Raw genomic sequence first — 72,089 nt, 5'->3', positions numbered from 1 at the left:
TGCTACAGATTCAAAATGCCCATGCTGTGAGGGTGTGGAGGACATTGATCGCTTGTTAAGGCTTTGTCCCAAAGCCATGCAGGTTTGGTGCCAAATATTTAGTAGGGATTGGTATGTTGAAATGCTACAATAACCTTGGAAAGTGTGGATTATTCGGCATGTGAAAAGAAATAATAAGCAACCTCCTTTGTTCCTCATCACAATCTGGATAATTTGGAAAAATCGGAACAAAATGGTTTTTGAAAATAAATCCATAAACATTTATGGGAGTGTGCAAACCATATCTGACTACTCTAAAGAAATTTATCAAGCTTTCAACTTAGACATCACAACTCCCCTCAAATCTAAAAGTCTAAGTGTGTGGTCTTGTCCAAGTGCAGGTAAAATTAAGCTCAATACGGATGGTAGCACTCGTTGGAACGGAGGAGGTGGTGGTTTTGGTGGTCTATTCCGGGATGAGAAAGGCATGTGGATTAGCGGTTGTTATGGGAGACTAGAGATCAGCACCAGTCTTGAAGCAGAATTGTGGGCTGTCTACAAGGGACTCACAATTATACTCCAGCGAGGGATAGACCAAGTAATAATAGAAACAGATGCGGGGCAAGTAGTGCAATTGTTGAGCGAAGATCTAGGCGAGAGATGTCCCTTTAGAGGCATTGTGGAAGATGCACACATTATCATGAGAGGTTGTGATTGTTCCATTCAGCACATCCAGAGGGAAGCCAACATTTGTGCTGACGCGTTGGCAAAGCTAGGAGAAAATCAACCAACTGACCTTCTAATTGTTAACACCCCACCAGCGGAAATTCGGCATCTTCTAGTTATGGATATTGTGTACCTCTCTGAGGAGGGAAATAGGATGTAGTTCCTGCTTTGTTTTTTTATATTCCGATGTACCCAAAAAAAAAAAAAAAAATCAGTTTTTTCTCAAAATTTATAAGTGTTGTTTGGATATCGATTTTTTAATTTTTTTTGTTTATTATTTTTTTGTCTTTTGTGACTTTTTTTAATTGTTTCTAAAAAAACTAATATATTTACATTATTCCTAACTAGACAAATAAAAAAAAATTAAAAAATTGAAACATTTATAGTTGTTGTTTGTATTGATTTTAAACTTTTTTTTTTTTTAGGCAAAAAAAGCACGACGACTTTTTTTCCTTTCCAAGATAGATCACCACCGTCTATCTCAACAATTTCCAATGGTTGAGATGAATGATCCATTATCATCTTGACTTTTCACTCTGTCTGCACTCTCCCTCACTCTCTCTCACTCTCTCACTATTTTCTCCTCCATCTCCATCTCCATCTCCATCCCCCTCTATCTCTCTTCTCTCTCTTCAATCGGTGACGGTGTTTACCCCTAATCGCTGAAGACCAACCTTTTTTCCTTTCCCTCTCCCTTTCCCTCTTCCTCTTTCTCTTACTTTCTTCTCTCTCTTTGATCAGTGACGGTGTCTACCCCCAATAGTCGAAGACCAACCTTTCCTCCCTTTATCCCCCCTCTCTCTATTTATCTATCTATCTATCTCTCTCTCTCTCTCTCTCTCTCTCTCTCTCTCACACACACACACACACACACACACACACACTCTCTCTCTCTCTCTCTCTCTCTCTATCTCCATCTCCCTCTCACTTCTCTTTTTGCTCTCTGGCATCGCCAATCGCTGTCGTCTACCGCTACCTCTCTTTCTCTCTCTCTTTCTCAGAATGGATCAGCGACGTTGGACAAGATCGAAAAGAACATCACCGATTCTGAACCAAGGACCACCAAATTTGCTTCCACGGCCGGCGATATCTTCACCGCTTCCTTTGACGCTGTGGCTCACCACCAGATCTACTTTGAACTACCAAAATCAGGTATTTATTATTTTCAATTTTGTTAATATTCTGAGATTATGAGATTTGAAGTTATGAAATTGCTTGTTGAGCTCTAATGAAATTGTTGAATTTTTTTTTTTGTTGAATCTGAGATTTGTTGAATTTGTTTGAGATTTATTGATTGTTATTGACTGATTTTGTAAAAAAAAAAAAAAACTTTGTTGATTTCAGGTAAATTAAAAAAAAATTATTGATTTTTTTTTTTTGTGAATTTTGATGAAAAAAAAAAATGGTGAAATAGTTGCTGGCTGGGTGGGTGAGAGGGAAGGAAGGAGGGAAACAGTTGGTTTTGATTGAGTTGGCACAAATGACAGCTGTGAATTTCTCAAATTTGGCAGCTGTTATATTCAATTATTGGAGTGTCATTTTTCAACACAACTGCTATATTATAACAATGATAACTCCAATAGCAAACTATTGGAGATGCTCTTAATACAACCAAATTAGTGCAAGTCTAGCGCTTGCAGTAATTGTCCTTGTTTTATGTGAAAATTTCCAATCACGGTATTATCATAAAATTATTAGAGATTCATAAAATAATTTATGATTTTAATTATTAGTAATTATTTTTAAAAGCCTACGTTGAATTGAAATTTTTCCTTGTTTTATTGTGTTTTCATTTTTTTTTGAGAATTTTTTTGAAACAGTTATGTTTTTGAGAAATTATGTTGAACATAACTTATTAAATGATATTTTGTGATTTATTTTTAGAGAAATTACAAATACACTCCCTGAGGTTTGATTAAAGTACGAATCGCCCCTTGTAGTTTTGAAAATTAAATTTCACCCCTTGAGATTTTTAATTTCATAACAAATCACCAATGTTATTAATAAATTATTAAGTCAATTAACAGTTTTTAATGATATTAAAAATATGTTTCAATTAATAATTTAGGTAATTTTATTAATGTATAGGAGAATAATTATAAATTTTTTTTTGTGTTAATTCTGTTAAATAAAAAATTCTAATAAAAGGGTATTTGTAATTTTTCAATTCACAGAAGACAATCTATATTTTAAATAAATTTCAATTAGTGTATTTGTAATTTATTTTTTATTTTTTTAAGTTCCTTGTTTTTTGAACAAGTAAGCATTTAATCTTATGTTGTTAAATGAGTAAAATCAGCACGGTCAGATATTGGGATTTGGTCTAATAGTCTATTAGTCACACTTTAAAGTGTGCTGGAGATCAGGAAATCGAACATATGTAGCGATGATGAACCATTTTAGTTATAATTTAATTATACAAACATATTAATGCTCTCTTTATCATAAGAAAAAGCACAATCTTCTTCTTAAAACGGCAAAATGACTCAGTGCTACATGCATATCAAAAATATTTTATAGATAACTTAAGATGTTTTGATTTATAATTGTGAATATTTTGTCTTACATCCATTCATTCTATCATTTTGCGCCTGCTATGTACTCATAAACTTTTTCTTTTTGAAAACAAGACACTTTAAAAAAAAATCAAAAAATAATTTTTGAAATTTCAAAAAGTAATTTGGCACAAATTAAAATAATATCCAAATAATGAGAATTTTTAAACTGTTCGTAATTTGTTTTTAAAAAAAAAACTAAAACACAACCAAACATAGCCTTAACAATAGAAGACATAGATGAAGCTAATAAGTACTACGCGGAAGAATGGGAGGCGGCGGCGGCGGCGGCGGCGGCGGCAACTAGTAGTTAGGAATAGCAACGGGTAGGATAGGGTGGAGTATGGGTCGGGGGCTCCTATCCTACCCGCACCCCTATTTTGATCACTTGCCTCCACTTCTGACCCAATCATCACGGAACTCTCTCCCATCCCACTCAAACCCAAAAATATAACCTCCACTCTCAATCCTACTCTATCTGTAACACAATACACATATTACATATATATGTAATATTATTACTTATTTATTATTATATTTGCGGATTAGGTAAAGTTTGTGTAAAAAAACGGAAAATGTTTGAGTCCCCCACAAAGGACCTCTACGACCCCCATGACCCCTATTGATGTATTAATTATTGATCTGTTTGAATTTTTTTGGGGAGTTGTGTCTGACAATAACATGAATAGTTCAGATCATTTTAGAGATTGTGGGAGTTGTGTCTCTATCATTACTGGCTAAATACTCTCTCTTGCCCTTGACCTAAATGGTTTTTCAATTTTTTTTCTAAACCTGATCCTACCTTGTTTAGGGCTATTTTGGAAAGTGGATTAAAAACCACTTCTTAACTTTTAACCCACTTTTCTCTCTCATAAAAAAATTAAAAAATAACTTTTAACCATCTTCCTAAAATAGCACTTAGTTGCTGTTTGGAAAGTGAGTTTTTATGTAGGTTTTTTTAGTTGTAGAATATTATTAGAGAATTTTCTTTTTGGAAATGAGCCGTAGCTCGACACCAAGGGCTCGAATTGGCTCGAAAGAGGGAGAGGAAAAAGAGAAGGGAGGGAGAGGAAGAAGGGAGGGAGAGGATCGTCGCGCAGCACCACCGCCGTCGCCTCGCCGCCAATCGTCGCACCACCGCCACCGCCTCGCCGATCGTCGCAGTCGCAATCGCAGTCGCAGCCCCGCCTCCTCCTCCAGCCGATTTTTATGGCCCCCTCCCTTCCCCTCCTTCCTCATTCCTCCTCCTCCTCCTCCTCCTCCTCCCTTCTCTTCTTCTCCCTTCTTCTTCTTCTTCTTCTTCGTTCTGCAACAAAAATACAGAAAAAAGAAAAAAAAAAAATCGACACCAAAACGACGTCGTTTTGGTGTCGAGCCAAACTCGAGCCACGGGTTTCGAGCTACGTAGCACTACCGTTTTCTTTTTGTGTTTAGGAAGATAGTTGAGTTTTTTTGTGGTTGGATGTGATGTTTGTGAGAGAAAAAATAAAATGATTATGAGATTTGATGTGATATTTTATTTGGATTTGTTTTTTTTTGGTTTTGCAAAACTGTCTTTTAGTAGAAAAAATCAAAAAAAATCCAAAAAAAATTGTTGCCAAAACCGCCTTAGTGGGTGTTTGGGAAGTGAGTTTTTATGTAGGTTTTTTTAGTTGTAGGACATTATTGAAGAAGTTTTTTTTTGTGTTTAGGAAGATAGTTGAGTTTTTTTGTGGTTGGATGTGATGTTTGTGAGAGAAAAAATAAAATAATTATAGGATTTGATGTGATATTTTGTTTGGATTTGTTTTTTTTAATTTTGTAAAAACTTTGTTTTTTAGTTAAAAAAAATCAAAAAAAACCCTAAAAAAATTGTTGCCAAACACTGCCTTAAGCACTTCCAAGCCGATTCTATTAGGACCACGTGAGTCAGGGACCTTGTGGATTGGGGCATTTTGCCATTCCAAACAAGTCACGTGCGAGTAGACCCTTTCGCAGATAGGCACGTACCTACAGGCCAATCAGTACGCACCGTGCCCCCCTCACAGATCTCAGACCCGTTTGTTTTGAGAGATGGAGTAGAGAGAATTGATAGTGAGAGAATTGATGGTGAGGAATTGTTAAATTATTTTTATATAAAATAATAAAATAAATAAAAAAATATAAAAAAATAAATATTATGTTTAAACAAAATTTCCAATATATAAAAAATAAAAAAATTTCTAATCCCCTTACTATTTTTTTAATACCATCTCTACCTCCTTCTTATCAATCTCCCTTCCTCCTCCTTACTAATACTAAAGGATTACTAGTCTCCTCCTTATCTGTCAAATTAAACATTTCATTCTCAATCCCCTCCTCACTATCAAACCTAATCCCCTCCCTATAACCCCAAACAAAAGCGACCTCAAATTCTATAGAGATGCTGTGCTACTACAACAAACAAACAGAATTGGGAAATATACAAAAATAAAAAAATGCAGAGGACATGGAATAATGTACACTTTCAGACTCAAATTCATTTTAGGTCTGGTTTGGGAAGTTAGTTCTTTTGATAGACTATTTTAGTTTTTAGTTATTTTAATAGGTTAAAATTTTTATATTTGAGAAGATTATTGAATTTTTTTTTTTTGTAATTGGATGTGATATTTGTGAGAGAAAAAATAAAATGATTATGAATTTGATATAACATTTTGTCTTATTGCCTATTTTAACACATTTTGTCTTTTTGTGAATTTTAGCCAAAAAATAGCCCAAATCCACTTGCGAAACAGGGCCTTAATATGATGCAAGCCATATATTTAAAATAAATTTTATTTATAAAATAAATCTCACCCCATGCTTAAATGGATGATTTATTTTTAAAATTATATTTATAGTTTATTTTTTTAAAATAAATATGGCAATTCTAAAGCAAATTTTTACAGTGTTCTAATTTAGCCTCCGTTTGGGAAGTGGGTTGGCTTTTTGGCTTTTTGGCTTTTTTGGCTATTTTAGCCTGGGCTTAAAAGCTTGGTTTGGGAAGGGCTTTTTGACTTTTTGACTTTTTTGAGTTTTTTTGTGAGAGAAGAATGTAATGATTATGGGTTGGATGTGATGTTTTGTTTGTTATAGCTAAAATAGCCTATTTTGTCTTTTGTGGCTAAAATAGCCAAAAAAACCCAAGATTATTATTCTAAATAATAAAGTTAATCATTTTTGTATTGAAATTTTAGAAGATGCATAGGATATGCCAATTGATGAATAATATTATTCCAAGGGAACCCAATATCCTTTCGTCTTAGGGTATATCACCACAGTCAATGAAGCTTTACCATCTAAAGGTTTAAATGATATATTGAATTTTTATATGAGCAAATTACAATGATTAAATTTTTATATTAAATTTGTATACCCACATCATTTGATAAAAATTTAGTTATCATTACACTATTCTTTTTATATTCAATGTTCCAAGACTATCCATCATTAATCAGAAGATAATACATAAAATGTGACAATTAAAAGTTGTCAAGATGTTTTATATTCAATGTTCCAAGACTATCACAAGATAATACATAAAATGTGACAACTAAAAGTTGGCAAGATGTTTGGCAAATTAATTTAATTTAAATCATCTCCAACATACAAATTATGTTGGCTTGGCTGTCATTCATTAAAATGCTTTTTGATAATAATACAAGTACAATAAATCTATGTATAGAGAGGATTACATTTAGAATGAGACACAAATATCTTATAAAGAATTGAATCTATATCTATTTTTTATAATATATGTATGTCTCATTTTCTGTTTGATCTCTACATTCTTAATACTACCGACATAAGTAACATCAAAGCACAGACAAAAAGAGAGAAAAAAAAAAAGAAAAGAAGAAGAAGAAGAAGAAGAAGAAAGTTGACAATTGATAATATGGCCCATTTAGTGGAAGATGTGCTTTGTATTTACTAGACCAAAATTTAACTAATTTATTATCACAGACAAAAAGAAAAAAATAAAAAATAAAAAAAATTGACAAATGATAATATGGCCCATTTAGTGGAAAATGTGCTTTGTATTTATTAGACACTACAAAAAAATTGGCTTTTTGCGACGGTAAAATATCGTCGCTAATACTCCTAATGCCGTCGCTAATACTTTTTGCGATGGCAAAATGACTTTTTGCGACGGCAAAAGGGGGGTCGCAACTGCAGGGGTTGCAAAAGAGTTTTTGCGACGGTAAGTGTCGTCGCTAATGTTTTGCGACGGCATTTTTTGCCTTTTTGCGACGGCACCGTGCAGTCGCTAATAACGTTTGAAATTTCTTGACTTTTTTGCGACGACCCTATTTTACCGTCGCTAAAAATATTATTTGAGACGGCAAAAAATACCATCGCTAATAGTCTTTTTTTTAAAAAAAACACTGTTTTTTGCGATGATGTGGTGCCGTCGCAGAAAGTATAAAAAATATGAAATTTTCTATTTTTTGCGACAGTGTAATGCCGTTGCAAAAAATATTAAAAAATAATAAAATTTCTATTTTAAATAATAAAATTTCTATTTTTTGCGACAGTATAATGTCGTCGCAAAAAGTAAAACCTATAACAAAATTAATAAAAATATTAAAATTTTCTATTTTTTCCGACGGTGGTGCCGTCTCTCACTCTCTAAGAGCTGATTATTTACATTCCATTTACAAAGAACAATTAAACTGTACATGTTCATAAAAGCATATTTAAATTATAAAATTCACCCAAATCCTAAAAAAAAATAAAATAATAAAATAAAATCTAAAATTCACCAATCAGAACATTGGATATTTAAATGCTCTTACAAAAAATAAAAAAATAAAAAATTTCCAACAAGATCTCAATTTTGAGCCTATTTCAAAAATCAAGCTGCAAATTCCTTACTTCTAGAATCAGATCTTCCCCTCGGCAAAATTTATCCTTTTGACCTACAAATAAATAGATAATAGTTGCAAATTATAATCTTTTGGAGAAGCCAACTATTTAAACACCAGTAATGAAGACAATGAAGACTGTGGAAAGAACACTTACGTTGTCATCAGGAACAACTGCATATCTCTCAATTGGAGAAACCAAAGCTTTCTCTGCTCACAAATAATAATAATAATAATAATAATAATAATGGAATTCAATGTAGTCCAAAATAGTGTAATAAACTCTTATTGTAATATATCTGGGGAATTTTTTCATGTCTGATGGGAGTGGGAAGGGTTGGACTTAAAGGGTTCCTACCTGTCTTGGATTGTAGAATACACATTTATTTTGTAGGAACTCACATGCAGAGGGTCCATCATAAAGAATTGTGAGAAGAATACTAATATGTGATTACAATTAACTCTATATATGGTAGTTAATCAGGTGTAACGAGCCAAATTCAGTGGCCAATAACTTCAGACTAAATATAGACATTGTTCTTAATCCAAAATGGCCTCATGGTCTATATAGTCATTTTGTATAAGTAAAATTTTATAACAATCATCTCCTGGAGGGGAAAAAAAACAAATTTAAAATTTAAAAAGCCAAAAGAGACTTTGTGGGTAGGTTATTGAAAGCTCAGCAGCAACATCTTCACATGGCTTAGAGTGTGTCATACCACATCAAGTTGCAAATATATGTCAAAACCAATCAAACTCTCAGTTATTTATCAATGAGGACTGTGAGAATGATAAAGTTGTTATGCTATCCTCCACTTGAATTGAAAGAGCCAAGTGGAAAATTTTTTGACAAATTGCAAATCAGTGAAAGAATGAAAAAGTAACTGTAATTTTATAAAAATCTTTTTGTTTAAGTTTTTCATGATTTTGTTGCACATGTTATTTGCGAAACAGTCCTGCTTGGACCCCCAGTGGGGTAACCCCCAGCACCCCCACCTCCACGTGGGGGCCAGCAAGTGAATGAAAAAAAAAAAAAAAAAAATTGACCAATCAGACCCCAGGGTCACCCCTAGTGGTGGTCTGATGCAATTTCCTTTGCGAAATTGCCCAAATAACACTTGAATAAGCACCTGCACAAATTTTTTTTTTTAAAAGTGCAATTATTTTGCCAAAGTCTCATTTTTTTGCAATTCTTCACCAAAAAAAGAAAAATTCAAAGACAACACAAATGTATGCACATTCAAAAATTTTCTTATACTATATTGTATATGCCCACCCTTGAATGTTCATAATATGTTCACACTTTCAACACTACCCTGCTAAATTATTCCTGCAGTAAAAAAAAAAAACTACCTTTATTATACTAGCCATATTAGTTTGGGAAAAATATCATTCAATGGTACTTCAAGAAAATTATTATAGATTTATGATAAAAGTTTGAAATAATTTTTAATAGATGTAAAATTTACTGTTGATTTGTAATTATTTTTTAAAATTTACACTAGATTGAAATTTTCTATTATGTCAGGCAAAATACAAAGAAAAAGAAGTGGGAGTCATTTTCTTGAAGCTAACATATTATTGCTTTCTACAACATATATTATTGTGGCAGAGTGACAATTACTTGTAGGTGGATATGAGTCACCTGAGCCATAAATTGACAGCTCCATATGTGTAGTATATGGATGTATATGAAATCCCAAGAATGTGATATATATACCTACATAAAATTTATGCAGATATATATATATATATATATATCTATACATACATGTAATTTAAGTTGTGAATTTATCATTCTGAAAGTAAAAAAACTCATCAACCTATCATTTAATTACAAAAAAGCATATGCTTCTCATGAGTGGATTAAGATTGAATTTGTTGGGTCATGTTTGTTTATTGAATTAAATTGAATGAAATCATGAGTACGGTGAGATTAATTGGGGAGATTGATATTAGGTTGTGGATGTAAATGAATTTTGTATATTTGTGTACTTGTGTGATAATATTAATTGGTTAGGATTAAATTTATGAAATTACATAAATGTTCTCGTTGTATAAAATATGACTTTGTTATTTTTATAAAATGGGATAATAAAGTCTTTTCATCTCCAATTCACGGGATGAAATTGGATTAACAAACCCAAAACTCCCAAGGGATTGTTAATTCCCACTTCAAAGGAGTTTCATAATCTCATATAATTTTTAGTTTATAATAATTTTTTTAAACTAAACATATATATTTGTGAGATTTGCGGATTAACAATCTAATCCTTCCTCTTCCAACTTTTAAACAAACTAGGTTTGACAATCTTGTAATTGGTTTCTAGATCTCTTACAATTAATGGATTAAACCATTTAGCTTATTGGAGAAAAGTTGAACACTAAAAAAAATTTAACCATCACATCATTCTAAACCAGGGTTCACAATCTAAAGAAAAAGAAAAAGAAAACTACTTCATCAGGTAAGTAGAATCCATGTTGTCTACAAAAAAAAATGTAAAAATTCTTCATACAACATTCAAACCCATCACAAAGATAGCATGCTTATCAATTAACAATCAGAATCAATTTTCAGATCAAACAAAACAAATTCATATTTCAGATTCAGATTTAGATTTCAGAATTAATAAAATTAACATACAGATTTCAGATTTCACAACTAAGATCAACATTACACAGTGTAAGACACAACTAAGATCAGATTTCAGATTACACAGTGTGATCAACTAAGATCAACATTTCAGATTCAAATTAACATACAGACATTACAGACATCACTGAATGAGGGAGACATTACACATACAGATTCGATCGGTGCAGCGCAGAGATGAGAGATCAGGGAGAGAGAGAGAGAGAGAGAGAGAGAGGCTTACTTGTGAGACAGTGTGAGTCTATCGGGGTGAGAGAGGGAGGGACAGAGATGAGACTGATCTGATGAGATGAGAGAGTGAGGGAGACAGATTAGATCAGAGATATATCTGATATATATGTATATATATCAAATATATATATATATAAAACAACCATCGGGCCGAGAGAGAGAGAGACAGAGATTGAGAGAGAGAGTTTACCTATGAGTAGATCGGCGGTGCGATGATCGGTGCGAATCGATGAGATGAACAACGAGAGAGTGAGAGAGTGATCGGTGCAGAGATGAACGAGATCGGTGCAGAGATAAACGAGAGGGTGAGAGAGAGAGAGAGAGAGGCGACTGAGAGAGTGATGTGAAGGAGACGATTAGATTTAGGGTTTTTTTTTGTTCTAAAGAGATTGGGGATTTTGGGGCGCGGGAATGGAAAAAATGGGGGGAACCTAGCGGACGGGATGGGAAAAAAAAAATTTCATCATAAATAAATATTTAAATAATAAAAATAAATAAATAATAATTTTTATTTTCTTTCCGTTATTAAGGTTGATTTGTTTCATATATATTTTAATGAAAAATATTTTCACTAAAATAAAAGTTAATTTTCTGTAGTCAATGAAAAATATTTTTCTGCGGCCTATTTTTTTTTTATTACTAAAAATCATGAACTAATTTTTTGTGGTAGAGGAAAAGGAGCGGCAGCAGTAGTGAAGGTGGTGGATAAGAGATGATGGTGGTGGTGGTGGTGGTGGTGGTGGTGGTGATGGTGATGACGAAAGAGATTAGTGGTGAAGTTGTGGTAATGGTAGTGTAAATGGAGTGGCAGGGGTGAAAGAGAGGTAATGGTAGTAGTAGTGGTAGTGGTGGTAGTGGAGTGGTGGCGATAGTAGTAGTAATGGTAGTCGTAGAGGTGAAGTGGCTACAGTAGAAGTAATGGTGGTGGTGGAATGGTGTTTGCAGTAGTGGTGAAGGTAGTAGAGGAGATGGGTGGTGAGAGAGAGAAATGAGTGAGAGACAGATAGAGGAGAGAGAGAAAGACAGAGTGATGAGTGAGAGAGAGATAAAGAGAGAAAGAGATATAGAGAGAGACAGAGAGACAGAGAGAGAAATAGATAGAGAGAGACATATAGAAAAATAGAGATAAACAAGAGATGAGAGAGACATATAGAAAGAGAGCGAAAAGAGATGAACGATAGAGAGAATAGAAAAATAGAAAGATAGAGAGAAGAGAGATGAGCGAGAGAGAGAGAGAAAAGAGATGAGAGAGATAGAGAGAAGAGAGATGAGCGAGGGAAACATAGAGAGAAAACAAATGAGAGAGATAGAGAGAAGAAAGATGAGTGAAAGAGAGAAAGAGAAGAGTGGTGGTAGTTGAATGGCATTTGTAGTAGTGGTAAATGTGGTAGAGAAGATGGGTAGTGAGAGAGAAAGATGAGTGAGAGACGAATAGAGAAAAGAGATAGAGAGACAGAGTGATGAGTGAGAAAGAGACAAAGTGGTCGCTAAAAGTGCATTTTCTTGTAGTGGATCGATAAATCGATAGGGAGCTCAATAAATAAAGAAGACAGATAATTCAAAACTCTGTTCAAAACTTAATTCAAATCAATTTTTTAAATATTTTAAATATTTTAATATTTTAAAAATATTTTAATTTTGTGAGAGACAGATAAAGAAGAGAAATAGAGAGAGAGAGAGACACAGAGATAGAGTGATGAGCGAGAGAGAGAGATAGACAAAGTGGTTGCTAAAAGTGTATTTTCTTATAGTGGATCGATAAATCGAGAAGGAGTTTGATAAATAGAGAAGATAGGAGTAAAAGAGTGAGCAAGGCGAATATAGTGAGGGAGAAATAGACAAATAGACAAGTAGACACAGAGAGAGAGAAGAGTGATGAGTGAGAGAGAGACAGGGAGAGAGAGATAGACAGAAAAAGAGATAGAGAGAGAAAGAAAGAGAGAGATGGAAAGATAGAAAAAGAGAGAGAAATAAGAAATGAGCGAGAGATAGACAAAAAAAGAGAGAAATAGAGCGAAAAGAGATGAGCGAGAGAGAGACACAGAAAAAGAGAGAGACAGAAAGAGAAGAGAAATGAGCGAGAGAGATAGAAAGATAAGAGAGAGAGAAAGAGAGAGAAAAAAAAAGAAATGAGAGAGATAGAGATAAGAGAAATGAGCGAGAGAGACAGAGAGAGAAAACAGATGAGAGAGATAGAGAGAAGAGAGATAGGCGAGAGACACAGAGAGAAAATGAGAGAGAGAGAGAAACAGGCAGACATAGAAAGAGAGAGAGATAGAGATAGAGAGAAATGAATGAAAAGAGATAAAGAGAAGAGAGAGAGATAGAGACAGAGAGACAGGAAGATGAAAAAATAAATGAAAAGAGAAATGTTATATCAAAAGAGTAAGACGACATTGTTTTTTTTAATTTTTTTTGCAACAGAAAAATATCGTTGAATTTATTCAAGCCATTTTGTGACTGTATATATATGAAGCTATCTCAAAACCACAATCACCAAAATCTTTTAAAAATTCACTAAATACCAAAAATACAAAAAATATACCATAATTCAATACATTTTTTTTTTTGTATTTTTATGTATTTATTAATTTTTAAAAATATTTTTTCATAAATTTTTTATTTTTTAGATACATCTAAGTAAGGTACATCTAAAAAAAATATTTAAAATTTTAAAAATATTCACTAAAAAAAAACACGAAAGCCACTTTTTGTGACGGCAGAAAATGCCGTCTCAAAAAAGCAGAGTATTTGCAACGGCACCATTTGCCGTCTCAAAAAAGTAGAGCATTTGCAACGGCACTATTTGCCGTCTCAAAAATAAGAGTATTTGCGACGGCAGAAAATACCATCGCAAATACTCTCATTTTTTGAGACGGCAAATAGTGCCGTCGCAAATGCTCTGCTTTTTTGAAACGGCAAATGGTGCCGTCGCAAATACTCTACTTTTTTGAGACGGCATTTTCTGCAGTCACAAAAAGTGGCTTTTTGAGACGGCAAATGTGCCGTCGCAAATAGTTCCGTCTCATATACCCAATTTTCTTGTAGTGAGACCAAAATTTAACTAATTTATAATCTCTTTCAGACTTGCAGTCAGGGGCGACCCTAGTGAGGACTTGATGGGGTCCAGCCACCCATCAAGTTATCAAGAGAAAAAAAAAAAATTATGATAACAAAATTATTTGATTAGGTGTCGTTTGGTAATACTTAGGTTTTCAGTTTTCAGTTTATATTTACAAAAATTTAAAAAATTCAAATAAAAACTTGTTTGGTAAAATTTTTGATTTATAAATCAGTGGTCTCAGTTTATAAATTTGGCCAAAAAATGAAAACACAAAAAATGTGTTTCCGTTTTGAGTTTTTTTTTTTTTTTTTTTTTTTACCACCCAACACTAGCCACCACTCACCACCATTTTCCACCACCGTCTTCTGCCACCACCACCCACCTGCCACCGCTACTACCTGCCACCACCACTCGCCACCCACTTGCCACCATCATCCACCACCCGCCACCACCACCCATCAGCCACCCACCAGCCACCACCACCAATCACCACCCACTCGCCACCACCACCCACCCCTCGCCGCCACCACCACCACCGCCACCCATTACCTACCTGCCATCCACCCGCCACCACCATCCACCGCCCGCCGCCGCCACCCGCCACCTACTTGCCACCACCACTCACCACCCACCTGCCACCACCATCCACCACCAGCCACCTGCCACCCATCCGCCACCACCATCTACCACCCACCTGCCACCACCACGCACTTGCTACCACCTACCACCTGCCACCATCACCCACCCACCCACCCACCTACCCACGACCACCACCCGCCACCTACCTGCCACCATCCGCCACCCACTTGCCACCCACCACCCGCCACCACCACCATCACCACCCATTCGCTACCACCCACTACCCGCTACCGTCACCGTCACCCACCCACCCGCCACCACTCACCACCACCCACCTGCCACCACCACCCACCACCCACCACCCGCCACCACCACCACCACCCGCCACCGTCACCCACCCACCACCGCCACCCCCACCCACCCGCCACCACCCGCCATCCGCCACCCACCTGCCACCACCACTCGCCACCAACCACCACCACCACCACCACCCACTGTCTACCACCCACCACCCACCACCCACCACCGTCACCCACCCACCCACCACCACCACACACCTGCCACCACCAGCTACCCACCACCCACCACCCACCGTCACCACTTTCTACCACCGTCTTCCGCAGCCACTTGCCACCCCTTGCTATTTCTCACTCTTTTATATATTTTTAAATTTTTTTAAACATTTTGTTAATTACCAAACGCGTTTGTAGTTTATATGTTTCTAAAAATAAACAAAAACTAGTTTATAAAATTTTTATAAATATAAACTGAAAACGTAAACGTTACCAAACACATCCTTAACAATTGATCTTGTTATATGAAGAAAAGAATCAAAGAGATCCTATTAGGAACTTGAGAAATGTAAGAGATTTTAAATTTTAGGATTAAATTTATTTTACCCCGTAGTTTGAGGTTGGAGTATTTTATCATCATATGGTTCAAATATAATCACAAAACTTTCATATAATTTTAAGCTAAAGTGTTATTATTAATTTTTTCATCCAAACTAATGAAAGGTGATAAACAACATCAAAGCACAGGCAAAAAGAAGAAGAAGAGAAAAAAAAAAAAAAAAAGTTGACAAAGGATAATATGGCCTATTGATGTGCTTTCGTATTTATTAGACTAAAATCTAAGATTCAGCTTCTCTGGTTTGAGTTTTTTGAATTTATTTTTTAGAAAATTAATTTATTTTTTGTTTTTCATTTTTTTATTATTTTATTTTCACTGATTTTTTTAATATTTTACGTAATGTTTTCTAATTTTTAGATATATCTAACATATATATACTTAAAAAACATAATATTTGTGAATAAAATATTTAAAAAAATAAAAAATATAAAAATAAAATAAAAATTCAGTACATTTTTGTATTTTTATGTATTTATTAATTTCTTAAAATAGTTTTTTTACAATATTTTACTTTTTATATACATTTAAGTAAGATATATCTAAAAAACTAAAAAAATTATTTAAAATTCTAAAAATATTTATTAAAAATAAAAAATAAAAAAATAAAAAACTCAATTTAAAAAAAATTAAAACCAAACACAATGAATGAATGTTGTACGGGGAGCAAATATTCCGCAGAACCCTTACTCCTTTCCACCAAGCTCCTTGTCTGTCTGATCGACCTGCGAACACAACGGCGGTGAGCTACCCAGCGGTGTGTGGCCGGAAAACCCTTCTGACGGTCAAGTTAGCACACACTCAAAGATCTAGAGAGAGAGGAGAGAGTTGAGTGTTCAGGTTGTTCTCACCAAAAATGATGTTCCCCCCCTCAGTATGGGGGGCGCAGACACGCTTATATACTTTCTGCCCCCAAATCTGCTCCCACTAGTCTCTTGACACGTGATGCTGCTTTCCCATCTGTCAGCACAAATCTTGCAACCACCACCTACCCAAACCGTCAGGCTATATTATCAGAGCCCGGCAGACCGACGGAATCACCTCGGCCTTTCACGACCGCGCTGCGCAGCGTACCCGAGTGCTCCACTCGCCGAGCTCCAGAACGACCGAGCTCGATTGCATTCCGGCAAGGCCAAGTTCACGATAGGTCGAGCCAGCAAACCGAAGGCCTTCTTGCCGCGCTAAACGCATGAACCGTGGAACCCAGCGTGGCAGGCAATCATCTCGGCCGAGCAACTCAACTAGCTCAATTTTCTATATAGACAAGCCCAAGTAGCTCGGTCCCAACATGGTCCTGGACCTCAACCGAACAAAACCTTATCTGGACTAGCCCAAGCTATCACGGCCCAAACATATTCGGCCCCTCATTTTGCCCGGCCTTACCATGGCCCATTCCAGCTCATAAATCTCCCTCTCAATTGCCCCTTAATTCCGTCCGCGCAAGCGTGACTGGGATTACATGGTCCGTCCGGGGTAGACTCTCCCTTGGTCCCAAGTTTGCAAGATGTTAACCGCTCTAATTTCTATGCCCGGTTTCTGGGCTTGCTCGGTCGTTGCCTCAATCAACCATCTTGTCTCTTCAGAACTGACGCCGCCGCCATTATGAACACGCGTCGTGCATTTATTGGCCTCGGGCAGCCAACCCAGACGTCCCTTCATATTCAAATTTAGGCGCCCTTTCACTCCTATAAGTACGCCATTTCCCCATCACTTGCTCTTCTTGCTGCCTCTCTTCCGTTCCTAACGTCTTTGAGCCACAGTGCTTGACCTCCATTCTTGTTCTTCTTCTTCGTTCATGCTTGAAGAAGTAGCCTCTGCCTCAAAACTGGTAAGTTCTTCGAATCCTCTTTGTTGCTCTTTTTTTATTTATTTATTATTATTTGGTATTTCACATTCTAGGGCATAGAGTCCATAGGTTTTAGGATATACCCCCCCAAAGACTCTCTCCTGCCCTTGTTTTTTTCGCTGTTCTTCAATTCCAGTGATGAACACAAGAAGATCTGGAGCGGACCAGGCTCCAGGTCTTCGTTTGATCCAAAAAAACATCTAAACCGAGCAAATTACAAGTTTGCAAAAACCCCTGTAGAAACCGAGGTAGGTAGAGTGCAAAAACCCCTGTAGAAACCGCTCGATCGGGCTAACATCTGGTCCGCTCGAGCGGCCGAGCTCCTATGTCTACCTTCGTGATCGAGGTGGTCTAGCACTCTATCTGACCGAGCTAAAGTCAAGCTCGTTTTGCGCGACCGCACTCCCGCTTACACTTACCCTCCTTTTCCTGCAGAGTCCAAGGGGACCACACACCAACACCAAGGCTCTCAAAGACCGAGCAACCACCAAACCAGAGTTTGTGCCAAACCACCTCAGCCGCGCTAAAACCAGCCGGCCACACATGGGGTGCTTCCACTTCCTGGTCGACACGCTGGTCGTTTTAGCCGCATTTCGGGGTAGAATATGGTATCCCGGGCGACGTTCACCTAGAGCTCGGTGCTGAGGACACGACCCCGTGGGGCAGATTAGACCAGTGTCCCTTCACCGTGCTTTCCATCATAGAAGGTGGCCTCCGCTTCCCGATTAACCCGTTGATCTGCGAGTTCTTGAGGCGCACCGGGCTAGCTCCAACCCAAGTCTCAACCAACACCTACCGCATAATTCACGGGATCCACGAGCTGAACAACCGGCTAGGAACCAACTTAGGAATGGCCGAGATACTTCGCCAGTATACCCTCGGGCATACAGGCGATGGTCTTGCCTATTACTTAAAGATCAGACCGGGCAAGGAGAAAATAGTGATCGGTACCCCAGACAAGGACTTACATGACGATGACTTTTTCTAGGTGTCCGGTAATTACGAGACAGCCGACGTGCCGGGCTGGTTTATCAGCAACAATTTCGGCGAAACATGTAAGCCGCGCTAACTGCTCGGTTAGATTACTTTCCTTGACCATTTTGTACTAATGTGCTCTGTTCCTTTTCTTTTTGCAGCGATCGAAGCTTTGCAAGCCAACTACCGTTATCCCAACGAAGCATCGATCAGAACCGTGCTTCGCTACCGCAACTGGGATTGCCACGAACTCCTCGGTTACGTACCAACTTACAGGTACTCAGCTCCACGCTGAAGTAAGGTTATAGACTTCCTCCGTGCACCATCTTTCCCTCCCGATCCCACATTACTGGACGTGCCACTTATCCGGTTGACCGAGGCAGAAGAGATGGCCAAAAGAAGCCACATCAAAAACCTCCTCACTGCTACCTCCACCGAGCTACTGATCATCCCACCCCGCACAGCCGCTGCCGGTCAATCGAGCGGGACCGTAGTTGCACTGGCATCTCCTGTCGCTGGGCAGGAAAGCAAAGAAAACTGCCGGGCTGGGAAAAGGCCAAGTACCGACCCCTCTGCCGAGCTAGTTGCGGAGTTGAACACCGAGTAACCAGCGGTGACAACTGACCCAACACCGCCATGGAAGCCACGGCTCAAGCACCGGGGTAAAGAGATCCCGACGACTGTCTCGGTCAAAGGTGACAAGGAGCATCTACTCACCTTTGACCTAACCAAAGCCTTGCTGTTACCGAGCGACGTGGTAGGCAGCGACCACGTACCGGACACCCGGCTGGTGAAGTCCTCGGTCAAGTCCATGACTCGGGTAAGGACTTTGCGTACTTTGGCCAAATTTTTCCAAGTGTTTGCTCGGTTTTCTTCCTCTGATAAAGTTTTCTTCTTGCAGGCTATCCAGAAACAACACTTGGTGTTGGAAAGGATCCACCGACTCCAGCAGAAGGCAACTGACGCTGCCAGCCAGGTTGAACACCTTCAAGCCGAGCTCGGACGATCCAAGGCTTTGCTGGAGATAGCGAATTCTGACAACTCCAGGTTGCTCAGCCAGCTTGGTGTCGCCGAGCAAGAAAGGGACGCCATCCGGACCGAGCTGGAGGCGTTGAAGCAGCCAAGGAATGAGGAGCTGGAGAACGCCAACAACGCTGGTTTCAAGGAGGCCGAGGAGAACTACACAAAGCAAGTCCATGCCATCCAAGACATCTTCTTCAAGGCGGGCTGGAAGGCTGCTTGTGAACAGCTCGATCAAGGATCTAGGACCGACGAGTTTGCCTCTCCCCCAGTTGCCTTCCTGCCAACGTACCTTGTGCCATATGCCAACGACATCTTCAGGGCGTTGTAGGCTGAGGCCGAGGAAGAAGAAGCAGAAGACGCCAAGGAAAATGCCGAGGGTGACAACCGCCCAAAGCAGGCTGGCCAGAAGCTGACTGGTGTCCAGGAGACTATAACCACGGTCGACCTGGAGGCGACCCCGACCGGGGATGAATTCACAAACCTTTCCCCCTTAGTTTAGTTTTCTTTGTCTTCTTTCTTTTTCGTTTGAAAATGTAACCGGGCTAGTGCCCCACCTTTTGTAATGTTGTTCCTCATTAATGAAAAGTTCTATTTTCGTCAAGTGTTTGCACTGTGTTTAAGTTAGACAACTTCAGCCGAGCAAACAACCTCGGCTAGACAAACCATCGACTCGCCCTTGAAAAATTACCAACTTATTCAACCGGAATAAAACATCTCAGTTGCAATCACAAAGTTACAAAACATTAAATTTTTCAACCGGAATAAAACATCTCGGTTGAAATCTCGAAATTAAGTAGAACATCATCTTATTCAACCGGAGTAAAAACATCTCGGTTTCAATATCAAAGTTGAGCGAGTCATTAACTCAATCAACCAGAATAAAATATCTTGGTTGAAATCTAAAAGTTGAGTATATCATCAACTCAACCAACTAGACTAGAACATCTCGGTTAGAATCTAAAAGTTGAGTAAATCATCAACTCAACAAACCGGAGTAAAACATCTCGGTTAGAATCTAATAGTTGAGTAAATCATTAACTCAACCAACCGGAATGAAACATGTTGGTTAGAATCTAAAAGTTGAGTAAATCATCAACTCAACCAACCGGAATAAAACATCTCGGTTAGAATCTAAAAGTTGAGTAAATCATCAACTCAACCAACCAGAGTAAAACATCTCGGTTTCAATATCAAGTTGAGCAAGTCATCAACTCAATCCACTGGAATAAAACATCTCTGTTGGAATCTAAAAAGTTGAGTACATCATCAACTCAACCAACCGGACTAGAACATCTCGGTTAGAATATCAAAGCTGAGCAAGTCATCAACTCAATCAACCGGAATAAAACATCTCGGTTAAAATCATGAAATAAGCATAGAAAACAATAGATTGCTTCAACAAAGGTAAGTCACTTCTATTATATTGACAAAAAGAGTATTACATTCTGAAATGTAAGGCAAACAAGTCATTCCTCAAAAGAATAACATAAAAACTATGAAAACTAAAAATAGTACAGTTTGAGGTTGGCTGCATTCCATGGCCGGAGTATGCCTTTGCCGTCCAAATCTTCCAAGTGGTATGCCCCCTTGCCCGCCAGACCGGTTATCTTGTAGGGTCCTTCCCAGTTTACCCCTAGCTTGCCTTCGCCGGGCACCAGGGTGTTGCCCATGACCTTTCTTAAAACCCAGTCGCCAACTTTAAACGGTCTGGGGTGCACGGTTTTGTTGTACTTCCTGGACAACTCTTGTTGGTATGCAGCCACGTGAATCAAAGCTTTTTCGCGGCGCTCTTCAGCAAGGTCCAATTCCAGGGCGACTGCTTCAGAATTCAGCTCGGGCTCAAAATTTTCACTACGGATGGTGGGCATGCCAATTTCCAATGGGATGACAGCCTCCATGCCGTACGCCAAGGCAAAAGGAGTCTCCCCGGTAGATCGCCTCGGGGTCGTCCGGTATGCCCAAAGGACACTTGGGAGTTCCTCAGCCCATTTTCCTTTGGCCTTCTCAAGTCTTTTCTTCAATCCGTCAAGAATGGTCTTATTTGATGCTTCGGCTTGGCCGTTGGACTGCAGTTAAGCCGGGGTGAAGTTGTAGAATTCAATTTTCAATTCTTCACAAAATCCTTTGAATAAGCGGCCTTCAAATTGGGTGCCATTATCAGAGATCAGAATCTTGGGGACGCCAAACCGCGTTACTACATTCTGCCAGACAAACCGTTTGACGTGCTTCTCCTTGATAGTTGCTAGGGGCTCAGCTTCAACCCACTTGGTGAAGTAGTCTGTAGCAGCAATGAATAACTTCCGGTTGCCCGGTGCCGTTGGGAGTGGTCCCACTATGTCTAGTCCCCACATCGCAAAAGGCCAAGGGCTTGTGAGGAGAAGGAATTCTCTAGTCGGTTGGTGAATTTGGTGGGCGAACTTCTGGCATTTCTCACATTTGAGAACATATTTCTGAGCGTCCCCTTGCATGCACAGCCACCAATATCCCTGCGAGATAGCGCGGTAGGCCAAAGATCTGCCCCCTATGTGACTGTCGCATATGCCTTCGTGAATTTTGTATAGGAAAACTTCCACGCAGTTTGGGTGTACACACTTGAGATAAAGACCGGTGAAAGACTTCTTGTATAAAGTGCCAAATGGAGAGAGCCAAAATCGTTCTGACTTCACAAGGACTTTATGCGCTTCTTTTTTATCAGCTGGAAGTGTCCGCTCTTTCAGGAAGAGGATAATAGGGTCCATCCAAGAAGGGCCAAGCTCGGTGCAGAGTACTTCTATCTACTCTGGTTCCTCTATACTAGGCCTTGGAAGAAACTCAATCAGGAGAGGATTGGGAGAGGTTCGGTCAACCATGGAAGCCAGACCGGCCAGCTCATCCGTGCGGCCGTTGTCTTCCCATCCAATTTGTTGGACCCTAATCGCCTGGAATCGCTTGATGTGGTCCTTTACCAGAGCTTGGTACTTTGCCATTCTGTCATCCTTAGCTTCGTAAACTCCAGATACTTGGTTGACAACTAGTTGGGAATCGCTGTAGACCATCAGCTCGAACGCACGCACCTGGCACGCGCTCTTAAGTCCGGCCAGTAGCGCCTCGTACTCGGCCTCGTTGTTTGATGCAGGGAATCCGAGGGTGATAGAATGCTCAATGGTCAGACCATCTGGCGAGACCAAGACTATGCCTAGCCCAGCATCGTGACGATTCGAGGCCCCATCTACAAAAAGTTTCCACATTTTGCCAACAAAGAGCTTCCAACATTCTGAGGGGTCCTGGGAGGCTTGAAGGTTGATGGGATCACGGTCGCTCGGCTGTTCGGCTTAAGGTTCAATGCTGATCGGTTCCACTTCCTCCCTCCTCGGCGATGCGACATCGGACCCAACAGGTTGGTCTGTTGTACCCAAGTTCGTCGTCGCATCGCCGGGCTGCGGTGACATGCCGGCTGGAGGTTCTACGGCGGGGCGCGCAAGTTCCGCGTCGCCAACACCGCCCTGCTGTTCAATTTCGGTGGAATCTTCGTTGGCCTCCTCGGCTACCGTGGTGAGATCCACTGGACATACTTGGTGAATCCTGGGCGAGAACTCGGCAACAAAATCTACCAAAGCTTAAGCTTTTATGGCCGTTCGGGGTTGAAACTTAACGTCGAATTGTCCCAACTCGACTGCCCACTTTAGAATTCGACCGGAGAAGTCCGCCCGTTCGAACAAGGCTTTGAGGGAAAACTCGATCAAAACAATGATTGTGTGGGTGTGAAAATAGTTTGCCAATTTCCTAGAGGCTATCATCAATGCTAAGGCAAGTTTTTCCAGCGGCAAGTATCTCGACTCTGCCGGTAGCAAGGTTTTGCTCACGTAGAAGATGGGTAAATGCTGGATACCTGCTGACCGGACAAGCACTACGCTAACTGCATGCTGGGACACAGCCAAATAAAGGTAGAGTTCTTCGCCGAGCTTGGGTGTTACCAATAGTGGTATAGAAGACAAATACTCTTTGAGTTCGGCCAGAGCCCGGTCACACTCCTTGTCCCACGAAAACTTGGATTTCAAGGCTTGAAAGAAAGGGCGGCAGCGATCTGATGACCGACTTATGAATCGGTTAAGCGCGACGGCCATCCCAGCCAGATGTTGTACGTCCTTAGCCGAGTTGGGCTACTTCAATTCCTGTACGGCTCTGATCTGTGTGGGGTCTGCCTCGATGCCTCGGTTTGTGACTAGGAAACCCAAGAATTTTTCGGATCCCACGCCAAAGGCACATTTAGACGCATTCAGGCATAGTTTGTGCTGTTTGAGGATGACAAACATCTCGGCTAGGTCAGACAAGTGGTCTGCTTGATGCCGGCTTTTAACCACCATGTCATCGATATAAGCCTCCATCGTCCGGCCTAGCAAAGGAGCAAACATTTTGGTCACCATCCTTTGGAAAGTTGCCCCGGCGTTCTTCAAACCAAAAGGTATGACTCGATAGCAGAAGAGTCCCTGTGGAGTAGTGAAAGAGGTGATCTCACTGTCGGGGCCATGCATGGCAATCTGATGATAGCCGTGGTAGGCATCCAAGAAACTGAGCCTGTTATGTCTGGCTGTTAGATCCACTAACTGGTCTATTCTGGACAGGAGAAAGCTATCTTTAGGGCATGCTCGGTTGACGGTCTTGTAGTCGACACAAACTCACCACTTCCCATTCTTCTTGGGTACTACGACCGTGTTTGAAATCCACCGAGGGTAGTGCACTTCCTGAATAGCCTGAGCTTCAAGAAAGTTCTTTACCTCCTTTGCGACTACCTCGGCGTGGTGCAGCGTCGATCTCCTGGTTCTCTGAATGACCGGACTTGCACTGGAGAAAACATTGAGGTGATGACAAATAAAGCTCGGGTCGATGCCGGGCATGTCGTAGGGCGACCATGCGAAGACTTCGATATTTGCCATCAAGAATTCTACCATCTCGGTCCTTTCTTGGGCGGTAAGGCTTGAGCCGAGCAAGAAGAACTTGTTCGGGCTTTCAGTGTCAATCCACACTTTTACCAACTCCTCAACAGCTTTGTCCTCAGCCTTGGCGCCCACATCTTCAAGGACTCCGCGGTCTTCCGGTTCTTCAATCATTTGGACGAAACCTTTAGCAGCTCGGCTCCCGTTCACTGCCACGAAGCATTGTTTCGACATGACTTTATCGCTCCAAACTTCCTCAATTTCCCCCATAGCCGAGGGAAATCTCATAACCTGGTGGTAAGTCGACGCCACAGCCTGCATAGCGTGAAGCTATCCCTTACCAAGGATCAGATTGTATGTAGACGGGACCTGCAATACCTAGAACTCCACCTGCTTGACCACGGATCCGGTTTTGACTAGTAAAATTATCTTTCCCAAAGGCCACTCTGTGTTGCGAGTTGAAACCAACCAGTGGAGAAGTTGCCGGAGCCAAGTCTGTATCTCGGAGTTTGAGTTGTTTGAACGCGTCGTAGTACATGATCTCGATCGAGCTTTCTTGGTCGATCAGGATGCGCTTGACATCAAATTTTTTGACGCGGAGTGTGACCACTAGGGCGTCGTTGTGTGGCGTTTGAATGCGCTCTAGGTCCCTCGTGGAGAAACTAATCACGTCTTTCTCCACGGCCTTGCCCCTTTTGATTGCCGGCTGGACTGATAACACTTCCCTCATGTGTTCTGCCTTTTAATCATCCCTCGAAGCTCACATACACGCGCCGGCTCCACTATGCCATGGATCACATTAACCACTCCTTGAGGGAGCACCTCCAAGTCATCCGGTCCATGCTGATCAGCCGGGGTAGGATGTGCGGCCTTAACACCCCCGTCAATGTAAAGATCCAAGTGTCCGGCTGCGACTAACTCCTCCAAGTGTTGCTTCAGAGGCAAACAGTCCTCTGTCCGGTGTCCTCGCTCCCGGTGATATGTGCAGCGGTACCGTGGATTGAAACCCTTTTGTGTGTCGCCTAACTTAGTAGGAAACCGGACGTAATCCTCGTCACGGATTTCATTAAGTATGCGATAGATTGGAATCTTAAAGACCGTGGTGATGCCTGTCCGTGCTTTCAACCTTCTATTGGCATCAGCTACGTCATCGTGGAGGTATTCATCTTGGTCATTACGACGACCCCTTTCCCGGTTTCGACGATTTGATCCTCGGTCAGAATCCTCGGCGCGATCATTTGGACGGTTAGTCTCCTGTCTGACCGCGTGTACCTTGCCAGCCGACCTCTTGTCTGTTGCCACCGGAGTTGTTTTCGCAGTGGATACTGCCGCATCATCCTCTACTCGGATGTGCTCATTGATGTGCTGCGTGAGTTGGCTCATGGATGTCGGCTGGTTCATGGTAACCGAGTCCCGCAGCCTATGTCCGACCGGGAGACCGCGCTTATATTGGGTGATTGCCAGGTTGATCGGGCAATCAAAAATCTCGTTGAAGGTTTCCCAAGATCTGGAGTTGTATGCCTTGAGTGTGTCGCTCGGCTCTATTTTGACATTGAGAAGGTGGTCCACCTCCTTTGGTGTTTTTGTGTTGGTCTTGAAACGAGTCACAAATGCTTCCGCCAACTGTTGCCACCTTTCGATGCTTCCTTCCGGCAGCCTCTCAAGCCTAGCTCACCCAAACTCGACGGAAAGATTAGGCACATAAGAGCGTCATTGCGCCTATGTCCAGCCATGACCTGCCGGAAGTGGCTTACATATATGTATGGATCGGTCTTTCCGTCGTAGAGCGTAAACTTGGGCTGGTAGAAGCTCGTGGGGAGATGAGTGGTTTCTATCTCAAGGGAGAAGGGGGTGGCGCTCAGCCTCGCCAAATCTGTGTCTAGAGAGAGAGGCACGGCTGGGCGGGGTGGTGGCATTATGACCTCTTCACTGGCATGCCCTCCGTAAGATAGCCGCTGGAGCGCCGACACCCTCTAAGTCTCTCGCCGGCGAGCCCGCTCCTTTAACACTGCTCGCAAGTCCTCGGAGTGCGCGGAGTAGGAATACCTCGACGTCGTCACTGGACGCGAGGGTTAATAGGAACTGTCTTGCGCGCTCGACTTCTCTGCAGGCGCATCGGAATCTCCAACCCTGAAGCTTCTGGTAATAGAAAGGGAGGGAGTGTGCCGCTGGCTCTGACTGCCTGAACGGCGTGGTTGGGTGCGCTTATTGTGGTCTCCCACTCTAGCAACACCCTTCCCTTTGACATGCCGCTTGAGATCTTCCATCTCTGCCACCATTCTTCGGATGATGGCGTCTTGGTCCCTTAACTTGTGCTCCAGACGTCTGGCGTGTGATTCTCTCCGCCGTCGGTGTCCATCTGGGCTCCGAGAGTGACCAAAACTCCTTTTGCACTTATCCCGCGCGTCTCTTGAATGTCCTCCTGGGGAAGTCTCCAGGTCTGCCATGGGTGGAATGGCGGGGACTCCGTCTCTCCGTCTGGCGGACTTCGGGGTAACTTCGTCGATGGCGGACAACGGTATCTCGTCGTTGTTTGCCATGAAAGGCGATCAGATGAGCTTGGAAGATAAGGTTTTGTCTTCAACTTCCCACAGACGGTGCCAATTGTACGGGGAGCAAATATTCCCCAGAGCCCGTACTCCTTTCCACCAAGCTCCTTGTCTGTCCGATCGACCTGCGAACACAACGACAGTGAGCTACCCGGCTGTGTGTGGCTGGAAAACCTCTCCGACGGTCAAGTTAGCACACACTCAGGGATCTAGAGAGAGAGAAGAGAGTTGAGTGTTCAGGTTGTTCTCACCAAAAATGATGTTCCCCCCCTCAGCATGGGGGGTGCAGACACGTTTATATACTTTCTACGCCCAAATCTGCTCCCACTAGTCTCTTGACACGTGGTGCTGCTTTCCCATCTGTCAGCACAAATCTTGCAATCACCATCTAACCAAACCGTCAGGCTATATTACTGGAGCCCGGCAGACCAGTGGAATCACCTCGGCCTTTCATGACTGCGCTGTGCAGCGTACCCGAGTGCTCCACTCGCCAAGCTCCAGAATGACCGAGCTCAATTGCATTCCGGCAAGGCCGAGTTCACGATAGGTCGAGCCAGCAAACCGAAGGCCTTCCTGCCGCGCTAAATGCATGAATCGTGGAACCCAGCGTGACAGGCAATTATCTCGGCTGAGCAACTCAAGTAGCTCGGTTTTCTACATAGACAAGCCCAAGTAGCTCGGTACCAACATGGTCCTGGGCCTCAATCGAACAAAACCTTATCTGGACTAGCCCAAGCTATCACGGCCCAAACATGTACGGCCCCTCATTTTGCCCGGCCTTACCATGGCCCATTCCAGCTCATAAATCTCCCTCTCAAATGTCTTTCAGACTTACAGTTAGGAGGCGATGCTAATAAAAACCTGACGGGTCCTAGCCACACCCATCAAGTTATCAAGAAGTAGTGAGAAAAAAAATATAATAAAAAAATTATTTGATAATCAATTGATCTTATTAAAGAGCCAAAAAGACCCTATTAGGAACGTGAGAAATTGTTGACTTTTTTGACTTTCTAAGGTTAGTATTGTAATTTTAAGCGTGTCAGTAAGGATCAATCAGTCCTTACAAAAGATTAATTGCCAACCAATTATCAGACGATTGTGTTTCAATTCTTTTAGCCTCAACGAAGAGGACTTTTACTGGTGGCTTTGTTTAGGAGAATTTAGCAAACAACAATTAAATGAAGAACAATTGTAGCATTTCATTAAATAAAAATGAAAAACTTACAATGGCCTAATTCAGTCTCGTAGAGGTTTATAGCAACAAGCTACTTGAAACTACTCCTATGAATGAAGTGTAGTACAAGAATTTGAAGTACAGAAATGTAAAGAACAAGAAATGTAAAAACTGGAAGGAAAATAAAATAGATAAAAACTGGTTTCTGGATCTGAGTCTGCGTCCTTCTTTTTGGGGCCTTCTCTGCTATTTATACTTCTCAATGATAACTGTCGAAATGAGTTTATAATCATCGAATCATCTTTCCATGATTGCTGATCATGTTTCCTCACAGTTAGCTCCACTACGCCATGTCTGCAGTTAGGCTTCCCTCCTGATTTTGAATTTAAATATATGAGTAACCGTTAAAGCCACGTCATCTTGTATCTCTTTGTTGATCCAGTGCTATGCAAATCCACAATAACCAATGCTAACTGTCACGTGTGTGGTTACGTTTGAAGATTTTAATTATCTTCCCGTATTGCCCTCATCCTGCCACGTATTGAACTGTGATTGGCCTATACAAAATATGTAGCCAACATTACACCCCGCACTAATATACCCAATACTTTGTGATATTAGTGGATCAAGGAATTTTATCCACGTCTTAGAACGTGCATGTGCTTTGTATTTTTTTCAGAAATGTAACCGTCATTCATCAATGAAACAATTGCATTAAATTCTCTTCTATACTTTGAACATTCCTACTATCTCAATATTCGAAAAGACTGGTACAACTTTCATGGCCAAACAAACCTTTTCTTACCTTGATCAAGCATATGAAGAGTTGTTTGATAATGTTGTTCGTCCTCGAAAGAACCTTCATGCATTGATTAGCCACCTTTATCCACTTTCCTATATTCAAGTCATGGAAGCTTTTGAAAACTATCGACCTTTGGATTACGAACCTATTGTCCACAATTCTTTAACCCAAAATTTTGTAAACATGGATATTGGAAGCTCTTCTTCTGACCCACAGCCTTCTGCGTGGGATGAGGCTGCAGCTTCTTCTTCTTCTGAGGCTTCTGGCTGGAGAAGCTGGCCAGAACCTAAGGAGTCCAAGTTAAGAGAGCGAATCAATCATCACTTTGTTGAATTTGTTGATCCTCTAACTTTCCCTCCCTTTACTCGGAGCTCGGTGGTTTACTCATATGTACCCATCGACCGCCGACGCCGTTTGGAAGATAATTTACTTGTAGCATGGTTACACATCCACCATGCCTACGAAGATAGTATAAGCTACTCGTCGTCCAAAAGAGGCACAAGGGTACAACCCGTCGTTCTTAGCCCAGAAGGAAAAACTTTGCTCTTCTGACTAGATTGACTGCGTCAGCAACCCCCAGTTCCCTTATTCTTTCGAGATGGAAGCTCCTGCACCTCTTCTTCCGCAAAACCCTCACTAGATGGAAGAACTGAGACATACTCTCTTTGAGGACCAGTTTCTCCCCTCCTATAGCCCTCCATCTCTCCCTACTATATTTGAATGATATCAAGCCCAACTTCTGCTTGCGGCCTTTTCTCACTTGCCCTTCAATGTTCTCGAGGGTGATGTTCCTCTCAAGAACTTTTGATGGGCTTGTGATGTTATGACCCAGGGTCATGTCCTCTACTCCATCGCCCAAGCAGAGCTCCAAATATTTTTAGACCAACTCCCACTACTTTTTCATTGGCATCAAATTTCTGTGGCCACCACTCGATCTTTGGACCAAATTTCAGTCCGTCGAGTTCATACCCGGTATGAAGTAGAGAACCTTATCGACGAATATAATGGTTTCAAGAATAAAGACTCTGCATATTGGGATGACTTGGACATGGATGAGATAGAACAAGGGTTGAAAGAAACAGAGTTTGAAATAAAGACTGAAAAACTTTTTTTATCAAATAAGAGCATATCAACTTTAGTAGCCTAGCCTGGAGAAGATAGAAGATAGAATTAAAAAGGAATTGAAGTTCATTGACCACAGTTGGAACAAATTTCATGACCTTGTCATTTACTCTATTCCTTATTTTTATGAACTTGAATATGTAACCAAAAAAGGCTTCTGATGTAATTGCTTTTGTCTTAATAAAGCTAAGATGTCTTCTCTTTATTTGGCATGGTTTGATTTTATTCTATTTGTCAAAAAAACAAACAAAATCAGGGCTTCGAATTTACCAATTTTGTCTTTCGAAACTTGATTTGATCATATCCAATTTCCCAACATATGGTTAATACAATCAAGCAGTTTCAAATTAACTATTTTTTACTTCGAACAAATAGTCTACACTTTCCAAAATATGGAAACCTCCTTTAAAGATTGCACTGTTTTATTCTAAAAAAGTGATTCCTTTTGTATATTACTAAACTAACTTGGTTTGAAACCTAGAACAAACAAATTTTAACCATAAGGTATTTCAAACTTTGCTTCGAAGGATTTTACTCTCATCAAGAAACCTAAAAGCAGGTCTTTAATTCTTTTGAAGTAAACAAATACCTGGGCATTCCTGCACTCTTAGGTGTGAAATGTGCTTCGAAGTCAACTTCCTTCTTTTGAAGCTGTTTGTCACTTGATTTTGGCACCAAAGCTTGGCTTCGAAGCCAAACATTTTATTTCGAAGCCAATATTAGTATTTGAGATACGTTTCCCTCCATAACTATCAACATTGAGAGGAACTTTTCACACCCGTACCTTTAGTACTTCTTTATGAATTCTGCCCACTTAAAACGACTGGGTGTTTTTCAGGCAAAAAGGTTTAAAAACCTTTTATTTTGTACTTCTAATTCACTTGGTTGCCTAACACACAAACCCTTTATCTCTATTGGCCTTCTCTTTCCCTTTACTCTTTTTCTTAACTTCGTCTTCTGAAAAAACTCCTGTCAATGGCTTCTTCTTCCTTGAAAATACCGGTTGTGGAGTATGCGAGTCCACCTGTAGCCTTAAAAATGATCATTGATGAAGAGTGTGAGAAATACAAGGCTGGTGAGAAAAGTGCCATCGACGGACGCATCTTTATTTCCTGTCGCCATGAGCAACACGAATACGTGCTTAGGCCCATTTTTAAGGAGATTCCCACTGAGCTTCCATCTCTGTATCCACGTATGGAAGATCATTGCCTCCTTTATGAAGGTGGTCTTGATTGGGGAAGTTGGAGGATGAACCGACCCCATCGCTGCTGGCCCACAGTGAGACCAGAGTGAGAGGAATAGTGTGATCGGGTCGTCCCTGATAGGACACTAAATCTTTAGGAGCTCTGCCTCTTCGACGCCCTTCAATTATCCAGGTTCACCATTTCAGAGGACCATTTTTTAATACTTGCTGCCCTTTGTTTTTGGAATTCTGCTTTCAATTTCTTCCAATTTAGATGTGGGATGATGGCTCCTACTGTCCTTGACATCTGTCATCTATTAGGATTATCCCCTACTGGTACCCTCATTGGTCCAGACTATCCTGACCTTAAAACCCTTTTTTCCCTCCCCTCTCTGAACTCATCCTATAGTGACTTTGTCAAGGTTGAGAACAATAAAGAGGGCCCTGTGACTGATAGGGAATTTTTCTCTTTTATATTGTATTGGCTTTGCAAATTCCTATTTTTTACCTCTTTTCAGAGGATCATGCTTGAGTTTGCCCCTCTTGCCAAAGCCCTTGTTTTACAAGGAAAGGTGGCCTTAGCTCCATACGTTCTAGGTCATGTTTATAGAGCTTGTTCCCCCATTTTTTGTGAAAAACCCTTGGATGCCAATCGGGGAGGCCCATTTTGGATACTTCAACTTTGGCTTTTTGCATACTTCACCGATTTACAGTCTAAATGCCTAAGGTTTTTGGAGCCAAACCCTACCACTCATGGTATGAAGTTAGCCAATGTTTCACTCTATCCTTCCAACTTTGCTTTTTTACTTTTCTTTCTTTCACCAACTCCCAACTTTCCCTTCTTCTCACAGCTTCCATCCCTTCGAAACTACCAATATTGGCCCATCTTGGTTGAGGACCTTTTTGAGTGATAGGTCATGTTCTACACCCTAGCACAAAAACATGTAGGCCTTTATTCTAATTCCCAGGGAACTATTCATTGGGACTATGAACCCCAGAGCTTACAAGTGCATCTCTGAGCCCTATTATCCTGCCTAATTTGCTAGGCAATTTGGACTCTCACAAGGGGTCCCTATTCCTCTCTGCAGTTAGTCTAATTTAAGCCTTACCAGCAGAGATTTGAAGATTTGAAGATCTAGATTGGAAGGAGCAACTTCCAAATTCATCCAAGATTTAATTGACTTTGAGTACCTACTCTTCATACCTCAAAGCAACATACTGAAAAGGTGCCAGAACCGGTGGATGGCCAATATGAAGGTGCACTTGGCAATTCCTCCTCAAGATCTATTAATGGTACTGGATGTACCTCAAGCCAAGTCCAAAGGCATTGGAGCTATTATTTCCTACACTGCTCATGTTACTCCAGCTCTTGCGCCTGCCACTACAAAGTCTGCTCCTGCTACCTCACCTTCTCCTAGAGTTACTCAAGCTGCCTTAAAGAAAAGTACGTACTCCTGCTTCTTTTCTCTCCTCCTCCTTTATGATGCTCTTACCCTCACTTATAGTTCTTTTTTTGATATAGGTGGTGCGGGTACCTCACAGGGAGATTCTCTCCAAAAGGTTCAAGCTTTAAATCTTCCCAAGACCTGACTTTACAAAGCATACACAAAGACTAGCATGATAACAAAAAACAACCATGGCTTTAAACTTCGTTCGGAACCTCCTCGGGAGGCACAACAGTTGGCTGACAAAAACAAAACAGAAGGCCGTCAACTCTGGCCCTGGTTACATGTCGGCTCACTTACATACATAATATAAACTGTGAGCTAAAGCCCAATGAATAATAACAGAGTAAAGGATTTAATGAATGATGTCCATCACAGAGTTAGAAATCAAATTCTTAACAGAGACAGATTCATATACATATTCATAATCATTTCCATATTCAGATTTCGCATATAATCATACGTGGTACATCCCTTAGCGTTAACAAATCCGATGGCCCATAAAGGGACGGCCTCGAAGGCATTCTGATGACTCATGTGCACAGAGACGTTTCTGATGACCCATAAAGGGACGCATATCATATGATGCTAAGGATGCCACGAATAACTTTCAGAATTTTGGACAACCATTTATTCATTTCAAACATAGCATGACATTTCAGAGAACTAATTACTTTGTATCATAATATTCATAAAATACTTAACATTAAACATAACTTTACAAAGTTATTACTCACAGATGATTGGTAGCCCTAACTAGATGGTAAGGCGGCCCTTCACTTGTTCTGGGGCGCGTGACCTACATGAACACATAACGGACACACACTTGAAACACACATTCTAATTGCACAAAACTTACGTCGTTGGTTCTTAGTGTGTTTCTAACCTTAAATCCTCACTATAGAGTCTTAAACATGGCCTAGCAATGCCTAGGATGGAATGAGGATGCAAAGATGCCTTGAAAAATATTTTTCAAAACTTGCTGAAAATAGGGGTCTCGCTCGAGCGTAGCTTCCTTCGCTCGAGCGAGCTTGTCAAAACAGAGGGGTCGCTCGAGTGTAGACTCCTTCGCTCGAGCGGTCTGTAAAAATGCAAAAGTACTGGTTGTTGAAATTTTACGCTCGATACCTGCTCGATGCTCGCTCGAGCATGAGACACAGCTCTTCGCTCGAGCGTAGGTCTCGTCGCTCGAGCGTGCGTCTGCGTGCACCAAAAACCTGAGAGCTTGCAATTTATGCTCGAGCCACCATTCCTTCGCTCGAGCGGAGCTCTAAACAAATGATGGTTGCTCGAGTGTGAAATCCTTCGCTCGAGCGAGGAAGCCAAATTTTGGAATTTTCAGATTTGCCTCCCAAGCTCAAACCAAGCATTTAACACCTCAAAACTCGACCTCTTGGGCCCATTTTCTGGAAAACACTTGTAAACTCATAGTATAAGATGTTTCAAAGATCAATTTGCAAAATCAAAGCCCAAAGGTGAGTCAATTAAACACAATTTCAAATAAAACTTCAAGAACATAACTTAAATGTAACATGCATGAATTCTCATGACGTCTAATGCTCCAAAACATGATCCAAAGCAAGATTAAGCTCAAGAATAGGATGAATTCATGGACTATAACAAAATGTGGACAGGACATGCATGTGGAAATTCATGAAGAACAACTCCAAAATCCAAGAATATGTGCATGCATGCATGAATTCACTCTCAAATCCAACTCTTTAAACCAATTCTAGACTTTAAACTCTAATCTTCCATGAACCATGCAAGAATTAATCTTAAATTCACAATGGAAAGGGATATCTCCTACCTTAAACCTTGAATTCCAAGTCTAGGAGCTCAAATTTGCAAAGCCTCTTCAATTTTCCTAGTTTCCAAGCCAATTCTCTAGATGAATTCAATCTTCTCCTATTTCTCCCTCTCTAGTCAATTTTGGGCTTAGGAAGATGAATGAATGAAAATGATATCAACACATAACATGGAGAGTAATGGCCTAGGATTGTCCACTAAGTGGCAAAATGGTAATTAGCTTGGACTAATGTAATTTAGCATATTTAATCCAATTTAATCATACCAAATCAAATTTTAACTAAATTTACCATAAGATCACATTAATTCTAATTAACACAAAACACTAATCAATTTCAGATTCGGCCGCCGATAAGGCCTTCAATTTGCAGTTTAAAACATAAAATAGGAACAGATCATTTTATGGCAAATAGAGAAAAACACTAAGATAATGCAATACATATGCAATTTAATTCCGGATTCCTTTTAAATTACTGTTAGGCATAACTAATCATGGTTTAGCATTAATCGGAGGTCGGGGTTATTACAGTAAGTCATTATGATTGACTTCTAAGACCATATTCCTTTTATTTAAGGGTGGTATTACTTTTTGATATATTGTTTGGCTTATGTTCATTTGAGTGTTATCCCTTCTCCTGAAATTCGAAGCTTTTTGAGCCACATCATTAGCTTTGTTATTCAAGAATCTTGAGACATAAGTCACATTTGTTATTTGAAATTAAGAAAGCAAATGTAATGCAACAACATAGTATGGCAACATGCTTGCACTTTGACATTTGAAAATTCCTTTCACCTGGTTAATCACCAATTGAGAATCCCCAAATATATCAATGGCATGAGCTTGTAATCCAATAAGTATTTTCAATCCCATTATTAAAGCTTCATATTCAGCTTGATTGTTGGAACAAGTAATTTTATCCACTCTGAAACCATGTGTGGTTTCCGCCCCTTGTGGTGACTTAATCACCACACCAATTCCAGTTAGACTGTTGGCTTTTGATCCATCGAACCACATTTGCCATGGTTCATCACTAACCATACCAAGCTCCGTTATCTCTTAGCTTTCTGTCTGACATGGATGATCTGCCAAGAAATTAGCTAAAACTTGTTCTTTTACTGCCTTTTGAGGGACATATTCTAGATAAAATTCTGATAAAGCTAGTATCCATTTGCCAATTCTTCCTCTCAACATAGGTCTAGACAACATATATTTAACCAAATCTGTGGTCGCAATTACCAAGACAGTTGTAGGCAAAAGATAGTATCTTAATTTCATTGCAGCAAAATACAATGCAAGGCATAACTTTTTTACAGCTGAATATTTACATTTACAAGAATTTAGAAACCTACTAAGGTAATAAACTACTTGCTCTTTGCCTTCTTCATTGTCCTGGGCTAAGAAAACTCTCTGTGAATCTTCTGCTGCAGCAATATACAATTTCAAGGGCTTATCACCCTTTGGTGACATTAGCATTGGAGGCTTGGCCAAGTAGGCTGTAATTCCTTCGAAAGCAGTTTGATGCTCTGTTGTCCACAAAAACTCCTCTTCATCTTTTAACCTTAATAAGGAAGAAAATACTTTAGTTTTTCCTGCAGTATTAGAAATAAATCTTCGAAGAAAATTAACCTGTCCAAGGAATTTTTGTACTTCTTTCTTACTTGGTAGAGGTCTGGCTTCAATGATAGCTTTAGCTTTGTTCTGATCAATCTGTATTCCCTTCTTGTGTACTACATAGCCCAAGAAGTTTCCACCTGATACGTCAAAAGCACATTTGAGAGGATTAAGTTTCAACTTGAACTTTCTCATTCTTTCAAAAGCTGCTTCTAAGTGAAACAAATGTTCACTACAATGTCATCAATGTAGCACTCTAAATATCCTCCAATGAGATCATAAAAGATAGTGTTCATAGCCTTTTGATATGTAGCCCTAGCATTCTTCAGGCCAAATGGCATTTTAACCCATTCGAAGGTGCTAATGTTCCCAAGACATCTGAATGCTGTCTTGTAGATATCCTCTTCTGCAATGCAGATTTGGTTATAACCAGAGTGCCTATCCATCATTGATAAAATCTTGTGCCTTGCTGAACTATCCACCAATAAATCTACTATGGGCATGAAATACTCATCTTTTGGAGTTGCTAAATTTAGGTTTCTGAAATCGATGCATACCCTCATTTTACCATTCTTCTTAACTACAGGCACAATATTGGATAGCCATTCAACATACCTGGCTGTCCTAATAAAGCCTGCCTTAAGGAGCCTAAGAATTTCCTCTTTGACCTTCTGAATCACTTCAGGACTCGTCCTTCTTGGTTTTTGCTTGTATGGCTTGAATTTAGGTTTCATAGGGAGCCTATGTTCTACTAATGATCTATTCAATCCTAGTAGTTCATTATAAGACCATGCAAAACAATCTTTATATCTCTTTAAAACCACTAACAACTGGTCCCTGTTAAGAGCATTTAACCAAGCACTTATATAGATGGGTTGCTATGTAGAACCTTCCCCTAAGTTAATCTCTTCCAAAGGGTCTTGTATCTGAGAACTCACCGATGCTTCTTTTTTTATTTCTTCCATCTTCAAAGCGATTTCTTTGCTTTGTTCTATTCCCAATTTTTTTGATTCAACATCTTTGCCCTCCTCCTCATAGACAAAGTTTATCCATAAGGCTTCTTCCTCCTGTATTTCTTGGACTTTTGTTTCAATATCCAATGCATAGTATTTATCAAAGGTCAAAGGTCTGAACTGCTGTTTTTTATGTTTACAACCAATTATCATGGCTTCCTTCTCTTGTTCTTGAACCTTTTGGACTATTGCTTTTAAGTCCAGTGCTATGAATTTAACTAAAGCCAAAGGTCTGTCTTCTTGGGCTTCACCTTCTTGCCTACAACCAGGCATCATTATCATCTTTGACGACGAATTATTCATCAGTACTCTCTTATACCAAATGCTTCAGGTGTGCTACTTCCTCATCAGTCGTCACTTCGGCTGAACCATTAGGTTTTCTCAGTATACTGAGTGGTGTTACTCCTTCAGTTTACAACTTGGCCTTCGCAAAATCAACACAAGTGACAAAGGATTGAGGATCTGCATTGATCTCTTCTGTCTCTTTATTGCATAAGGCCATCATTATCTTCTAATGTAGCGAGGAAGACACACATTTGTTAGTGTGAATCCAGTCCTTACCAAATAGAGCATTATACTTAGCATTGCTGTCAATGACAAAGAATGCCGTCATACAATCTCTGGCCCCTACACTCAGGTTGATGGGCAAAATACCCTGAGCTATCTGTTTATCTTCAGCAAAACCAGCAATGGTTGTGCTGGTTGGGATTAATCTGGGGTTCCTTTTTCCTAGTTTCTTCAAAGAAGATTTCAAAAGCAGATTTATTGTTGCCCCATTATCCACTAATACCCGATTTATCCATATCTTATCGAAAAAGGCCTTGATGTACAAGGGTTTAACATGCTGTGTCATGGATGTTGTAGAATACTCAAAAGGGTATGAGAGGTTAATACTTACCTCCTCACTCTCATCTTTAGTTTCCATTGGTGTGGCTATCTTAGACTCATCTTGAATCATGCTAACTTGTGAGTCTTCACTAGAAACTGAAATATGGTCAATCTCCTGACCCTCTTGGTTTTTATCCTCAGCCTGGAACTCTTGTGGCAATATGTGCACCATATTCACTGATACTGGAAGAAATGAGCCAAACTGAACTGTTGGCTGCTCTTGTTTCTTTTCCAGGCTAACTTATTTAGTTACCTTAGAAGCATCCTCCATACTACATTCTAGCACTTCAGTACTAGTGACTTCCTTCAAATGGCCTATTCCTGCTGGTTTTTTGACCAAAAATGTATGTTCAGCCATGAAGGCTTCAAACATTTCCTCTTCAACCATCTCTTTCTTTTGGTCTAGGTCAACTTCTCCCTCTGTTTCACTGTCGTTTTCCATCAAAGCCTTTTCAAGACTTGCTAAACTGGATCTTTCTTTGGCTTTCAGTTCAGAGTGAACTTTAGCCAACTGCTCTCTACTGTACCTCATTTTATCCTGAGGGGTCGATTTTGAACTATGATCCAACTTGAAACTTTTTTTTCTCTTTGTTTGGTCTTTTGGCTGGGCCAATGAAGAACTTTCCCCACTTTTTTTCACATCCCTTTGGTATTAAGTGTACATTCGTTGGATCTTCTTCCTTTAGGACTTAGAAATTACTCGGACCATACTTGGTTCCTTTGTTTTTGGATGTTTTAGTAACACCTAATTATTTGGAACCACCAGGGGAGGTTTAACTATCCTATCCTGGTTTCCAACGGCACTTCTCTGGGTAGGTATTTCCTTAGGCTTGTTCTGCATGACAAACCAATCTAGAACCCCAAGCACCCATGAACCTACTAGCTCAGTTGTTGAACTGTCTCCTTCTGCTTTCGAGGCCAGTTTCGAAGCTGCCTGTGAAGGCCACTACTTGACCTTGACCCCCTGCTTTGGGCCTAATTCAGGCCTTCCATGAGGGTGGCCACTTTCCATCTTATGTGAGGCTGGTCTAGGAGGCCAATCTCTGGCTCTGATCCCGTAACCTGAACTCATTTCAGATCTTCTCTCAGGATGATTGTCCTCCATTCTATAATAGTTAGGTGGTTTAAACTCATGTAGAGGTCTCTTGCCTTTGAAATGCACTCTATTGGCTGTTAGTCTAACCAAGAATAGCTGCTGTCTAGGACCAGTTGGGTATGGCCGTTTATTGTAGGCACTGGTTGGTTTAGAACGTCTCTGCACATCCTTGTAATATTGTTTCCCATCAATCGGGAGCCCTTTCAACCATTTGTAGCTTAACCTGCATCTGTGTCACATTCTTTGCATGACAGCTGCCTCTAAAGAGTCGTCATCCAGTGCCTCCTCATCAGAGTCTTCCATTTGATCTGAAAAGTGTTGCCCATTTGCTAGTGAACTTTTGGCATCTTTCTTGACAGTAGTCTGGCTGGCAACATGCATCTGCACATTAACCTCTTCCATTTCCTTCAAGGATAAGTTCTGGAAGTTTGGTACAATAACATTGGCTGTAACTTCTCTAATTTCTGGGAATGGATTAGTGTCAATCCCCATAGCTTTCTCTGCTTTAGCTGGGAATTTTAGACTGCCTTTTCGAATCTGCTCTTGGATCTTGTCTCGAAAAACAATATAGTTTTTAGTTGAGTGAGACCAAGAATTGTGCCATTTACAATACATTTTCCTTTAAGTTCTCCTGGAGAAGGAATTTTGACTCCTTTTGGTAACTTTAGGAAATTGGCCGCAAGCAAATAATAAAAAATATCATCTGCTTTTGTTAAATCAAAAGAATATTTCCTATGAAGGTCTTTCTTTTTAAACTACTGGTCTATTGTAGTGTCTTTATAAATTAACGCCTCACAGATCACAGGCTCTTTTCCTATGATCTCTGCTGCATCAATCTCATAATTAGAATCTCTATAATATGTCTTGTATGATGCATTACTTCGATCTTGTTCTTCCTCAAGTAATGATTCATACTTAAACACCTTATAAGTTAATTCCACTAAGTCTCGAAACTCAATTGAGTCAAACTTTTTTTGAAGCCTAAACTCTAAACCATTTTGAGCCAATCTCACAAATTTAGGCTCTGGTAGAATGATCCTACATTTGTTTTGTGCTCTTTTAAATCTGGCAATAAATTGAACAACCTTCTCATCAGGCTTTTGACTCAACCTTGCCAAATCTGCTATAGAAACTTCTGGTTCTATTTTGAAGAATTGGGCATGAAATGCCTTCTCCATTTGTTGCCAGGTTTAGATAGAGCCAGGTGTAAGGTTAATATACCATACAAAAGCTGCTCCAGTAAGAGAATTTGAAAAAAAATTTAACTTCATGTAATCATTATTGGTAAATTCACCGCACTGAGTAGCGAACCTAGTAATATGTTCTACAGTTGACTGGTTTCCATTTCCATAAAAAAGAGCAAAGTCTGGTATTCTGAACTCTCTTGGGTATTCATGCACCCTATCTACCCATTCTGGATATGGTTTCTTGTACACAGGAGTTTGAACCCCCTAGCCATAGGTCCACACATTTGTTTAACAATATCAGCAATTTGGTCCCCAGGAACCATATTTTGTGCTTGTTGAATCACCACTAGAGGAACAAACACAGGATTTAGTGGACAACCTTGTGCCTGAGGTCCTCTTGGTCCATAGGGAGGTATATTTGGGACTGGTTATCCCTGTGATGCTGGTTGCGGTTGAGGGTATAGGTGACCCCTTTGAGCTTGTCTTGCGAAAAGACCTGCGAAAGGTGTTGGAACAGGTGTTGTGTCTTGTCACGACCCAAATCCGCCCCTATAGGTTTAGCATCGTAACCGGCCAGTAATTCATAATTACCGAAGGCTTGCTTAACAATAACGACAATAATACAGTATAAAGGGGGTTGTCGAAAGCCAATCAATAATAATCTACATCGTCCAATGAGCTGTGGAGACCGGAATGGAAATAAAATTTTACGCACATAGCCATATTCATAACCACTTATATCCCAAATACAAATACAAGACAAAACACAATGTAGGGAATTATATCCCATTATCGAAAATAGTTAATAAAGCCCAATAAACATTTTTATCTCATAAACATAAACATAATGTCAAAAGGGTGAATTTGAATCACCCAATAAGCCCTGACATGCAATGGTTCGGAACCTCGCAGTGAGGTAAAATAGTTGGCTTGACAAAAACAAGTTTCAGGTCGACACCGCTAACTCTGATCTGGTGCTTGATCACCTACATATATATAACAAATAGTGAGCTAGAGCCCAGTGAATAACAAATGCGTAAAGAGGTTAAGAATGATGTCCTTCAATCCTTGAAACAATCGGTTAGCATTAGAACATTTTCAATCAATATAATTCGTCGATCAATCAATTCAATCAATCAATAGTTATATAAGTTGTACATGGTACATCCGATAGCAACGATACACTTGGTCTTAAAAGACTGAATGATCAATTGATGGCCATCATACAATAACAATAGTTCCAAGATTTGGAACTGACAGAGATCTCTGTAACAATAACAATAACAATCACAATACGCTATGGATGCCACGAATACAATTCAAAATAGGATCATCATTCAATCAATAAAAAGTACCATTTCAAGAAGCAATATGATTTATCAATCTGAAAATAAATACGATTGAATATATTTTTACAACGTTGTTACTCACAGTGGGCTACTATTGATTCGGCGTCCAACCTAGACCAATAATTTCAAGCACAATGATACAATTACATTCAATCCTTAGCCAATACCATTGATTCGATTGTTTACTTATTCAATTACCATTCGTCTTTATTCGTGTGGTTCTAATGTTTTATTTATTCATTCCAATGCACTCGTGAGATGCAAATAATTATGAAAACATTTTAAAACCATGCAATCGGAGGCCCGAGAGGTGAAAAAGAGAAGCTAAAAACAAGCCAGGTCTTACCAAAATGGGCCGCACGTGCGGGGTTCCAGGCCGCACGTGCGAGGCTGTTGTAGAAACAGTCCGAAAAACTGCTCTGCTTTGGTAGTGGGTTCCTTTGCAAATTTCAATTATAAACACATGCATTTCTCTCTCAAAACTCATATACACATGCTAAACTTGAGCCTTGATCATGACACACAACTTAACACTTTATTTTACAATATCAAATGTTCATCACAACTTAGAATGAAGCTCAAATCCTCACTTGGATATATAGTTGCATAAAACATGTAAGTGTAAACTCTAAAACTCAAGCTTCCATGGAATTCCCTCTCAATTGAAGACCCATGCAAGAATTCAAATGAATAAAAACAATTTCCATAAAAATCATGCCATACATGTAGAATTTTAAGCATGTATTCTTCTAATTTCTCATTTTATAATTATATAGACCCAACTCTAATATTGAAATGTTTAATCTTAAAACTTTAATCCTTAAGCTTAAAATCCTCAACTCTCATGGAAAATTACTTCATTTTGTGAATCCATGCAAGAGAATGAATGTATGTTCATGAATCTTTAAAAATCTTGACATGCATGTATACATTTTCCATTTATATCAACATCTCTTACAATCAAGTTTAATTCACCTCATCTCTTACAATCAAGTTTCTTTTCTTCTTAAGTAATCTAGAATTTCATAAATATGAATGTAATTCTTTAAATTGGTGAGGTACAAGCAAGCAATTCTTACCTAAAGTTAGAGAATTGAGTTGAATTCTTATTTTTTTCCTTCAAGTTTATTCTCTCTTGGTATTCTTTTCTTCTTCCTCTTAGTATTCTAACAGAGCTCACAATCACTCTCTTGAATCTCTTTCCCTCTCTCCACGTATTTGTGTTGGATGACTCAACAAACCCACTGTTTTCTTTCCTTATAGGGCTGTTCACGGGTCGGTCCGGGTCGGGTTGGATATATACCCGTCAGTTGACCGGATCATTTCGGGTTGACAATCAGCCCAACCATTTTCGAACCAATTACTTGTCGAAATCGACCGAATTGATATTCGGGTTGTCGGATCGGATGTGGTCGGTTTGAGCTGATGACATATTGGGCCTTTTTTTTTGTAATTTTTTATCCAAAATTAAGGAAATAAAATCTTTCAATCTTAAATCAAAACATGAACAAAACTATAATTTTCTAAAACCAAAATATAAACGGAACATAATATTTTTAAAATCCTAAATAAAAACATGAACCAAAATCTTAATACTCTTCAATCCCTAAATCAAACATAAATTCTTAATATTTTTAAAACCCTAAATCCAAATATAAACAAATCATAATATTTTTTTTCTAAATCAAAACATGAACAAAATCATAATGTTTTTCAATCCTTCAATCAAAACATGAACAGCTCATAATATTTTTAAATCCCTCAATCAACAAACACATGAACAAATATTAATATTTTTTAAACCCTAAATCAGAACATGAACATATCTCATAATATTTTTCAAACCCTCAATCAAAATATGAACAAATCAAAATATTTTACAAACACTAAATGAAAACATAACAATCAGAAACAGAGAATCAGAAAATCAAAACACGAAAATGAAAAATACTTTAAACCCCTAAATCAACCATGATTAGAGAATCAAACTATGAAGTATTAACCAACAAAAAGCTATAAATTATAAATCAAAACAACAAAAATAAAAACTCCAAAATGAATAAAGAGAGATACCTGAATCTCTAGAGAATAACCCGCTTTTAGGGTTGAAGATCTTGGTTCGCACATCTCAAAGAAAGTCACAGATTGAACTTCAAAGATAGAAAACAAAGAGAAGCTTTGATTGTTACATGATGAACTGATTCGGTGCGCTCTCTCTCTCTCTCTCTCTCTCTCTCTCTTTACATATTTGTTTTGCCTTTTCAATTTTTCTCCTTCAAAAATGATGAACTGATTCGGTGGGTGCACTCTCTCCCTATATATTTGTTTTGCCTTTTCATTTTCAATTTTTCTCCTTGAAAATTGATGGAGCCTTTTCGGTTTTTTTAATTAAAAAAAGAGTTGACAACCTGACATTAGTGACTTTGTGAAGTGTGAGAGACACAGGGATTCAGAGAGACAGATCTTGTAAATTGTAAAGCTTATATGAAAAGCTTGGTGGGTGGATGGAATGGAAGCGTACGTGAGAAGCTTGGTATTTTCAGTTGGGTCGGTTTCGACAGATGAAAATAATCAAAAACCACTACCGACCATGAATTTGAAAAAATCAAATAAAATGGACCGTATCCGACCATCTACCTTGTCTTGCCCGTCCGTTGTGTGTCGTGTCGGACAAGTTAGGCGGGTACACGGTTTCCATGAACAGCCTTACTTCCTTATATCAAGTGAATGGGTTAAAAAAATGAGTAGAATAACTAATATAATAATAATTAAATTTTCCAGCTTAAATTGTAGTTAACTAGCTCAAATAAATTAAATTAAATTAATCTCTAATATTTATGACTTAAATCAAGTTAGTTTCAATTGCCTAATGTAAATTAGGCTCTAATTTCATATTCTATTATTTAATTTTAACTTGTTAAAATTAGCGAATCAGACATGTTTAATTTTCATTCTAACCTATCTGTTCAAACAATACAAGTTAATAAATCTTATAACAATCAATAACACTTAATTACATAATTGACATGTAGGAACATAATTAATAGTTCCAATTAAGATTTAATTCAATCACAGACAATTTCAGTAAACTAAATAAATTTTCAATTAAATTTTCCAAATGGCTTTAAAAATTCCCATAAGCCCATTCATGTACTCAATTTCAATTTGTGCACCCAATATGATTGTCAATTTCAGTTCCAAGGTTGTAACCTTAACATGCAATTTTCCAATTTGGACAGATATACACAAATTAAATTACTAGGCACTTAGTTCAATTAGAATTAACTCTTAGTTAATTAATTAATTAATTAAAATCACAATTAGAAAGTCTGGGCCGTCACATGTCTCTTCCAGTCGCAGGAAACCCTTTCAACCCCCCGGGTACAAATTCGAACAAAGGATTAGTGAACCCTCTTGTGCCAGGTATGGCTTCGAACATGGGATTTGGAAACATCCTTATGCCATTTTCTTGTGTTGGTTCAGATCCACCAATTTGCATGGTTTCACTATTAAGTAATGAGGTATTTTGATTTGTCACAGGCCTTGAAAGAGGCTCATACCAAGACTGAAATGATAGTCTTTCATAGTTTTGATTACTAGTTTGACTATAAGTATGTCCATTACTTTGCATAGGCTGTTTATCTCTAGCCAATTTTTGCTGAGGGACATTTGAAATTTCCTCTATATGCCTTGTGTTAGTAGGTTGATGGGTATTCATTTGATCCATAAAGGATATTGTCCATCTTTCATTAACTGCTGTCTCATGGCATCTACTAGGCCTCCCTATGGATTCATTGGCTAAGTGGATGGAACAGTGGATGGTCCAACTCCATAGCCTCGTTCAATATTTTGAACACGTGGTACTTGCTCCAAAGTGCTGGTCTATTCGACCATAGGTTCTAATAAGACAGGTACTTCCATAGGATGTGTTATTACATTATCCTCTAGATTGGATATTTTTACCTCTCCTTCCACACCTTCTTCCAAGCGTTCAATTTCTCATTGTTTCCTACGTCTAGCCATTTCAATTAGTCCTACTAGGTGTGCCAAAAATATATGTTGACTTTTTTGGCTTTCGAAGGTTAGTATTATAATTTTAAGCGTGCCAGCAAGGATCAATCAGTCCTTACAGAAGATTAATTGTCAACCAATTATCAAACGATTGTGTTTCAGTTCTTTCAACCTCAACGAAGAGGACTTTTATTGGTGACTTTGTTTAGGAGAATTTAGCAAACAACAATTAAATAAAGAACAATTGTAGCATTTCATTAAGTAAAAATGGAAAACTTACAATGGTCTAATTCAGTCTCGTAGAGGTTTATAGCAACAAGCTACTTGAAACTACTCCTATGAATGAAGTGCAGTACAGGAATTTGAAGTACAGAAATGTAAAGAACAAGAAATGTAGAAACTGGAAGGAAAATAAAGTAGATAAAAACTGGTTTCTGGATCTGAGTTTGCATCCTTCTTTTTGGGGCCTTCTCTGCTATTTATACTTCTCAATGATAATCGTTGAAATGAGCTTTTAACAGTCGAATCATCCCTCCATGATCGTTGATCATGTTTCCTCACAATTAGCTCCACTACGCCATGTCTGCAATTAGACCTCCTGATTTTGAATTTAAATATATGAGAAACCGTTAAAGCCACGTCATCTTGTATCTCTTTGCTGATCCAATGCTATGCAAATCCACTATAACCAATGCTAACTGTCACGTGTGTGGTTACGTTTGAAGATTTGAATTGTCTTCCCGTATTGTCTCCTCCTGCCATGTGTTGAACTGTGATTGGCCTGTACAAAATATGTAGCCAACAAAAATATAAGAGATGTTAAATTTTAGGGTTAAATTTATTTTACTCTTTCATGATTTGATACTGGAGTATTTTATCAGCGTATGGTTCAAATATAATCAGAAAGTTCATATGTGATTTTGGACTAAAGTATTTCTATTAGTTTTTTCATCCAAACTAACAGAATGTGTATGATGTATATCATTTTTTAGAGTGAGTTTAGTTTTTTGAAAAAATAAATTGAAATTAATATAACAAAAAGACATTTTTATCCCCCATTTCTTCCAAACCCAAATTAGATTAATATATTAATTAAAATATAATTAATGATTGATCTAAAATATAAAATATAATTAAATAAAAATATAGAATAAATAATAATTAAGGATGGATCTAAAATATAATTAAATTAAAATTAGATTAACATGTTAGGAATTACAATAAATAATTAAAAATTTAGAATTAATTTAAATTAAAATTAGATTAAAAAGAGGAATTACAATAAAGAATTAAGGATTTAGGATTAATTGTGATCTAAAATATAATTAAATTAAAAAAATTAAGAATTACAATAAATAACTAAGAAATTATGATTTAATTGAATTAATGGTAGATATTATAAATTATGTGTATGAGAGAGAGAGAGAGAGAATAACAAAAGAGGTATAGGGTTCAAGGATATTACAGTCATTTTATATTTATAGTTAATTGTGATAAGAATCTAAAACTATATGGGACTTTCTGACTATATTTGAACTATAAAGGGATAAAGTGTTTTGGCCTCAAACCACAATAGGGTAAAATGAGTTTTGTCCTAAATTTTATATCTATAAATTTACTCACAATAATGTGGTGAAGGAGTTGTGTGTTAGACCTATATATTTGAATATGTAACAAATTAAAAGTTGTTACCTATAATACCGTATTTGGACAACATTTTTTTGGAATATCAAACATTTTTCTTAGGAACCTAATATCTCTCTCTCTATTACATTTCTCTTCTCAATACTCAAAACCAAATGAGATATCAATTATAGAATGGTTGAATAATTGTTTGATTATATACATTATTGTTTTTTTTTAACACTATTGATGATGAGATTATCATGCAATTGTAAAAAATTATCTATTTTTTTATTTTGTTAAGACAATAATAATTTGTTACAAGTGTATTTTATTTAAAGGTGAGAAAATTCAAATGTTAATTACTGTAAATTTCTTTTTTTTTTTTTTATGAAATTTGTGAAACTCAAATGTTTTTTTAATGACTCCATCTAAAAAAAACTTTTAGAGCCATCACTGCTTGCCGTACACCAGATCTATCTTAAACCTTCCATATAATATATTAAAATTAAGTTTGGCCATTATTTATTATTAATGTAAGAGAGTGTCCATTTAAAATCTTCAGATAATTAATTTATTCCACTTTGTTTTCAGAAGTTGGAGTTAGGTTGATTTTGTCTGCTACTCCACCAGACAAAGCAATAAAGTTAATGTCCAAAATATGAGAAATTTTTGAATGCAGATAGAGTGGGTGTCATGTGATATATTTTTTTTTTTATTGATTAAGAGAGTGGGGGTTATATTTATGTATTAGATGATGAGAAGATAACATAAAAGTCATGATGTTTGTAATTGATTGAAAGTACCATGTGACATGTCATATAGTATCCTATCTGCACCCAAGAATTTTTTCCAAAATACAATTATAATAAGATATTATATACGTGATTTTATATAATAATAAAAAATGCTATATCACAATTTTTATTTTTATTTTTTTATTCAACCATGTTAGGTGCACAATTACAGAACATAAAAATGTATATAGTATATATATGTATATATATTGTGGGACTAGTCCACACTACACTTGGGACGAATTTCAATTACACAATATATGTATACTTTTTTATATACTTTTTATGTGCATTTAGCATTTTAAAATTTTTATACAAAATGTGACAATGACAAATCTATAAAATATGTTCAGAGTAGGGGACTTGTGTTTTTAAACAAAAATATTATAATAAGACATCATTTTCGATAATTCTTTACAATCTTGCTATTTTATAGCATTACTCATAATACTCAGCTTGTTTGATTTGATTTTTCAGGATTTATTTTTTTAAAAATTGAAATTTTTTATTTTTTTGTATTTTTATCTTTTCACTAAATTTTTTTAATATTCTAAGTATTTTTTTTTTAATTTTTAGATACACCTAATATAAATACAATTGAAAAGTATAATATTTGTGAACTTTTTTCTATTATAGAAAATTTACTAAATATCAAAAATATAAAAAAAAATACGAGAATTCAGTTCATTTTTCGTATTCTTGTGTATTTATTGATTTTTTAAAATAAATTTTTTAAAAATGTTTTATTTTTTTAGATACATTTAAGTAAGGTGCATCTAAAAAAGAAAAAAAAAATTCACTATAAACAAAAAAATATGAAAAATAAAAAAATCTTTTTAAAAAATTAAATTCAAAAAATTGAAACCAACACTACTAGAAAAAGTACTTTTTGCGACCGCCATAAGCTATCGCAAATAATAAAAATACAATCGCAAAACACCTTTTGCAACGGCTCATGTGACTACAAATGGGGGACGCGAATGTGTTGGTGACAAATATTTTTTGTGATGGTAAAGCAGCAGTCGCAAATTATTTGCGATCCCCTAAACTACTTATGGTGGTAGCTATTTTTCCGTCGGCAAAAAACAAAGAAAAAATATTAACATGTTTTTTGGCAACCATTTTATTACCGTTGTAGATAGTTTTCAATAACATTTTATAAATAATACAATAATAGCTTTTTAGCAACGAATTTTTTGTTGTCGCAAATAATTTTTTTATTATAAACATTGTACATCATTTCTTACGAGCACAATCACCTAACAAAATTCTTTAAAAAATCTAGATAATGTAACCAAATTTACATAATATGCCTTTTATAAGCCATGATAGAAGCACGTGCCTCTACATACTCATGTAACTAGATTTACATAATATGCTTTTCATATATAGTACTATATATTAAGTTTATAACTTGTATTCCACAAACTCATTCTATAATAGCAAGTCACACAAGCATACTATGTTTAAAAGAGCCACGACAGTTCTGTCTATTTTTCATTTTTCACTCTTTTATAAGAAGCCACAGAATAGTTCCAAGTTTTTAAAAGCAAAAACCAGATTTCAAGCTGCAGCAGCATAACAGCCTGATTGGCAGATTCCTTCTGCACAAAGTTCTTAACAGACTCTTTTCTGCAAATAAGAAACCAACTTATTATTTAGATTAAAGGAAGGCTCCAAAATCTTGAATTATCCAAAAATGAAAAACAAGAAAGGTCAAGTCCAACCTCGCAGGTAGGTGATCACGAGGACGGTTGACAGGAGTCCAAATAGGATCACAAATAAAAAGCCACATTGCCTACAAAATTAAATTCTTCACTAGAAACAAATTTATGATTTTCTTGATAACAATAATCATTTTTTAAACATGGGCAACATTTTGCAAATGGCGTTTAGTTCATAAGTTGCTAGTGGGGATGATATGTAAAGATGTCCAGCAACAATAACTTAAAAGCAAAAAACATGAATGTAGTTGATTCATGTACGGGAAAGAAATACACCTTCTCGTATAATCCTGTTGACCAAGTCTGCGCTCCTCCGTACGACGTCGCTTTATCACCTGAAAACACAAACGTGAGCTAGCCGGTGGGTGTGTGCCGGAAACCTCTCTGATGCCTAAGTCAGCAAACTCGACAAATAGACAAAACTCTCTGTATTCAGAAAGCAAAGTTGTGTGTTACCTCCCCAAAGGTGTTGTTTGTGAGCTTTTATAGGTTTCGTGTGGCACAATCCTAGTAGGACTTCTATTCCGCCAAGCAGAGTCCTCCTAGGATTCATACTCCTGAAAAATAATGCTTATCCTTCAACACCCCCCTCACTGCTTAAACCAAGTGAGATGGTTTTTACCATGGTCGAACTACCATATGACCGAAATAAAACTGGCTATGCTGAGCCACAGAGTAGGCCGAACTATCCTTAGTTCGGTTCTTCCTTTCACTCCTCCTTATCTCGGTTCTCTCCTGTTCGCCTCATGTTGTATTTAGTCCGAGCTACCAAGTAGCAGGATTTTGACCGTTCTAACCACAATACCTCATGACCGGACTACCACCGATACCGGCCTAACTCCAAGTTGCTTTCGGACCGGAGTAACTTTACAATTCTTGGGCCGGAGTAACTCTATACCTCTTTTGGGCCGGAGTAACTTTTACGGCCTTTTCTACTCAGCCCTTTGTATTGTGGCCCAATATGACAATCTCATAGCTCGGCCCAATTTTTACCAAAATTACCTTCTCAATTGCCCCTTAATTCCATCTATGCATAGCATGATAGGGATTATCTGTTTATCAGCCGAGCTATAGTCCCCAAACCTTCCAGCCGAGCTACAACCATTTAGTTTATCCTGCCGAGCTAAACTTAAACCGAGCCGCTCCCATCCGGTCACAATGTCTTTTCAATCACCGAAAACTGAATCGCTTCCTATTCCGTATACACGTGGCACGTTCCCATTCACGGAAGGCAGCTGTCAACGGCGTCTTCGTATTTCGCAATTTTTGAACAGTTCCTGCCCTTTCTCTCTCTTTCCACAAAACAAGCTTTCTGTCTTTGAATCATTCACCCACACTTTTTACCTTCTTCTCTCTTCGTGCCTCTGCTTCTCCAACCTGAGTTCGTGTTCTTCATTGGTGCTGTTGCTCCCATCACCAGCTTCATCTTCTTCTGGTAAGCTTCACAAAATCTGTTTTGTTTTTCTTATTTCTGCTTTCTATGTTTTTGCGAAACATGCTTGTACATTCTTGTTTTTGCTTCTGTACTTTCATGGAAAAATCAGTAGAACCTATGAGTATATGTTATATATCCTATAGAAACTCGTTTTTGATCCAGAATCATGTCCCAACAGAACTAGGAAACTGTTTGTGCTATATAGGTAGATCAATTCAGACAATAACCGAACTAGATACACTTTAGCCGAGATACGCTTACCGAACGAAGTTCTGTACTCAGTAAACTAGGAACCTTGGTATTCAACCGAGCTAGGCCTTGGGGCTAAGCCAGCTTTCTTAGTTTCTAAACCAAACTCAGAAAGCTGCCCCTAGAGTCTCAACCGAAGCAACAAAACTCATAGTTCAACCGATTTAGGCCTTTGGGGCTAAACCAGCTTTCTTAGTTTTTTAGACCGAACTCAGAAAGCTGCCCCTAGACGATGAACCGGTCTAACAAAATTGTTTCCAAAGCCAATATGCCGAGATGCTTGCCAAGATCTGGCTAATAAGAACCCTACTCAAACCGAGCTCCCAAGCATTTTGCTAAACCGAGATAGAACCTGTCCACAAAGCCGAAGTAGGGCTCTTTTACCTTGCTTTTAATTTGTAGCACGGTCCAATGATCTGTGCTTAACCCCTTTGTTTTCTACTTTGTAGACTTAGGTTGCCCAGGCACTCCTTCGTGCGCTCAACCGAGCTACTGAGCACAATTTTTGCACCGACATAACTTATTCATAATTTATACAATAGATGGGGAAGTATAGGTACCTAGTAAATACTCCGGGCGGCCTAGCCGAATTCAGAAAAGACTACAATATACCCGATGACGTCCACTTGATCTTAGCCGAAAAAGATGTCATTCCATGGGGTAATGAAGGCTTTGTCCCCTTCACCCTTTTGTCAATTATTGAAACCGGACTACGATTTCCAGTCCAACTTTTAATCTGTGAGTTTCTTAGGCAAACTAGATTATGCCCCACCCAACTATCCACCAATTCATACCGCATCATCATGGGAATAGCCGAACTGGACCGCCAAGCCGGACTAAACCTTGGCCTGGCCGAAATCTTCCACCAATACTCTATTGGTTCAAAAGAAGATGGGTGGGTCTATTATCTAAGAATACGTCGCCGCCGAGAGAAGATAATAAAATATACACCGGACAAAGACTTAAACGACGACGATTTTTTCTGGGTGTCTGGGAACTTTGAGGATCGTCAAGCCCAGATTCCTGGCCGACCTATAAATTGGAAAAAAGGAGAGCCCAGTAAATTTACTTCGGTTTTCTTGCTTGCATTTTTTTTATATTTCGGTTTTTTAATGTATCAACCGGACTAACAGTTGTCTTCTTTCACAGATTCTGCCCACCTTCACTCTTTATACAGCTACCCAAACCTAGCCATTTTGCGCGCCGCACTACGGTATCCAGAACGTAGCTGGGCCAAATTGCTGAAGTTCGAGCCGACCTACAGATACAGTGGTCGCCGAAAAGCCAAAGTGACTGATTTTCTTCTTGAAGACGCCCCAGAGCCGGACCCAACCTTACCCCAGATCAGACTAATTCCACTCACTACTGAAGAGGAGATGGCCAAAAAGAACAGAGTAAGGGCTCTCTTGACCGAAACCAACAGGGCCGAAGTACTACCAGCAAGTCAAACCCAAGAAACGGTGGTGGCCCTTCCTATTCAACAACCATCCTCATCCCGCCGAACCAAGCGCGCCCGGACCGCCGAAACCGAACCAAGTTTGGTTGATGAAGAAGAAACTGCTCTTCCACCAAGCCTGCCACCGAGCCCCCAACCGGAGCCTTCCGACCGAACTACCATTAGCTGGGTGCCAAAACTTTCCTTCAACAACCGAGATATCCAAGACTCTGACTCGGTTGTTGCTGAGAAGGATCACTAGTTGGCCTTCAACCTGGCCAAGAGTGTGTGCCTCCCCAAAGATATGGAGCACCACCAAAAGCAACTGAACACCGAACTGAAGGCCATCCTGTCTTCAACAAAATCCATGATCTTGGTAAGTAGCTCTGTCCGTTTTTCTGTCTAATTTTTCCAACTTTCACTTCGGCTCAAGGGAAGTCTTTGTTTTGTCAGGCCATTCAGAAAAACAACATCACTTACAGGAAGGTGGTAGAGCTCAGGAAAACAACAAGGCAAGCCGTGGCAGAAGCTAAAGCGAAGGCGACCGAGCTAGAGGAGGCCAGAAAGCAAATGGCCGAGTTACGAGCTGAGAATGGCCGACTGGCCGGATTGGTTAGTTCGGCCGAGGCAGAAAAGCAAAAGGCCACCATTGTGCTAAAAGACAAGTATCTGCGCGAGCTGGTAAAGCTTGAAAAGAAGAAAGATACTGAGATAACCCAGCTGAAGGAGAGCGCAAAAGGAGCCGAAAAGAAAGGCTTCAAGAAGGCAGAGGATACATATGTCAAGCAGTGTGAAGCCGCCAAGGAACTTTTCTTTAAGTGCGGCTGGAGGGCAGCCGTTGAGAAGCTCGGCCACGATCCACAGACCGAGGTTTTCAACCCTCCAGCCTACTTCATACCGAACTCCCTGGTGGAGTATGCTGATGCCATTCAGCAGGAATTTCTCGAAGGCTCAGACTCTGACGAAGACTCTGCCTCTGAGGATACTCCAGTTGTCAATGCGGACCTGTCAGTTCGGCTGGAGCCCACTTTGGAAGACCTAACTATTGAACAACCAGGTGAAACCGTTGTTCCGACCGAAACCACCCTTGTGACCGAGAACGAGCTCGCGCCTGAAACCGGTCTTCATGTTGATGCCGATGCTGCGTTTGATGCCGAAATTGATGATCTTTTCTCTTGATTTTGTACTCTTTTTTTTTTTTACTTTTGTAACTGGGCTACAGCCCCTCCTTTGTACTTGCTTCCGGATGAATGAAAATTTTCATTAACTCTTACTTCGGCTGATGTTTACGTTTTGGTACTTGTTATGATTTTTCCACGATCTTTGTGCTTTCAACTGTTATCTCGGTTTTGGCTGCTCAAACTAGCTATGCTTACCAGCCAACCACTCCTTAGCCGACATAATTACTTCGACTGAGGAGTACTCAGAGTTGGTTTAATCCAGCCAACCACTCTTCAGCCATACCCTTACCTCGGCTGAAGAGTACAAAGAGTTGGTGTAGTCCAGCCAACCACACTTCAGCCATACCCATACTTCGGCTGAAGAGACCAAAGAGTTGGTTTAATCCAGCCAACCTCAAAGTTAGTTTTTCCAGCCAACTTAGAATAATGTTTGGTTATTCTGACCAAACGTCCTGCAGCCTGGATCCTTATCCTGGGCTTAAGAAGGGTGTTGGTTTAATCCAGCCAACCACTCTTCAGCCATACCCTTACTTCGGCTGAAGAGTACAAAGAGTTGGTGTAATCCAGCCAACCACTCTTCAGCCATGCCCATACTTCGGCTGAAGAGTACAAAGAGTTGGTTTAATCCAACCAACCATACTTCAGCCATACCCATACTTCGGCTGAAGAGTACAAAGTTGGTTTAATCTAGCCAACCTCTAAGTTTTTCCAGCCAACTTAGAATAATGTTTGGTTATTCCGACCAAACGTCCTGCAGCCTGGATCCTTATCCTGGGCTTAGGAAGGGTGTTGGTTTAATCCAGCCAACCTCTAAGTTAGTTTTTCCAGCTAACTTAGAATAATGTTTGGTTATTCCGACCAAACGTCCTGCAGCCTGGATCCTTATCCTGGGCTTAGGAAGGGTGTTGGTTTAATCCAGCCAATCTCTAAGTTAGTTTTTCCAGCTAACTTAGAATAAAAGGTTTGCAATATTCCTAACTTCACTAAAGCTAACTTTTACAGAGATCAACGCATGCTGAAAAGAATCGATTGTTTTATTGAAGAAAAAGAAATTACACATGTTTGAAATGAAAAAAGCTAAAAATAAAATAACTTGAGATTGGCCGTGTTCCATGGCCTAGGGATTGCTTTGTCGTCCTTGTCTTCTAAGTGGTATGCCCCTTTGCCTGCTAACCCAACCACTTTGTAAGGACCTTCCCAGTTTGGCCCTAACTTGCCATCTTCTGGTATCAAGGTGTTTCCCATCACTTTGCGCAGTACCCAATCTCCGATCTTGAATTGCCTTGGATGCACCGTTTTGTTGTATTTTCTGATTAACTCTCGTTGGTATGAGGCAATGTGAACCAGTGCTTTTTCCCTTCTTTCTTCCGCAAGGTCAAGTTCTAATGCTATGGCTTCTCCATTCAAGTCTGGATCAAAATTTTCGCTTTGAATTGTGGGGAGGCCAACTTCCAGTGGGATTACTGCTTCCATTCCGTAGGCTAAGGAGAATGGTGTCTCTCCTGTCGATCGCCGAGGTGTGGTGCGGTAAGCCCATAAAACATGAAGAAGCTCGTCCGCCCACTTACCTTTTGCCTTCTCTAACCTTTTCCTCAATCCATCCAAGACGACTTTATTTGATGCTTCTGCTTGGCCATTTGCTTGAGGATATGCCGGTGTAGAATTGTAGAACTCTATCTTGTACTCTTCACAAAAGCCTCTGAAGATTCTGCCGTCGAACTGAGTGCCATTGTCTGAGATTAGGGCTTTTGGTATGCCAAACCGAGTGATGATATTCTGCCAAACGAACTTCTTCACATCTTTTTCTTTGATTGATGCCAATGCTTCTGCTTCCACCCACTTTGTGAAGTAGTCTGTTGCTGCGAGAAAGAACTTCCTGTTGCCAGGTGCTGTTGGAAGTGGTCCTACTATGTCCAAGCCCCACATTGCGAAAGGCCATGGGCTGGTTAATGGTAGGAGTTCTCTTGCTAGTTGATGTATTTGGTGTGCGAATTTTTGGCATTTCTCACACTTCTTCACATATTTCTCTAAGTCTGTCTGCATGTATGGCCACCAGTATCCTTGTGAAATGGCCCTGTAAACTAACGATCTTTCTCCTTGATGGCTTTCGCACACTCCTGCGTGTATCTCGTACAAGAATGCTTCCACTTTGCTGGGGTGGACACACTTTAGATAGGGTCCTGAGAACGACTTTTTGTATAATGCCAAAGATGAGGAGAGCCAAAATCGCTGCGACTTTGCTCTTATTCTGTTGGCTTCTTTTTTCTCTTCTGGTAAGATGCCGTCTTTTAAAAATAGGATGATGGGGTCCATCCAAGAGGGGCCTAGCTCTGCGCAACATACCTCTTCTACTTCGGGGTCTTCAATGCTTGGTCTAGGTAGGTAGTCGATCAGTAGTGGATGAGGTATGGAGGTATCGGCCATCGAAGCGAGGCCTGCTAGTTCGTCTGCTCTACTGTTTTCCTCCCTGCCGATTTGTTCTATCCTTACTACATCAAACTTCTTGATCTCTGTTCTGACCAATTCTTGGTACTTGGCCATCCTATCATCCTTTGCTTCATAGTCGCCAGAAATTTGGTTTACCACCAACTGTGAGTCGCTGTAGACCATTAGTTCGGTAGCCATCATGTAATATGCTGATTTGAGTCCCGCGAGAAGTGCTTCGTACTCCGCTTCATTGTTTGATGCTGGGAAGCCAAGGTTGATTGCTTTCTCTATAACCAGGCCGTCTGGGGAGATGAGGACTATGCCAAGTCCTGCACCATGCCGGTTGGATGCTCCATCCACAAAGAGCTTCCACATCTCTCCAACGAACAACTTCCAACAAGTGGAGGGGTCAGATGATGTCGTGGGGTCAAGAATGGTGTTTTCTTCAAGGTCCTTGCTTGCTGTCTGCCCCTCGCCATCTGATTGTACTGTTAGTGAGTCTTGGTTTGTTTCTTCCTTGCTGTCTTTAATTTGGTCTGCCTTGGAGTCTGACAGAGTGCTTTCTGCTAGGGGTTGCGCTATTCCGGCGTCAACTTCCATCCCTAGTTCGGTTGTGTCAGTTAGGTCGACCGGGCAGATATGATGACTTCCTGGAGTAAATTCTGCGACGAAGTCTGCCAAAGATTGGGCTTTTATTGCGGTCCTGGGTTGGAACTTGATGTCGAATTGTCCCAACTCTACTGCCCACTTCAAAATTCGCCCAGAAAAGTTCACCCTCTCAAACAAAGCTTTTAATGGGAAAGCTGTGAGGACGACTATGGTGTGGGCGTGAAAGTAGTGTGCCAATTTCCTGGAGACCATCATCAAGGCTAATGCCAGTTTTTCCAGTGGTAAATACCTTGTTTCAGCTCCCAACAATGTCTTGCTGACATAATAGATGGGCAAGTGTTAGATTCCTTCTGCACGAACCAACACTGCGCTAACTGCGTGCTGAGAGACTGCCAGGTACAAGAAGAGTTCTTCACCAGGCACTGGGGTAACAAGCAGCGGTGGGGAAGACATATACTCCTTCAAGCTCTCCAGAGCTTGGTCGCATTCTTCATCCCACTCAAACTTGGCCTTTAAGGCATGAAAAAATGGTCGTAGTCTATCTGACGACCGGCTGATAAATCGGTTAAGTGCAGCTGCCATGCCGGTGAGATGCTGCACTTCTTTCACAGAGTTTGGTCTCTCCAAATCTTGGATTGCTTTGATCTGAGAGGGGTCTGCTTTTATACCTTGGTTGGTCACAAGGAAACCCAGGAATTTGCCAGATCCTACTCCGAATGTACACTTGGACGCATTAAGGCGCAACTTGTGCTTCTTCAGGATCTCAAACATCTCGCCTAGGTCTTTAAGATGGTCATTCTCATCCTTGCTCTTGACCACCATGTCGTCGATGTAAGCCTCCATTGTTCTGCCTAGCAATGGTTCAAACATCTTGGTGACCATTTGTTGGAATGTTGCCCCTGCGTTCTTCAGGCCAAAGGGCATGACCTTGTAACAGTATAGTCCTCTTAGAGTCGTAAAGGATGTGACCTCCTGATCTGGCTTATGCATGGCGATTTGGTGGTAGCCTCTGTATGCATCCAGAAAGCTAAGTCGGTTGTGCCCTGCTGTTAGGTCTACCAGTTGATCTATCCGTGGTAGAGGAAAGCTATCTTTTGGGCACGCATTGTTGACTGTTTTGTAGTCGACGTAGACACGCCATTTGCCATTTTTCTTTGGTACGACAACCGTGTTGGAGATCCATTTTGGGTAGTGCACTTCTCTAATTGCTCCTGCCTCCAGCAGGTTGCCTACTTCTTCCACCACTATCTCGGCGTGGTGGAGTGTCGATCTGCGTGTTCGTTGGATGATTGGTCTGGCGGATGGGTGGACATTAAGTTGGTGACTGATGAAGTTTGGGTCAATGCCTGGCATGTCGTAGGGTGTCCAGGCGAACACTTCGATGTTAGAGGTCAAGAATTCCAAGACCTCTAATCTCTCAGTGCTGGACAACGACAAGCCGAGCAAGAAGAACTTATCCGGGTTCTTTTCATCTATTTTTACCTCTACCAAGTCCTCCACTGCTTTCTGATCAGCCTCTTTGCCGACATCCGCGAATAGTTCATTGCTTTCAGGCTCTTCCACCGAATGAACATATCCTTTGGCAGCGCGGCTGCCATTCACCATGGCGAAACATTGCTTTGACATGATCTGATCTCCATAGACTTCTTCAATTATTCCCGTGTCGTTGGGAAACCGCATTACTTGGTGGTAAGATGATGCCACCGATCGCATGGCATGCAGCCATGTCCTGCCCAGGATGATGTTGTAAGTGGAGGGAACCTTCAATACCCAGAACTCCACTTGTTTTGTTACGCTTCCTGCTCTGACTGGAAGAATTATTTTGCCGACGGGCCATTCTGGCATGAAGTTGAATCCAATTAGGGGAGATACTGCAGGCGCCAAGTCTTTGTCTTGCAGCTTCAGTTGTTTAAATGTTTCGTAGTACATGATTTCACATGAACTACCCTGGTCAATCAGAATCCGCTTGGTGTCTAAATCCTTGACTCGGAGAGTGACGACTAGGGCATCATTGTGAGGACAGTATATTCGATCCAAGTCTTTATCCGAAAAAGACATGACGTTTGTTGCCTCTGTTTTCCCCTTCTTGATGGCAGGTTGGGCACTTAGCACTTCTCTAAAGTGCTCAGCCTTTTTGATTGATCCCCTGAGCTCGCATACACGCTCAGGTTCAAAGACTCCATGTATCACATTGATAATGCCTTGAGGTGGGGCACCGATTGGCATTCTATTGGGGTTATTATGGTCCTGGGGAGCAAGCTGCGTCCCTCCTTCAATGTATTTGTCCAAGTGACCTGCCGCCACCAACTCCTCCAGGTGCTGTCTCAATAGTGTGCAATTCTCAGTTCGGTGCCCCTTTTCTTTGTGGAAGGTGCATCGCGATCTTTCGTCATAGTCCTTCTGGGCTTCTCGCAGCTTGGCTGGCCACTTGACGAAAGGCTCATCTCTTATTTCGCTCAGAATCCGATATATCGGCTTCTTGAACACCGTGGTTATGGAATTGCGGATTCTCAACCATCTTTTATCCGGATCTTCTCCGTTATCTCATCTGCCACGTCCGTTTCTGTTCTGACGATCCACTGTATTGACCTTTGCTGAGGTTTTCTTTTCTGGTACTGCGGTCGCACAGGATTTTGCTTTGGCACGTGCGCCATCCTCCTCTACCCTGATGTGCTGATGCACTCTTTCCATCAGGGCTTCCATGGTGAGGGGTGGCGCCATGGTGATTGAGTCCCTTAGTCTGTTCCCAACTGGAAGGCCTCTTTTATACTGTGCAATGGCGAGATTGGTGGGGCAGTCCCCAATCTGATTGAATGTCTCCCAGTAGCGACTGTTGTAGGATCTTAGGGTCTCTTTATCGCCCATGTCGATGGAGAGTAGCTGGTCGATCTTCACCGGGGTTTTAGTGTTTGTTCGGAACCTTGTTACGAACGCTTCTGCCAATTGCGCCCAAGAGGCTATGCTGCCCTCAGGGAGTTTCTCGAACCAAGTCAAGCCTAGGTCGCCAAGGCTAGACGGGAAGAGTATGCACATTAAGGCCTCGTTTCGCCTGTAAACGGCCATCACTTGGCGAAAGTGGCTTAAGTGTGAGTACGGGTCCGTCTTCCCTTCATATGTAGTGAATTTCGACTGAAGGAAGCCTGATGGTAGGGGCGTGTTTTCAATCGCTGGAACAAACGGCGAAGTCTGCAGCCTTGCTAGTGCTTTGTCCGTTGGTTCGTAGGCAGGGCGCGGTATTAGCATTCCAACCTCGACGCTTCCATGCATCCGAGGAGCCAACCGCTGTAAGGCAGAAACTCTGTGTGGATCCCTTGCCCTGGCATCCTCCTTGCATCGTGCTTTTTCTTCGAGCACGGTTCGTAAGTCGGATGACCTGGGTAACTTCGTTTGTCTAGATCTGGTTTGGTGTGAATGCGAGGGCCAATACGTGCTTCCTTCAGTGTATGATCTTTCAGATCTCCTGGAGTGACGAGTTCTGGAAGACCAAGATTGAGTGTCGCCTGTCCTGAGGCTTCTGCTCTCTCCTTGCGAGGGCGTAGTATTCCTACTACGATTTTCTGAGTGGCGAGGGGGCGTCTTGTTTTTGCGCCCCTCTCCTGTCGCCACTTCTTTTTTCTTCATCTGGCGTTTCAAGGCCTCCATGTCCGCCGCCATCTTTCTTATCAATTCATCTTGCTCTTTCATGCGATCTTCCAGAGCTTGAGGGTCAATCCTCCGCCTTTGCCTGTCAGGACTTTGAGAATGAGATTGACAGGGGCTGTGAGTCCGTCTTCCCCTAGTATCTCTCCTAGAGTTATGTCGCTGGGACTCCAAGTCCGCCATGGGAGGGACAGAAGGTAATCCTTCACGCCTTGCGCCTCCGTCTGGAGTTAGCCCGTCGACGGCGGACTGCAGCAATTCTTCAATGTGTGCCATTGATTGTAAAGGGGAGAAGCTTTAATCAAGAGGTTTTGTTCTGTCTGTTCTTCCCACAGACGGCGCCAATTGTTCGGGAAAGAAATACACCTTCTCGTGTAATCCTGTTGACCAAGTCTGCGCTCTTCCGTACGACGTCGCTTTATCACCTGAAAACACAAACGTGAGCTAGCCGGCGGGTGTGTGCTGGAAACCTCTCCGATGCCTAAGTAAGCAAACTTGACAAATAGACAAAACTCTATGTATTCAGAAAGCAAAGTTGTGTGTTACCTCCCCAAAGGTGTTGTTTGTGAGCTTTTATAGGTTTCGTGTGGCACAATCCTAGTAGGACTTCTATTCCTCCAAGCAGAGTCCTCCTAGGATTCATACTCCTGAAAGATAATGCTTATCCTTCAACACCCCCCTCACTGCTTAAACCAAGTGAGATGGTTTTTACCATGGCCGAACTACCATATGACCGAAATAAAACTGGCTATGCTGAGCCACAGAGTAGGCCGAACTATCCTTAGTTCGGTTCTTCCTTTCACTCCTCCTTATCTCGGTTCTCTCCTGTTCACCTCATGTTGTATTTAGTCCGAGCTACCGAGTAGCAAGGTTTTGACCGTTCTAACCACAATACCTCATGACCGGACTACCACTGATACCGGCCTAACTCCAAGTTGCTTTCGGACCGGAGTAACTTTACAATTCTTGGGCCGGAGTAACTCTATAACTCTTTTGGGCCGAAGTAACTTTTACGGCCTTTTCTACTCAGCCCTTTGTATTGTGGCCCAATATGACAATCTCATAGCTCGGCCCAATTTTTACCAAAATTACCCTCTCAATTCACAAAGTTTTACCGTAGCTAGCAAGTATTCAGTTATGGTGTATTGGCATAGAAATCAAGAAGTTTCAATCAAATAATTTTGAGACTGAATCATTCATGCAATTCAGGGACTATCCAACAATAACAAGAAACTACTGTAATTTTTTTTTTATTTTCTGCTCTTCCATAAAGATTAAGCTTCACAGGGTCAAGGGAAAAAAGGGAGTACTGCTTTGTGTATGCCTGTATGATCAAGTAAAATCACTATTGATATGTTACGAAATTACCTTTAAATAATAGTTTGAATCGAGTGTAAAGCGATGATAAATTCTAGCGGGCAAGATAATTATTCCACCTTTTTTTTACCAAGACATGGATCCAAGCATCATTACGATCCCTCACATCAAAATAACCTTCACCACAATGTAAAAAATTAAAAGGCCTAAGCAGACAAACATTACAAAATCAATTCAAATCTCAACTAAATTTACCATTTCCTGCCACACAGTAGCGGATCTTTTCATCAATATGAAGATGTTCTTCAAAGAAGTTTTTGATTTTCTCTTCATAGTTTGGTAACTTTTCTGAGAAACCTCACAAAAGTCCTAAAGATAAATTTGCACCAAATTGAAAGCAACGGAAAGCATCAAAAATTGGTGCAACAGAAATTCTGGAAATTGGTGCTGCTGTGGGACTGCAATCAACATATATAGAAAAATTAACATGCCAACCACAATCAATAACAGCTTGTGAAATCAAACCCATGAGGCCTGCCCTACCTCCTCCATAGACTATATCAATGTTCTTTGAGACCTTCAAGAGACAAAAGTCAAATCAGTCTAAAAAGTGTTTGTAACAAAGTATATGAAGAAAATAGATAAACCCGTTTGAAAAGAACACCGCAGGCTTTTGTCACTCTATTCCCTTTCTAGTAAAAAAGAGAAGAGAAAAAAACAGAGAATCAAAGTAGGCACAATACTTGGTGAAACTTAATCACTGTGCTTGGTTTGAGTTTTTTAGATTAAGTTTTTTAAAAATTGACTTTTTTGACTTTTGTGTTTTTTTGTTTTTAGTAAATATTTTTTAAATTTTAAACATTTTTTTTACTATTTTAGATGCACCTTACTTAGATGTATCTAAAAAGTAAAAAATTTGTGAAAAAATATTTTAAAAAATTAATAAATACATAAAAATACAAGAAATGTACTGAATTATTGTATTTTTTTGTATTTTTGGTATTTAGTGAATTTTTAAAAGATTTTTTTTACATTTTTTTTATTTTTTAGGTGTATTTATGTTAGGTGTGTCTAAAAAGTAAAAAAATTGCTTAAAATATTAAAAAAATTCAGTAAAAACAAAAAAATACGGAAAATAAGAAAGTAGAATTTTCTGAAAAGTGTTTTGGAAAACTGAAAACCAAGCAAGGTGAATTCAAGAAGTGAAATGAAGTAACAAGTTGACAATGATGGTATAAAATGATGATAATAGTATTATAGCTCTAATTTCTAACTGTTTGATGAAATAGATAAAAATAACCTGTGGCCAACAAAAGCCCAATAATATCCACTAAAATCACTACAAGAATCTGCACTTTTAGCGACCACTTTTCGCGACCAATATAAAAGTTGGTAGCTAAAAGTTATCTTTTGGCGACCAAATATTAATTAGTCGTGAATGATCATTATTTTTGCCGACCAAATATGAGTTGGTCGCAGAAGGTCATATTTTGGCGACCAAAAAATGAGTTGGTCGCAGAAAGTGGTATGGTTTTGGCGACCAACTATAAATTTGGTCGCGGAAGGTCACATTTTGGCGACCAAAAAATAAGTTGGTTGCGGAAGACCAAAAATAAGTTGGTTATGGAATTCGCGACCAAAATTTTGGTTGCCAAAAAACTTATTTTTAGCGACAAAATATTTTAGTCGCCGTATATTGAGTTTTGGCTACTAAAACAATTTAGTCGCCAAATGGAAAATAAAAAATTATTTTTTTATCTTTGGCGACTAGAATTTTGGTCGCCAAAAAACTTATTTTTAGTGACTAAAAGTATTTTAGTCGCCATATATTGAGTTTTGGCTACTAAAACTATTTAGTCGCCGAATAGAAAATAAAAAATTGTTTTTACCTTTGGCAACCAAAAAGTTTTGGTCGCCAAATAAAAAATCTCTCGTCTCTCTATCTCTCTCTCTATCTTTTCCCCTCTATCTTTCCCTCTCTCTCACTCATCACTCTTCTCTCTGGCTCTCTCATATCTCTCCGCTCTTTATCTCTCTTGTTCATCTTTCTTCTTTCTCTCTCTCTCTCTCTCTCTATGTTTCTTTCTCTATCTCTTGTTCATTTCTTTTTGTTGTCTTTCTCTCTCTATCTCTCTTTCTCTGTGTCTATCTCTCGCTCATCTTGTTTCTCTCTCTTTTTTTATCCTTCTCTCTCTGTTACTCATCACTTTTCTCTCCGGTTCTCTCTATCTCTCTTGCTTATCTTTATTCTCCCTCTCACTCTCTCTATATCTCTTGTTCATCTCTTTTTGCTGTCTTTCTCTCTCTCTCTCTCTCTCTCTCTCTCTTTGTCTATCTCTCGCTCATCTTGTTTATCTTTCTCTTTTTTTCTTTCTCTCTGTCTGTCTCTCTCTCTCACTCATCTCTCTTCTCTCTCAATCGTTCATTTCTCTCAATCACACTCATCTCTTTCTCTGAGCCCATTATTATTGAAAGAGGAAAAAGTCAAAAAATGAAATGGGTCTCTTTTTCTCTCTGTCTCTTACTCTCTGTGTCTCTCAAGAATTTCTCTTCTCTCTCTTTCACTCATCTCTCTTACTCATTTCTTTTCTCTATCTCTCTCATCTCTTTTCAAATATATTTTTTTTCAAATATTTTTTTTCCAATTATAATGTGTATAATTCCATCGTCATAAATAATACAAAAAATAAATATAAATATTTTAGGCCTAGACAAACATGCTTTTTAGTTTATGTTTTTAAATTTTTTAAAATATTTTGTTCAAACCAAACGCGTTTGTAATTTATGTTTTTCTAAAAATAAACAAAAACCAATTTATAAAATTTATGGAAAATATTTTTCATTAAAATACTACCCCTACTTCTACCAAAGTAAAAATATAAGAATAATTTTTTATTCATTAAAATAAAAATGAAACAAATAAATTTTCAACCTTCATAACTGAAAAAAATAAAGAATCAAAATAAAAAAAAAAATTCATTAACTATAAAAAAAAATTTATTTTAACAAAAAATAATTTTCTTTTTAAAAAAAGAATCATTTTGTTGTTTAAATATTACCAAAAAACAAAAAAAAATAGGCTTCCTTTTCCGTTTGTTGTCATGCCCATGAAGGGTTTTGATGTTATTTTGGGTATGGACTGGTTATCGTCATACCGGGCTGTTATTGATTGCTACCGCCAGAGGGTCACGTTATGTACCTTGAGCGGGGAGTGGTTCCATTTCTTGGGAGATCGGGTTGGTAGTGTTTTGCCACCGGGGTATGATTCGCGAGGGCGAAGTGAGCTTAGTAGTCTACTTGCTAGCTTTGAGAGTAGTGAGTGTGTTGAGACACAGATTGTGTTGCCGAGGGTGGTTTGTGAGTATTCGGATGTCTTTCCCGAAGATCTTGTTAGTTTGCCACCTCACCGAGAGATAGAGTTCTCTATTGATTTAGTGCCCGGCACGGCGCCGATTTCTATGGCACCTTACCGTTTTGCTCCAGCAGAGTTGGTTGAGTTGAAAGTTCAGCTCCAGGAATTGTTAGATAAGGGTTTTGTTCGCCCTAGTGTTTCGCCGTGGGGAGCACCGGCCCTCTTTGTTAAAAAGAAAGATGGTGCCTTGAGATTGTGTATAGACTACCGGAAGTTGAATCGGGCTACGGTTAAGAATAAGTACCCTATGCCCCGTATAGATGATTTGTTTGACCAGTTGAAAGGTTCCCGTTGTTTCTCTAAGATAGACTTGAGATCGGGTTACCACCAGTTGAGGGTCAGGGAAGAGGATATTCCGAAGACGGCATTCCGTACGCGGTATGGCCATTATGAGTTTCTGGTGATGCCATTCGGGCTTACCAATGCACCGGCAGTCTTTATGGACTTGATGAACCAGATCTTCCGGGAGTTCTTAGACCGATTTGTGGTCGTCTTTGTGGACGACATCCTTATCTATTCGCCTTCAGAGGAGAAGCACGAGGAACACTTGAGAGTGGTGCTTGAGTTACTTAGAGCCCATAGGCTGTATGCCAAGTTTGGGAAGTGTGAATTCTGGCTGAGGGAAGTCAAATTCTTAGGCCACGTGGTATCCGGGGAAGGGGTGTCTGTTGATACATCCAAGGTTGAGGCAGTGCAAGATTGGGCACAGCCTAAGAGTGTGTTCGAGATCCGCAGTTTTCTGGGATTAGCTGGATATTACCGTCGGTTTGTGAAAGATTTTTCCAGGTTAGCATCACCGTTGACTAGGCTGACTCGGAAAGGAGTCAAGTTTGTGTGGAGTGAGACTTGTGAAAAGTCGTTCCAAGAGCTGAAGGTTAGATTGACCACCGCTCCGGTGTTAATTATTCCGGAGAGAGGGTTGGGTTATGCGGTTTATTGTGATGCCTCACGAGAGGGTTTGGGTTGTGTGTTGATGCAAGAAGGGAAAGTAGTAGCTTATGGCTCATGTCAGTTGAAAATACACGAAAAGAATTACCCCACACACGACCTAGAGTTAGCAGCTGTGATCTTTGCCTTGAAAATCTGGAGGCACTACCTTTATGGTGAGAAGTTCGAGGTGTTCTCGGACCATAAGAGTTTGAAGTATCTGTTTACACAGAGAGACTTGAATTTGAGGCAGAGGAGATGGATGGAGTTCATCGAGGATTATGATTTTGAGTTGCATTATCATCCGGGAAAGGCCAATGTTGTGGCCGATGCCCTTAGTAGGAAATCCATTAGTGATGTAGCTAGTATAGCCATCCGGGAATGGGAGATGTTGGGAGCACTTGGTGAGTTTGATTTGCTACCGGGCGAATCTGTTGAGGCTGCGGCCTTGTTTTCTGTTGTTGCACAGCCTACGCTTGTGATTAGAGTGTTAGAGGCACAGAGAGGTGACCTTGAGGTAGGATCTCTCCGAGAGAAGATCTCCAGTGGGAAAGTTGAAAAGGGTTTGACGGTGTATCCCGACCTGAGTGTGAGATACCGAGACCGTTTGTTTGTACCGGAGTCTTGCCGAGAGGAGGTACTCCGAGAGTTTCACCATTCGCGCCTTGCGGTGCATCCGGGAGGTACTAAGATGTATCAGGATTTGGGTCGCCAGTTTTGGTGGCGGGGTATGAAGAGAGATGTGGCGATTTTCGTATCGAAGTGCCTTACTTGCCAGCAAGTGAAGGCCGAGCATCAGAGGCCAGCGGGTTTGTTGCAACCCTTGCCTATTGCCGAGTGGAAGTGGGAGCATATCACTATGGACTTCGTTGTAGGTCTTCCGAGGACTCAGCGGGGTAGCGATGCTATTTGGGTGGTTGTAGACCGGTTGACTAAGTCGGCGCATTTCATTCCTATGCGCGTGAGAGATTCGGTGGATCATCTTGCCGATTTGTATGTTCGGGACTTAGTGAGATTGCACGGGGTCCCAGTGACGATCGTCTCAGATAGAGATCCTCGTTTTACTGCTAGGTTGTGGCAGAGTTTGCAGAGTGCCTTGGGCACTAAGTTGACCTTTAGTACGGCTTATCATCCTCAGACTGATGGGCAGTCCGAGCGTACTATTCAGATCCTCGAGGATATGCTTCGGGGTTGTGTCCTGGACTTTAGTGGGACGTGGGAGAGGCACTTGCCATTGGTAGAGTTTGCCTACAACAACAGTTTTCAGTCTAGCATCGGTATGGCACCATTTGAGGCCTTGTATGGTCGACCTTGTAGGTCTCCGGTTTGTTGGGCCGAGGTGGGTGATGCACCTTTGTTGGGTCCGGAGTTGGTTAGGGAAACGACGGAGAAAGTTGAGCTTATCCGTAGGAGGCTTATTACAGCCCAGAGTCGACAAAAGAGTTACGCCGACCGTAGGAGGAGGCCTTTGGCGTTTGAAGTAGGTGATCATGTCTTTCTGAAAATATCACCTAGGCGAGGCCTGATGAGGTTTGGGAAGAGTGGGAAGTTATCCCCTCGGTTTATTGGTCCTTTTGAGATCCTTGAGAGGATTGGCGAGGTTGCTTATCGGTTAGCCTTACCGCCGCAGTTGTCTGGAGTGCATGACGTGTTTCATGTGAGTATGCTTCGGAAGTATGAGCCAGATCCATCACATGTGTTGGATTGGACCGATTTAGAGGTAGATGAGGATGCCTCGTATGAGGAGAGACCGGTTCGGGTCTTGGATAGGCGGGATCAGATCCTGCGTGGCAAGACCATTCCTTTGGTGAAAGTCTTGTGGAAACATCACGGAGTGGAGGAAGCCACTTGGGAACGTGAGTTGGAAGTCCGAGAGAAATATCCGGACTTGTTTGTTGATATGTAATCTTGTAATTAAATTTTGTTGAACTTAAGAGCTTTTATATATGTCTTAAGTTGTGAAACATTGAAAATGTTTTGGTTATTGGAAGTATGTTTTGGAACTTGCCTCATATGGAAGTTGAATATAACATTGTATATGTTGAATATATTGTTGAAATTGGAAAGTTAATGCATAATGCTAATGCATGTTGAAGGTACATATGTTGTTTACATATTGTGAAATGCCTCTTGTTAAATGGAGGGGGGTGACCGGTAATGGGTCAAATTGTTGAATGTTAAAATGTAACGTTGTTTAAAGTGGAGAAAAACTTGTCTTTGAAAACTTGTGCTTAATTTCGGGGACGAAATTCTTTAAGGGGGGGAGGTTATAGCGATCCCGGGTTTTACCCTTGTTGAATAGTGGTCCGGACATGTGTCCGTGGATGTTAGTTGTGGTTTATTATCTTGTTTGCATCCTCTTTACTTCATATTTGAGTTATGGGATGTGTTGGGTGGGTTTGTTTCAGGTTGGTTGAGTTTAGAAACCAAAACTAGTTGCCCAGATTTTTGGCCTGTCCGCTCGAGCGGAGATGTTGGCGCTCGAGCGGGGAATACACCCATCCAATATTTGTTGTGCAGTGTTGTACGCTCGAGCGTAGGGTTGGGAGCTCGAGCGGAGGTCTGGTTCTGCAAAAGTGCTGAGCGAGTGCATTCTGCGCTCGAGCGGGAGGATAGCCGCTCGAGCGGAAGTCTGTGAGTGGCCGCTCGAGCGGGGTGTTTTACGCTCGAGCGGAGACCTGGGTTAAAGTCCCGAATTTGTGACTCTTCAAATCACTTTTTCACTTTCTCTTCTCTCTCCTACTTTTCCAAAAACACCATTGTTGAGCCTCTCACTCTAGACTCTACCTTCTCTCTAGGTTTTGATCTAGTAGGAGTGAGTTGCTCATCTTTGGCCTTTACAAAAAAGTTGTTGATCGTCGAGGGCTTCCTTTTGATCTGAAAATTTCGAGGTTTGGAGCATTTTGGTTTTGGTCTTCATCTCCTTTGAGGCTCCGGGTTTGAGGTAGGAATATCCTACTCCTCTCTATGAATTTTGTCTTTAAATTTTGGTATTTTGAGATGTTGGGGTTGGTTTCGTAATTTGGTAAAAGTTTGGGGCTTTTGTGCAATTTTACAAAAGTTGGGGTTTTACTCATAATAAACCTAAATACATGTTTGGCTTAGAGAAATGGAATGAATGTTAAATCATTGATGAAAATGAGACCTAAGGGTTGAAATGTTAATTATGGGAATTGACCTAATTACATTGTTTAATTAATTGGGATAATTAATTGTGAAGAAAGAGGAAAATGAAATGTTGATTGAATATCCATTGTGCATTTATTTTCTGTTTAGAAATAATTGCTTGGGGCTATCGGTGGAGGATAGTCGTGATTGTTGTAGACAATGCATGTTGATTAGGCAAACTGAAACTAAACAATGAAATGTGTCATGGAACTTGACGGTTGATAGAATACATTAATTGTATGTATTGGGGGATTGTATATAGAACCATTGTGTTTGTATACGCTATGTGTAGAGGAGGAGATGGGGGATGTACTCCGCGGTTTAGGGGAAGATAGGGGATGTACCTCTAAACCGGATAGTGTTGGGAGAAGAAAGGGGATGAACTCCGTAGATACAGCTCATATGCTTGTCTAGAGAAGTGAAGATAGAGCTCATATGCTTATCTTTGTGAAGTGTGGATATAGCTTATATGCATATCTGTGGATATTGTTGTTATACATATCTGTTGTAGAATGTGGATATAGCTTATATGCTTATCTGAATGTGGGATATAGTTTTTATACATATCTGTGGAAATGATGATAGAGCTAGCATGCTTGTCTATTGGAAAAGGGAAAATGAAAAGTGACTTGGACTCATTAGTCGGTTGACATAAATGTGTGATTTATGTGATTGTATCAGTGTTGGCCATCTATCAATTGCTAATATTTTAGTCATTGTTCATGGTTGGTTTAGTGTATTTCTACTGGGCTGTGGCTCACCCTATATGGGAATATCATTTTCAGGTGCATGAAGCATGCCACCTCCAAGGACATAGCTTGGGAGGCTTGAGGCGGACATAATGATGTCGTTTTACTTTTTGATGTGTTACATGTAAATACAAGCCAAGGGCTTAATGTGTATGAGTTAGTACTCTTTTGTTGTAACCAAGTGTTAACTTGGAAAGCTGTAAGCCCGTAGGGCATTTTGCTTTTATTGTTAACATGTAATACTTTTTGTAATGAAACACTGATGAATGGAAGAATGTGGTTATTTCATATGTTAATGAATGTGTTATTTGATGGGTTTATTGTTATTATTTTGAGGGCGTTACATTTGTCATTCTCTTTTTTCTAATGTAACCTTTATAAACTGATGCAGAAAGCAGCTGAACGGAGCTAATAATTAGGTTCCCATATGGAGGTAAAATTCTTATTCTCTCTTCAAGATTATTGACATCTCTATTTAGCACAGCATCACAGTTCTTATTCAGTCAATGTGTTCCAAAAAATCTGTTACAAGATCCTTTAATCATCTTATAAGCATCATGACTAATAGCAATTTTGATTATTTATAATTGAAATTTGTAACTAATTATGGGTGTATGTTATTTTTGTGTGCTTCTAAATACACCCACTTAATTTGTCTTCACACCCACCATAATTTTGGTAAGATCCTAACCCTTGCAATCTATACGTACATAATTGGTACTATTTCTGTTCTGATTGTAGTTGTTGCTTTATTCTTGCCTTCACTATGCAATTGGGTATTATTTCTTTAATCTTATTATTTTATGAATCATCTTTGTTGAAATTAGCTGCTGTTTCTTCTTCTTCTTCTTCTTCTTCTTCTTTTTATAAGTAATGATGAAATGGGTATCTGATGTGTAGATGATTGGTGTTTGTTGTAATGCCTCTTAAAAAAATTATTTTCAGTTATTTGTCAATTCATGAAGACAAAGGTTTGAATTATGGAGAAAGATATATCAATGGTGCTATGATGTATGCATATAATATGTATCTATACATATTGGTTTGTTTTGCTTTGCTCATAGTTGTGTATCTGTTTTGTTGCTGTGTTGGCTTAAACAATCTTGGTGCTTGAAGTGGATGTAGGGCTGCTGTAGTTCAAGGCAGTGTGTTTGGTATGATTGCTGGGCTGTAGTATTTCATGGCAGTTCTGTTCTGTTCTGGATTCTCTGCTTAAAGGGCTGTTTGTCTTCTCTGCCTGTTCTGTTTTCGTGATCTGTTTTGGTGCTTGGAAGGGCTGCTGTAGTGCCTCATCTGGTTTTTATTCATGGCAGTGCTGTAGTGCCTAATCTTTTAATGTTAAGTTTGCCACTTATCTTGTTTATCTAGGTTAGTGTATGGTAGATTATCTGGTGTTAAAATCATTATTATTTTTTTTAATTAGGTTGATCTGCCATGGCCGGTAACTTTTTATTTTTTTTATTTCTTTTTTATTATGTTTTTTTTTATGCCCAATGGCTTGATTTTTGTAATATTCTTTGAGATGAGACATATGACACTAATGTTTTGTCTATGAATTTTTAAATAAAGTGAAACTAAAATCTTGATTGGTTTTAGGAATTCACTCCAGAGGCTGGAAGGTATGATGTTATATGGGTTCAATGGTGTATTGGGCATCTTGCAGATGATGATTTTGTATCATTCTTTAAGAGAGCAAAGGTAAGGTCTCCTACCTATCATGACTACTCGTTTGTGGGATCTCAAAAAAGATTGGCCATCAATGACTAAAATCCCAAGTATCCTGTGAATGCTTAAGTCTTGAGGTTCGAAAATTTAATGATTAAATAAAACCAAGCTAAGTAC

At 39.8% G+C, this 72,089-nt stretch overlaps 1 long non-coding RNA gene and 1 pseudogene across 1 annotated transcript in view; one reads left to right on the top strand and one right to left on the bottom strand.

The window, feature by feature from the left end:
• Window positions 1–49,237: 49,237 nt before the first annotated feature.
• Window positions 49,238–64,454, bottom strand: LOC114305093 (acireductone dioxygenase 2-like; annotated as a pseudogene).
• Window positions 64,455–70,635: 6,181 nt separating this feature from the next.
• The window catches only part of LOC145819961 (uncharacterized), a 17,797-nt gene continuing 16,343 nt past the window's right edge, over window positions 70,636–72,089 (top strand). Inside the window, exons 1-2 of the long non-coding RNA XR_014360790.1 lie at window positions 70,636–70,680; window positions 71,844–71,945. This is a non-coding gene — a long non-coding RNA (uncharacterized LOC145819961). The remainder of the gene's footprint in view (window positions 70,681–71,843; window positions 71,946–72,089) is intronic.

Source organism: Camellia sinensis, chromosome 2 (assembly GCF_055761805.1).
Source record: "Camellia sinensis isolate YWXY chromosome 2, ASM5576180v1, whole genome shotgun sequence".
NCBI lineage: Eukaryota > Viridiplantae > Streptophyta > Magnoliopsida > Ericales > Theaceae > Camellia > Camellia sinensis.
Note: the sequence above shows the minus strand (reverse complement) of the source record. Positions and strands in the feature narration are given on the sequence as shown.